The 71522-nt window shown below is 38.5% G+C and overlaps 5 protein-coding genes and 1 non-coding gene across 8 annotated transcripts; 3 read left to right on the top strand and 3 right to left on the bottom strand.

Moving 5' to 3' along the window:
* Window positions 1-23177: 23177 nt before the first annotated feature.
* LOC133796842 (uncharacterized) lies at window positions 23178-28101 on the top strand. Of its 3 annotated transcripts, none has more exons than XM_062234522.1 (3): window positions 23178-24836; window positions 27268-27443; window positions 27560-28101. In XM_062234522.1, the coding sequence occupies exon 1, from the start codon at window positions 23256-23258 to the stop codon at window positions 24513-24515; it is 1260 nt and encodes a 419-aa protein (XP_062090506.1). In that variant the 5' UTR covers window positions 23178-23255; the 3' UTR covers window positions 24516-24836; window positions 27268-27443; window positions 27560-28101. The 3 variants fall into 3 exon arrangements, with proteins under 3 accessions (XP_062090506.1, XP_062090505.1, XP_062090504.1); XM_062234521.1 differs by having other exon boundaries at window positions 27170-27438; XM_062234520.1 differs by having other exon boundaries at window positions 27170-27443.
* Window positions 28102-28809: 708 nt separating this feature from the next.
* Window positions 28810-30965, top strand: LOC133796840 (proteasome subunit beta type-1). Its single transcript, XM_062234518.1, has 7 exons — window positions 28810-28997; window positions 29080-29187; window positions 29754-29835; window positions 29993-30122; window positions 30197-30339; window positions 30430-30516; window positions 30598-30965. The coding sequence occupies exons 1-7, from the start codon at window positions 28951-28953 to the stop codon at window positions 30670-30672; spliced, it is 672 nt and encodes a 223-aa protein (XP_062090502.1). The 5' UTR covers window positions 28810-28950; the 3' UTR covers window positions 30673-30965.
* A 292-nt stretch (window positions 30966-31257) lies between these two features.
* Window positions 31258-33378, bottom strand: LOC133796841 (uncharacterized). Its single transcript, XM_062234519.1, has 7 exons — window positions 32931-33378; window positions 32752-32808; window positions 32498-32623; window positions 32000-32066; window positions 31813-31905; window positions 31572-31685; window positions 31258-31475 (listed from the first exon to the last, which is right to left on the bottom strand). The coding sequence occupies exons 1-7, from the start codon at window positions 33089-33091 to the stop codon at window positions 31422-31424; spliced, it is 672 nt and encodes a 223-aa protein (XP_062090503.1). The 5' UTR covers window positions 33092-33378; the 3' UTR covers window positions 31258-31421.
* Window positions 33379-34800: 1422 nt separating this feature from the next.
* Window positions 34801-39474, bottom strand: LOC133796839 (peptidyl-prolyl cis-trans isomerase FKBP43-like). Its single transcript, XM_062234517.1, has 12 exons — window positions 39330-39474; window positions 39101-39174; window positions 38693-38928; window positions 38416-38561; window positions 37808-38174; window positions 36670-36873; window positions 36284-36532; window positions 35838-36102; window positions 35637-35721; window positions 35519-35560; window positions 35351-35399; window positions 34801-35245 (listed from the first exon to the last, which is right to left on the bottom strand). Exons 1-12 carry the CDS (start codon window positions 39340-39342, stop codon window positions 35164-35166), a joined length of 1812 nt encoding a protein of 603 aa, XP_062090501.1. The 5' UTR covers window positions 39343-39474; the 3' UTR covers window positions 34801-35163.
* Window positions 39475-47114: 7640 nt separating this feature from the next.
* Window positions 47115-47187, top strand: TRNAA-AGC (transfer RNA alanine (anticodon AGC)). The gene has a single exon. It is a non-coding gene; the product is annotated as a tRNA-Ala (tRNA).
* A 331-nt stretch (window positions 47188-47518) lies between these two features.
* LOC133796838 (uncharacterized) lies at window positions 47519-53363 on the bottom strand. Its single transcript, XM_062234516.1, has 10 exons — window positions 53027-53363; window positions 52769-52874; window positions 52594-52654; window positions 52195-52490; window positions 49597-49736; window positions 49344-49418; window positions 49082-49172; window positions 48759-48962; window positions 48547-48591; window positions 47519-48020 (listed from the first exon to the last, which is right to left on the bottom strand). The coding sequence occupies exons 1-10, from the start codon at window positions 53240-53242 to the stop codon at window positions 47935-47937; spliced, it is 1320 nt and encodes a 439-aa protein (XP_062090500.1). The 5' UTR covers window positions 53243-53363; the 3' UTR covers window positions 47519-47934.
* Window positions 53364-71522: the final 18159 nt, after the last annotated feature.

Genomic DNA, 71522 nt, shown 5'->3' with positions numbered 1-71522 from the left:
GGTGAACTAAGTCCCACCATATTTTGGCATCCTTCTTGAGTAATGACGAGACGCAGGATATGCGGTCCGTATTTACTGAGGTTCGTGTGCGTAAGAATTGGCTCCACATTCCTTAGCCACTCTTCTGCCTCAAAGGGGTCTATAGTCCCTTCGAAGTTTGGAGCGTGTTGTTTGCGGAACCTTTCATACACTGACTCCATATTCGTTACTGGATGTGGCGCGTAGTTCATCACTGGCCATCCCCCATATGGACCAACTTGTTGGGATGCTAGGGCCATTTGTTGTAGCTGCGGCTGCGGTTGCGGTGGAGGCTGAGGCTGCGCCTGTTGACGTTGTTGCTGCAAGAGTTCCTCGACTTGTTGTCGCCGTCTAGCAATTTCCGCGGTGTTGTCAGCTGACGGTGTCGGCGCGTTGCGGCTAGTAGTAGTACGCACTCCTCTTCTGCGAACTGGAGGGCATCATTGGTCGTTGGAACAACGTTGGAGGCGTTTCCGTTGGTGCGTGCAGATCTTTGGAGCGACATCTTCACCAAAAGTTCTAACAGTCGAGAACTTGTTAGAACTTACCCTAATAGGCTCTAAGGCAAAAACTTATTCTAAAACAGACATATCTCGGACCTATTTATTATGACTTCTTATGAAAAATTACATAGGTCTTTATTTATTATTAGAGTGGGTTTCTATACTTAGAAAAACAAGTCATCTTTATTTTCTAGGTGTGTTTCTAATCATCCTATATGACTTAATTCTCAGGCTCGAAACTTATCTTTGTTCCAAAGTTAACCATATTGAGGGAGGGCTGGGATCAGTAAAAATCGTTCCCACTACTAAGGCCCCCTAACTCTCAATAAGGAAACTTGGTTCATTGATTTGTATCCACCTTCACTGAACTTAGTCATTATTCATTTTATTTATTACTTATTATGTTTGCGAAAATAAAATCAAACTCATACATGATGATAAAATAACATGAAATTAATTTGGAAAAATAATTTTCACTTATTTCAATCATAAAATAAAGAAATAAACAAAACAAACAATGAAAAACTAGCTATTCTAAAAATCGGGATCTTCTACATCCGATCCTTCATCTAGCATATCATCATCTATCTCCTTATAATCATCGTTGTCTTGAGCCTCAAAATTTCCTCGGGGAAGATTCAAGAAGATTCTATGTTGTTGCTCATTAGTGAATTGAAACTCTAAGTCATAGGTGAACTTAAGTATGAGAGAATAATATCTTAGGGCTGCTTGTAAGTCATCATCATTATTTATATTCTCCCATATTTCTTCTAAAGTTAAAATTGCTGAAGGAAAATCTTTTAAAAGCCTAATTACTAGGACATAATGTTTTGCAGCTCTCATCATGATTTGCTTAGACTCTTGAAGGTGACCTATCTCTTTGTGGAACAAGATCAATCTTCGAGTGATCTTTTCTAGTGCTCCTACGGTGTTTCTTGGCTCCCTTATTCTTTTTAAAGCCTTAATGGCTCGGATATCCTCATTGCTTAAAGCTCCACTCATTCTTAACTGAAACATAAACACTAAAGTCGTTAGCTATACACATAGACAAAGTAACTTGTAACTTGTAACTTAAACACTTACTTGGCGGTCCGATTCGGAGCTTTGAGCGTGTGTATCGAGGAGAACTTCATGCAAAAGAACCGTTTGCTCTGATACCAACTGTAATGACCCACTACTCTAGACTTTTTGGACCATTAACGAAACTATACATAAAACTTACATTTTTGCGAAAATACCATAATTTATCAGAAACTTGTAGAAACAAAGTTTACTTTCATAAAATAAGTAGGATATGGGTACCCATTGTCTTTAAAACAAAAATAACTTAAAATAAAAAGAGTTACATAGAAAATGCGGAAAATACATTTAAAACCATAAAAACATAAACAAGACTGCATCCTCGAATCGAATAACGCTCGGCCCCTTGACTCCATTCACCATCGATACACATCCTCTAAGCGTCACGAATCTTTCCGCCTCTAAAGCTTATTTCCTGCACATAAACAGAAAGGAATGAGCCTAATGCCCAGCAAGGAAAAATCTAACACATAGTCATAAACATAAACATAATTTCATAATAACGTAAAGACATATCATAACACATAATTCACTTATTATAATGGCCATTATTACTTGGGGTCCCATAGACTAAACAAGCTTATGCCCATGAGATTAGTGGGGTCCTACCAGCTAAATAGGCTTATGCCCACAATCTTTTTGGGGTCTTGTTAGTCAAATAGGGCATATGCCCAAGCCTACAACATACACATGCACAACATATTCATAACATACCCATATCATATCATAACACAAAAGATAACATAAACATAAACATATATATTCTAGCCTATTTTCCTTACCAAAGTTACCGAGATTATGGACTGAGTTGGGACTGTTGGAACACTCCTAAAACCATAAGAAAGAGTAAGTCTAAAGAAAGGAGATGAAATGAAAGAGATGGAAAGACTAAACCATAGAAAACATACTTACCGACTTATATGCTTAAAAGCTTGGATTCCCTAACCAAAATAAGAATAAGGTTAGGGGACTGAGTAGAAGGTTTTGAGAAAGGAAATAACATAAAATACAGAAAGGAACTAGAGTTTTGGGTTTACCTCAAAGATTGCAAGATCAATCTAACATCCACCAAAATACTATAGCACTCACTTCCCAAAGTGTTTGATAAGCTTATGATGTTTAAGCTTATAGTTTTTCCCCAAACCAAGTGTTTACACTCTCACACTCACTTAACACTAGCAGCCTCTGAACTTAGAGCAAATGGTGAATAATGGCTGGGTACTAGGCCCTATTTATAGAGTTTGGGAATGAAAATATCTTGATTTTACTTGAATAAAAATAATGGCTTTTTAAGTGAAAATCATTTGAATAATCGTTCAGCAGAGGCTGAAGACTCGTTCAAAAGATGCTGGACTGTTGAAGGAGTTTGAATGGCTGAAAGGAAATGAATTCAAAAGAGTTTGAAAACATGCTGGTGGAGGCGATATATCGCCCCCTGTAGGCGATATATCGCCTGGGCCAGTATGCCCGAGGCTCCCGTGCATCGTCTCGTGTTTTCCATATCTACGTGCTGCGACATATCGCCCCCTATAGCTGCGATATATCGGCATACGCTGATTAATTAAACACGAGATTACACATTTTTAGCTAAGTTTGAATGGGGTAAACAGCCTTGACTAAGCCCTCAACGTATTCAAAGCTGCTGACTGACCCTATAACATTCAAACTTTACCCTTATTTAATTTAATCCTCAAAAATACTTAATCCTTAATTACCATTCATAACATGTGCTTAAAATCCTATTGGTTGATGTCTAAACCTTATAATATAATAAATATAATCCTTAATATCAGTCACATTAATCAAACCTTAGGTTATACTTAATATTCTTAAACTATAGGTTAAACTTAGAAAATCTATAAGTACTACTATGAGTGTCCAAATAATTCCCGGTCTGAACCAAAAAAATCCACAGTAACAAAGATAATGCTATAAATACTATCATACTATTATCTATCTTAGCTAAGTAAAGTTCTTGGACTCTACATCAGAGTACGATAATGAGCTATATTTTTTATTAGGAAGACAAAAATTAGATTTTGGCTAGGTCATAACTTATTAAAGATGAGATTTTTTTTTAGAAATTTAATTTTTTTTTTTGAGTAGTTCATTTGCCACCTTACCTTGTACTGTTCTAATTCGTACCACATATCAATACATTAGGAGGCTATTGTAGTAGTGGGTTGACCTAACACAAAATAACAAGGGTTTTTACTCAATGTCAGGAATATATTTACTCTTCATGGTGTACCTGATTTTGTGGGATACATTGGCAAATCAATGGATTTGGGTGCAAATCCAACATTTTCATATTCTTCTGTGGGGGCCACCAAAGTTAAGTACAATTGAAGGACAAATCCTTCATACTACACGTTTACCATGTCAAAAAAATTAAAAAATAAGAAATTTTAAGATATAAATTTTGAGTCAGAGATTGAACCCTCAATTTGGTTATATTATCTGGTATAAAATCTTACAAACTCCTGTGTTTCGGATGGAACCAATAATAACTGTTTTTTATTAAATTTCATTATTGTTCATTCATATAACCTTAACTAAAGAAGTGGTTTGTTTTGACTTCAAAAATTAAAATGCAAACATTACCATTATTAAAAGTTAAAGAGACGAATGCCTTGGAATTATAATTTCCAAGAAGTTCCATATTATCATCACATAACCCCAATTTGGGCCATTTCTTCAACTATAGGCATTGTAGGAGTCAAAAGAGGTCACCTATATTGTTAGTTTTTGTGGATGACCTCAATTCAAATATTGTGACATTCTGCTTTATGCTCATTATCCCTCACCTTTATTGTGAAGGAAAAATATGTGCAAGAAACAGTAAATTGTTTGTAAACAAATACTAAACTAATAAAGTTTTAAATTTGATGGTTGCACCTACGAAATATAGTTAATTTAATGGTAAATGAAAGTAGTGCCAAAATTGTACAAGGCAGGCGGATGGTGGTTAAGTTCAATCAGTTCTTCCTCTTTCTCTTACCCAACTTGGACCAGTGTTTGTCTCTAGCCTTTTTCGTTGATAGCATAGGAGGTATAGCTGAAGCTTTTGGAGGATAACAAGACCGTTCTTTATAGTCAGGGGATTTCTCAACGCTACTTAAACAAGCTTTATAATAAGTCACTGCGTTATCTTTCACTCTCAATCGAAGCCTATTGGACTCACAGGTCAAGATATCGATTGCAATGTCGAGTCTAGCAGCATCTGCAACTTTCTGCAAAATCAGAACAAGGCGCTGAAAAAGTAAAATCTAAAACTGCTATTTTAGGACTTATTTAATAAAGCGTTTATAAAATATTAATTAACTAGTAAAAACTTACATAGGACTTCGGGGGTGATTCCCCATCCACAATCCACTCCATAAACTTCATGACAAAAACACCACAGTCATGACCATTTTCTTGCTGAGGTACTTGACCAGAGGGCACTACACTAAAAACGGAAAAAACGGGACCACCAACACGAGCACTACCGATGGTCTAGGGCTGAGCATTGGGCGGGTTGGTCGGGTTACAAGACATTTTTACCCGTCCAATGTCATAATCGGGTTAGCAAAAGTGACCCGTAACTTGCCCAATTAAGAAAAAAAAAAATTTAACCCGTCCAATAATTTGGGCGGGTTGGTCGGGTTAACCAGCCCAAACCGAAATTGTATTTTTTTTTGGGCGGGTTGGGCAGGTTGGTCGGGTCAACCCGCCCAAACAAAAGTGGTATTTTATTTTTTTTACATTTTTATAATTTTTTTCTTTTAAATACTAGTACTAATAGTGTGAAGTTTGTCTTTTTAAGCTTAAAATAATATTTTAAATTATAGTAAAAAAATTAAAACAAAACTTAATTAATTTATATATTTATTTGAATATATTAAAAAAAAATGATAATAAATGCTTAATTGGGCGGGTTGGGTTATATTGGGCGGGTTGGGTTATATTTTCAACCCGCCCAATGTAACAATTGGGCGGTTTAAATTTTGGTCGGTTTATTCGGGTTGCATTTTTTGGCGGTTTTCTCGGGTTGGTTTGGGCGGATTATTTGGGTTGGGCGGGTTGTAAAAATTTTTGCACAGTCCTACCATGGTCGTATGAAGCAACACGTCAAGTTTCTTTAACTATATCAAAGAAGTATAAATAGATTTAATATAATGAAAAACGACATGTCACAACACTATTAGTATACTCAGGAGACACCCATACCAGTTCGCTTAGTATATGTGTCCTGACCCGTGTCCTATATCGACCAGACACTGAGTCCCACACGCTTGCACAACCTTTTTGGCAGTGTATAACGGCTAGTATCCAATGATTGTTTTCGACATCCTTCATTGGCACTAGGATCTAACAAAAAGACAATAAAACTCAATTAGCTAATTCACTTTGAGAAGGCACTAAGTGGTAAAATAAATCTAATATAACTACCTTCTGCACTTTCTTGAGCAGCATATCAAGATTCACATTGGTACCAAGAAAGGCAGTGTTGCCGGTGTCCCAAAAATATGCACCATTATGACATCGCTGTTTCAAGTTATTTTATTGAAATAACTTTTTAAATTCAAAACAAAAAAATGGAATATTGAACCCAGGAAATTCAAATTTGTATTACAACATACCAGGTCGGGCCAATAGGTTGGGAAAATCAAAGTTTCAGCATCGTCATCTATTACACCATCAGGGTTGTCTCTATATCTTAATACACACCCAAAAGCATCAATAATCTGCAAAGCAGTATGAAGTGTCAAATATTTTTCTCAACTTCTTCATATTGAAGAAAAAAAGATTTGGGCAATGTGCTACAAGATTATAATTTTGTTACTTCAACAAATGTGAACTTTAAATAGAACATTATTTACCTTCATGTCCACCTCAGCTTCAGGTCTAAGGCTTCTGAAGTACCACCGCTCCAACTGTCCCATTACATTATCGACCAACACGTCTCTGAAAATTATTGACTTCATTAATGAACAAAAGTGTCCTAACATGATTGAAACAAAGGAAAAATGGTGATGTCAATAGCCAAAAAAATTATTCACATAAGAATTTATCACCTACCGCAACGACAAACTAAAGTCAAATAGGAAAAGTCCAAGTTCGAACTTGGACTGTGGTAGGGCTACTTTCAAATTGAATGCACCAATCTGCCTGCCTTTGCTTTTGTTATACTTAAGAATCATATCCTTAAATGATTTGTCCATTTTGCAAAGTTCTTTGTCTCTCCTTAAAATAGTAGGATCGATCTTCACGTTGTCATCATCCTCTATTTCGTGAATAACAGGAGTGTCTGTGGTACCATACACACTGGCTTCGTATGGAATGACATCTTCTGGTATAACTTCAAAATTCAAAATACCCAAGTCCTCATTCTCCTTCTCCTTCCCTTCCATGCGAAATTTAGAAGCATCATCTTCCAAACCAATCTCATTCTCAACATCTATCTTCTCATTCCCTGAACATGATAGTACACCATCAACGTTCTGGATAGCATTGTAAGGCCCAACATCAACATTGTACTTGTCTGAGGGTAAAACAGTTCGTTCATAATCATTGAAATCATTTTGTATTGCCCCTTTTTCCCTCTCGATATTAGAAATTGAACCCTTTCTATAAGAATCTTCAAAGTCATTTGGACGACCTATGCCGCACTCCAAAAGCATCGGGTCAATTGTCATCTTATGCAGGCTCAACTTTGTTTTCTCATGCAAGTAAATGGTTGGCTCGATTGGGTCTTCAGTCAACTTCCCAAACTGCACACACTTAGCAACCTCTTCCTTGCTAATATGGGGGGAAGCATTCCCGGGAACCATTGAACCTATCGCAGTATTAAAACTTTGATGTAATCGTTCAAATCCTTTGTCAAAATACAATTTCATCTCCTCTTTAAAATTGTCAATTTGAATGACGTGATGATTTGGAGTACTCAAACTTTGTTGTAAGCGTTGCAATCCCATTTCCAGTTCAATCTTCATCTACTCTTTAAATTTATCCATTTCATTCTCCTTAGCAAACAATTTCTTCTCCAAAGATTCAACCATTACACACAAAGACGATATCGTGGCGGGTAACTTCAATTGATCGACCCCTTCTTGCAATTCTAACATGGGGATCTGAAAAAAAATTACATAATATTATTAACTCCGACATATTATAGACTTTGCCATCATAACAACAAAGAAAAAAATGACTAAATTTTAACCCATGCTTACTGTATTCGACTCAAACCCCCCTTCCTCTTCAACCCACTCAAGCAAAGCCTTGGTATTATCGTCACACCAAACACCAATAGGGCACAGGGACCTATCTATATACCATTCCTTCCAAATAATATGGTGACAGTAAAATACCTACAAAATGCAAACACATACAAAATTATTATGCACCATTCACCAATGCCAACATTATTGAAAAAAACTAAAAAGAAAAAAGTACCTGTAAAAAATACACGCATCCTCCAACGAACTTGGATGCTTTGCCATGATACCGGCTTATGCTTTTCCATAGATGCGTATATGCCATTGACGCCCAATTAACACGACAAACAGCGGCAACGTCAGTTAAGGACATTATAGGACCCTCAACCTCTCGAGAAACATGGAGAGACGTATTAGGCAGCAAAAAAACACTAACAAAAAATAACAAAAATTGCCGAACAAAGGACATGTCGGCCAATTCACGACGCCTCAATTTCTCCTCCAACAAACTAACAGTATTCTTCTCACCTTTATTGTAAAAAGGTTGTTCAACAGGCTTACCATGTCTTTATAAATCTTCGACACCATCATTAACACCCATGGTAGCACTAAAAACTTTACTGTCCAGTTTGAAGTGCTTTCCATGAACATCCAAACATCCATCATCTACGTTGAACTTACTCAACAACCAAAATATAAGATTTCTTCTCAAATTACAATCTTTCAACCCTAATAGTGCCCCAAATCCCAACTCTTTCAGCATCTCTTTTTGACCCCCATTCATATGGGAAATAAGGTTGAAGATCCTATGAGGAGAGCATCTATAGTCTAATTTATCAGGTTCAGCCATTTTGAAATCCACTTTAGAAGAAAATGTTCACCTGCCATTAAAATAATAAAACAGAACACAATGATATATGGCAACAATATTATTTTCAATTAATGGGGAAAAAAAATAAATACACAAAGTACCAATGATCTACATTGGAATTTAATTCAAACTCAGGTACTGCAATTGGTTATCATTAACTTGTGTATATATATTTCAAACATTGAAAAATATAACAACTATGGCAATCAAATATTTAATTTCAATCTCACGTAATACTTACTAATATACAAGTAATCAACTAATTGATTCTTACAGACAAACACAGTCCTTCTCAAGTAACAATGACTAGTGTACAAGTAACCAGTCCACTTCGCTAGATAACAAGGTTGAAAATAAAAGTAATAGATTAATATGGACAAATACAGTCATTCAACTATATCAATGCTTCATTCCATGAAATCTCACAAGTAAGAACGACTAGATGTTTTTAAATCCTGCAAGTAAGACTCAGTCCAGTTTAAATCCTACAAAAGTTCATAGTACTGAAAGTGTACAGTTTGAGGTGGAGCGTAATGGAAAACTTGAAGAAGAACAAACTAGAAGTTGGTTACTTGGAGAGGAGGAACCAGATAAAGAGCAGCAAAGAACTGATAGCTATTGGTTAGCACGTGATAGAAGCAGAAGAGAGATTAAGCCTCCTGAAAGATATGGATATGCAGATTTAATTGCATTCTCTTTGATTGCTGCAAAGGGAAGTGCTAGAATAAGAATCAAGAAGTTTGAAGGCAGCTTTAGCTAGTAAGGAGGGGCATCAATGGCTTAAGACTATGAATGAAGAAATAAAGTCCCTTCATGACAACCATAATTGGGACTTGATTGTAAACCCTACGAACTTTAGAATAGAAAGCTACAAGTGGATTTTCAAAAGGAAGGAATGGATTCCTGGAGTTGAACCAGCTCAGTTTAAACCAAGACTTGTTGCTTTTGGCTTCACTAAAAAAGAGGGTATCGATTTTAATGATGTTTTTTCACCTGTGGTTAATCATAGATCAATATGAATTATTTTGGCAATGGTAGCAGAATTTAATCTACAATTGGAACAGATGGAAGTAAAAACTGCATTCTTATTTGGTGAGCTTGATGAAAACATTTTAATGGCTGAACCTGAAGGATTTAAGGTCAGAGGAAAAGAAGATCATGTATGCAAGTTAAATAAGTCCTTATATGGATTAAACCAATCCCTTAAATAGTGGAATAGGAGATTTGATGACTTCATCACCAAAATCAGATTTCAGAGAAGCAGGTATGATAATTGTGTATATTTCAAGTTCCTTTCTAACAATGATTTTGTTATATTACTATTATATGTTGATGATACTCTAATAACAAGTAATAGTAAGTATGAGATAGAAAAGGTAAAAGAAAATCTAAGAAGGGAATTTCAGATGAAGGATCTTGGAGCTGCAAAGAAGATCCTGGAATTGAGATTAGCCGAGATAGGGAAAGGAAACTACTGTATTTGTCTCAGGAAATATATCTCAAGAAGATCCTTAAGTAGTTTGGTATGTTTAATTCCAAACATGTAATAACTCCAATATCTCAGCAGTATAAACTGAGTGTGTATCAAGCACCAAAGACCAATGAAGATAAGGAATATATGGATAGTATACCATATGCAAATATTGTGGGATCTCTAATGTATGCTATGGTTTGTACTCGTCTAGACATAGCTTATGCAATGATTATTGTTAGTAGATTTATGTCAAATCCTGGAAACTCTCATTGGCAAGCTCTAAAGTGGATTCTTAGTGTTATACCCAGATTTCGAGCCATAGTAAATATGACCTCGAAAGCTGAGTTCGCATTAGATGGTCTCGTGAGGGTTAGGGTATGCTCTACGATTGTAAACCGAGCCTGCAAAGTATGATACATGACCTCGAATGTAGTGACCTCGAAATGATCTCGATCTCGAAAGATAGCTCTGAGAGCCCCTCATCTTCGGGAACAACTTCGGAGCAGGGATATTGAGCTCGATGTACTATCTCGAAAGCAATGTTAGCTCGGGAGATGTCAGTGGCTCGCACAATGACGTGAAATCTGAGATGCTGAAGCCTTGGAGATACGCTATGACCACCTTGAATATCTACAAGTATTGTAAATATGAGATGTAATCCTCATTTATTGATGTAAATCCCCAAGAATCGTGGGATATTATTTAGTCAGTTATGCGTTTCCTGATCTTTGGGGGACGTTTCCTTTTATATCTGATTATTGGCATTTAAAGCCATTTATTTTTATTCATAAAAGAGTAACTACCCAAAATATGTGGGATAGTATTCTGCATCCTTCTCTATAAATAGAGAAGCCATGCACCATTGTAAGGGACCGAAATTCTGATCCTTGAGAGAAAACTCTGGAGAATTCATGCTAAAGGATTGTTCAGAGATAATCTTGAGATTAATAACAGAGACTCGTGGACTAGGCAGATTTAACTGCTGAACCACGTAAAAAATCGTGTTTGATTCGTTTGTTTAATTTTGGCCATTGTCTTAAATTGTTTACGTGCTCTCTTCTTTTATCTGTTGACGAAAAACGGCGTCAACACTTAGGTATATCAAAGGATCACTTGGAAGAGTTTTACTTTATGGTGGAGCTACAGAGAAGAGCAGAACAACTGTTATTGAAGGGTTTGTCGACTCAGACTATGCTGCCTGTCTTGATACAAGGAAGTCACTCACTGGCTATGTTTTTACCACTTTTGGCACTGTTATCAGCTGGAAAGCAAACTTGCAAAAGGTTGTAGCCTTATCTACCACTGAGGCATAATACATGGCACTCACCAAAGTTGTTAAGGAAGCTCTATGGTTAGGAGGCATTGCTAGAGAATTGAAGCTGCAAAACCAAGTCATCACAGTTTATTGTGATAACCAAAGTGCCATTCACCTGTCCAACAACCAAGTTTATCATGAAAGGACAAACCAGGTACACATTAAACTACACTTTGTCAGGGAAGTTATAGCTCGTGGATCAATTATAGTTCAGAAGATTTCTATTGATCATAACCCTTCAGATATGATCACCAAACTTCTTCCAAGTAGTAAGTTCTTTCACTACTTGGATCTGATTCAGCTGAAAGGAGATTAAGCCCTTTAGGGGGCTTGAAGTGCAATCACTAAATCTGGAAGTGTTACTGATCCGAGGTGGAGATTTGTTACTTATTTGGCTCACTCAACATTCTGTTATAACACCCTTCTATCATTTGTAAATCTTTTTTGACAGTTAATAGTCAGTTGTTATTACTATATATATAGCTTTTATTGTATAGTCCAGAAACAGAGAAAAAACTTGTAATTTCAGACATTGTATACTAGAAGAGAGAGTAGTGACATCTGTACTCAAATAAAGTTGAAGATCAAGTTCTAATAAAAGTGACTGCCCCTGGATGTAGGTTACAGTTGTCTTGCCTCTAATTCCAACCACGTAAAAGATTGTGTTTTGCATTGTGTTTTTCCACCTCTGTTTTACTGATTGGTTTGTGAGTTATTGTGACTTTTTTAGTTGTGATTCTTGGAGGTTGGTTTTCTGTGGTCAAGTTCTTAATTGAGCCCTACAATCTTAACATTACCGAACTCCGAAAATGCATCTCAAACTTTACAACTCCAAAAATTTCATAAATTGAACCAATGCCCACTACAAATTTCACTAATTTCTATATTTCAAGAAAAAAAATTGCCCGAATAAATTTCAAACATCAGAAGTTTCATAAATACCCAAACTCAACTTTCATGCAAATATCTTAACTAGTAATTACAAAAAGAGGATTTTTGCCAAAAAAACAAAACAACACTGAGAGAGATAACAACTTACCAGTAACAAAACACCTCTTTCCTCCAACTCCGACACTGCAAAAGCCGAAACTCACGTAGCCGAACACTTTAAACAGTAGGTAACCACGCTCCACCCACAACCCACTCCAACGATATAGCAATGGCAGAAAGAACCAGGACGTTACTCAGTAATACTCAGTTGAAGAGGAAGAAGTTTTTTTTTTTTTTTTTTCTTGTTTGCTTAAGGGTAAATGACAATCAGTACCCGGTTAAAGGGGGTTCCTAAGGGTATATGTGTATTTTTGTATCATTAAATCAACACATTCAAATCCAACCATTCACTCTAAAAACTAACACATCCTATGGCTAATAATAACTGTTGGACTAAGTCCTGAAATGGGAACTGAGGGACTAAAGAAGTCCCCATGATATAATATAAAATTTTGAGGTAAAATAGAAAAATTTGTGTTTTTGAGAAGTATTTTAAAAGATAGAATAAATCATCAATTTGTTAGTGCTCTAACTTCTTTTTTTTTTTTTTTTTTTGCACATAGCAGCATCTCCAACACCGTGATGTATAAGTGGTAAATTGTCATATTTTATTGCATTTTAATTTGAGCTGTGCTGAGTAAACTCTGTTTTACTATTTTTTTTATTTTTTTTACACTATCATTCACGTGATAATATTATTCAATTTTTTTATATTTTAATATTTTTTTAAATTATTAGTGAAATTTACATTCTAGCATATCATTTCTCATTTTATCATTATAACAATACCATAAAACTAACGTTAATAAGTTTTTTTTTTTTAAAAAAAAACTAATATTAAGTGAAAACATATACATTTCTTTTACATAATAAATGTGCAAATAATAATGGTTTTTTTTTTCATTAAGTTTAATGGAATTAAGATAAGATATTTTTGAGATATTTTATAATAATAATTATTTAAAAATAGAATAGTTTTTCCCTCTCTCTCTCTCTCCTTCGGTGTTCCACCGGAGCCATGGAGAAAGGAGCGAAGGTAGCTGGGAAGACTAAATCGAAAGTGAAATCAAAGAAAAAGGGTCCTTCATCCTCTGATAGGATCATCAAGACACGATCTATGGATGCGATTTTGGGAGTGAAGGAATTGGAAATTGATGAGGAAGCTGGTGATATGAAGCTGGGGGTTGAGGAGGTTCCTTCCCCTGCAGATACGGAGGAGAATTACAGGAATCGTGGTGAGCTACGCCAGAATTTTTCGGACTGGCTATCTCACTTGAATCGTGTGGCTCAAAATGTGAGCATGGGGGCGAAGACTCCTCCTCCAATTTTTCGATCCAACATTGTTCAGAACTTGGACTCTCGATTTACTGGATCGATTCAAGAGAAGGTTGAACTAGACGGACAACATGAACAGAGCCCCAAATCTAAAGTGAAGATTGATTTTGATGACATTGAGGAGGAAGTGAGCTACTGGCAACCCTCAATTGTCTGTTTTGTAATGGGAGCTAATCTACCTCTTCATGTTCTTGATGGCTTTGCAAGAAGGATGTGGCAAGATGCAGTAGTTAAAGTGGGAATGATAGCTCGTGGCATTTTCATTATCCGATTCCAGAATATGGAACAACGAGACAGAGTTCTTCAAGGTGGCTATGTGTTTTTTGATCGGAAGCCAGTGGTCATGAAACCATGGAATCCGATTGATGACTTCACCAAGGATGATATTACCAGTGTTCCCACCTGGGTACAATTAAAGGGTTTGGATATCAAGTATTGGGGGGAAAAGTCCTTGTTCAAGATCGTTGGTCAGATTGGCACACCTTTGCAAGTAGATAACATCACCAAGCATCGAGATAGGCTGATGTACCCGAGAATTTTGATTGAGGTAAGCCTTGGTCAAGAATTTCCTGTTATGGTTTCTTTCACAGATGAATTTAATCATGATGTTGAATTAGAGGTGAAATATGAATGGTTACCATTAGTATGCTACACATGCTCGGGTCTGGGGCATGAAACCAACAATTGCAGGAAGAAACAGGAAGGGAAGGACACAGTGAAACGGAAATGGATTCCCAAGAAGCAAGAGAATGAGGTGAAGCAAAAGTCAGCTTTAGTGGATGAGGAAGGGTTTCAGAAAGTTGAAAAGAGGAACAAAGTACTAACAAATGAGAAACCTGCTGTTACAAAAGTGGCAAATCGGTTTGACATGTTTGATAATCAGGAGGAAGAGATTTTTACTAGTAGTACTAGAGAGGGGGGAGGTCCCTCTAATTGTAATGGATAGGATTCTCTGCTGGAATGTGAGAGGGATTAATAGCCAACACAAGCATAATGAAATCAAACAGTTGATTTGTTTGAAAAGAGTTGGGCTAGTTAGTCTCCTCGAAACGAAAATATAGAATAAAAGCATGGGTACTTTATATTCTCGCTTATTTCAGAATTGGTGTTTCACGAATAATAATCCATGGCTGGATAAAGGAAGAATAGTCATAGCATGGTAGCCAAGTAGTTTTGATTTGGATATTCGATTTTGTTCAGACCAAATGATTCATGGTATTGGTCACTCTAAGCAATGCAAGGCACGGTTTAGCATTACAATAGTGTATGGGTTCAGTGAAGACAGCAAAAGGAAGAAGCTATGGGAGGATTTAAAAGAAGTCTCAGCTCAAGTGCAGGGGCCGTGGTTACTAGTTGGAGACTTCAACGACATCTTGGTTTCTACTGAAAGAGTTGGAAGAAGAAGTACTAAAGCCCCTACGCAAGAATTTAGAGAATGTGTGGATTATTGTCAACTAGAGGATTTAAAATTCTCTGGCATTTTCTTCACCTGGAATAATAAGCAACAGCCAGAATTCCGAGTCTGTTCTAAGATTGATCGCGCCTTGGTCAATTCTACATGGGCTGTTTCCTTTCCTTTTTCTGAGGCAGTCTTCTTACCTGAAGGTATTTTGATCACAGCCCCATCTTAGTTTCTCTACACCAAGATGTTGTTTGTGGGAAAAAGCCTTTTAGGTACTTTAGTATGTGGAAAGGAGCAGAAAATTTTGATGCAAAAGTTGCTCAAAGCTGGAATGAAGGAGTTGTTGGAACTGAGATGTTTAAACTAATCACGAAATTGAAGAGATTGAAACAGGTTCTCAAAAATATTAATAAGGAGGGTTTTAGTGATCTGCAACAGCAAACAATTGAAGCTAAGAATGCATTACTGGAGTTACAGGGCAGAATTAATATTGATCCTCTTAACATTCACCTCCTGTTAGAGGAACAAACAGCCAGGGAGAAGTTTATTAAGCTGCACAAAGCATATTCTCTTTTTTTAGCCCAAAAAGCTAAAATTACTTGGGCTAAAAATGGAGATGATAATACATCCATTTTTCATGCTTCTTTGAGGGCAAGGAGGATCCATAACCGTGTCTCTTCCATAGAGGATGCTCAGGGTAATTGGTGTGATACACCAGATAGTGTCCAACATGCATTTCTGCATTTTTTCCAGCAACTGTTAGGCTCTCAAATGCATCAAAGAACCTCGGTTAATCAGAGTATTATCGATCTTGGACCAAAAATCACGGATAGGCACATAAGTATTCTCCAAGCAGACTATACAACTCAAGAAGTAAAGGAGGCAATCTTTGCTATTCCAGGACTGAAGTCTCCAGGTCCTGATGGCTTCGGTAGCAGTTTCCATCAAGATAACTGGAACCTTGTAGGAGCTGAAGTTGAAAAAGCAGTGCTGTCTTTTTTGAACACAGGAAAACTCCTTAAGGAAATCAATGCTACCACAATCACCATCATTCCAAAGAGTAGTTTCCCACGCAATGTCAGTGATTTCCGCCCTATATCTTGCTGCAATGTCATCTATAAAGCTGCCTAAAAAATGATCTGTTCGAGATTGCGGAGAATTCTACCTGACTTAATTGCTGAAAATCAGGGGGGGTTTGTTCATGGACGATATATAGCTCACAACATTATGGTCTGTCAAGATTTGGTGAGACTGTATGGGAGGAAAAACTGTAAACCTAGTTGCATGCTCAAAATAGACTTAAGGAAAGCATATGATACCATCGAGTGGGGCTTCATAGAAGAGATGCTCAAAGCCTTTGGGTTCCCTCAGAAGTTTACTGAACTGGTTTTGACTTGTATCCACACCCCTAAGTTTTCATTACTACTTAATGGATCTCTTCATGGATTCTTTGAAGTAAGGAGAGGTCTAAGACAATGGGATCCTATTTCCCCCTTGTTGTTTGTACTTGGTATGGAGTATTTGTCTAGGATATTAACTAAGGTGGGGTCTTGGCCAAACTTCAAATATCATGATCGATGCTCCTCATTAAAGCTGAACCACTTGTGTTTTGCGGATGACCTCTTACTTTTTTGTCATGGAGACTACCCTTCAATCATTTTGATGCTGAGAGGTTTGAAGCTCTTCTCTAAAACTTCAGGTTTATGTCCTAATGCATCTAAATCTGCAGTTTACTGTCATGGCATGCTTGAATATGAAGTGAATCGGGTACTTGAAACATCTAGCTATACGCGCAGTTATCTCCCATTCCGGTATCTTGGCATACCAATTTTCTCTAAGAAGATTTCTGCAGCTGAATGTACCAGTATCCTTGAGAAAATGACTGGCAGAATTCGGTTATGGAGTACTAGGAACCTCTCATATATGGGGAGAGTTACGTTGATTAATTCAGTTCTAATCTCCATACATTCTTACTGGGCACAACTTATGATTTTACCCAAAAAATTACTTAGAGATGTTGAAGCACTCTACCGAGCTTTCCTTTGGAAAGGGTCTTCGGACACTCACTGTCATGGCCTCATTGCATGGGATCACCTCTGTTTATCAAAAACAGCTGGAGGCTTAGGCTTTAGATGAATTCTTGATTGGAATGAGGCTGCCATAGGGAAACATGTTTGGGATATTGCTAAGAAAAAAGATAATCTGTTTGTCAAATGGATCAATAGTGTTTACATAACAAACAGGAACTGGTGGGATTTGTAACGCCCTGGTTACCCCAGAACAGTTACAGTGAACGGTGAACCTGAAATTTGACCCGCTACCCGAGTCCTTTGGTTAAAAACGTGATCTAAGTGTTAATATCAGGTTAAGGTGAAAAACCAGCAAAAAGGAAAGGGTGCATTTTATTAAGTAAACAAACTGCTCATGATCCTTTCAAAATGTTTACAAGTAGTTCGTAATACAAAAGAGTCGCTACAGTTCCAAATTTACAATCCCCGCCGGCCTAAGCGGCAAAAATAGGGTAAACCCCTAGTCCCTCTGCGAACTTCTTGACTGTGGTGGTCAAGCGGCCCTGTATGTACATCACATCGGCCCAAGCTCTCCACTCAAGGTTGGCCAAGTTTTTCCTTTCCTTTACCTGCACCACATAGCACCCATGAGCCAAGGCCCAGCAAGAAAACATAATAAAACATGATATAATATCAACAACGATCATAATAATCGTCCGGGACTATCAGTCCGACAAATAGGTGACAATAGCCAAAAGTCACAATAATGAGCATCGTTCCTTCTAGCCATGTGACGATAGGGTCACCAGGGCTTAACTGATAGGTGATTTCTTTCATAAGCATGTTCAGGACAGGTGCATGGTGATTGGTCACCAACATAACCTTCCTCACGACTCTAGGGTCGAAACTATGGACAACGTCCCCTAGCCACGTGACAAACGGTCACCGGGGTCATATACCTTGGCTATAGTCATCTGGTCGTAGACCAGGCAAGCGCTTATAAGTTCTTCGACCTTAGGGCCGGTCCCGCATTAATGCCATAGAGCCATTCAATGCGTGATCATCGACTTTAGAGTCGGTCCCTGACTAGTCAGTGTCTCAAGCAGGTAATCAGCATTCATTAGCATTTAATATGCAATCCACGTTCACATATATCAACCAACATGCCTCAATATCAAACCGTGCATGTCATATACCTGTACAGGGTGCAACTGTGTTCATACACTGTTTTCTTACCTCAAGTTCGAGCGAGAAGTATGATAAAGACGACCCCTGAGAACGATCGACCTTTTAGTTCCTTAGCGGTTACCTAATCACAACCAATTATAACCTCCATTAATGAGAATCCACAATAATAGGGTCTTAACCTAAGCACCACCCTCGGGACCTCGAAACATGCCCACACGGTGAGTAGATTCGATCCCGGGCCTTAAGGATTGAAACCCCAAGTCAAAAACCCTTAAAAACACTCAAAACGGGGTTTGGAAGGAACAGGGTAGCGCTACAGCGCTCAACCCCTAGCGCCACAGCGCTCTACTCAGAACCTCCCAAAAGCCAAAAAGCTTCCTGAGGAGTGCTATAGCGCCCTAGGGTGGGCGCTGTAGCGCTACCTCCAGCCCAAAACACCCCTGAACCGACCTTCTTCATCTCCTTCGTTTCTAACTCTATCTCAAATCTTCCAAAGCCTATTCTTGATGCCAAATAAACCCAAAAACCATCCCAACACATCCCAAACATCACAAGCATGGGAACCCTAGCCAAAACTCCCAACAAAACCCATGAATTCATCCTAGTAATCTCAGCTGTAAAGTAAAACCAAAACAGAGCAAACTAGAGAAACCATGGTTAGAAACTTACCCAAAGCTTGGCTTATGAAGCTCTTCAATAATGGAACACACTCCCAAACTCCCAAGGCTTGCTTCCCAAGCTAGAATCCTCAAAGTTGGCTCAAAAACCACAAAGAAAAAATGAAGAAAAGAAGGTACGGGAGAACTCCTTTTTGCATACTCTGTTTTCACTACTTTCTTTAGCCAACAAGTGTTATATCTATCCTAGGGGTGAAATGTCCATTTTACCCCTAGGTCAATTAATACTTTCTAAAGGCTCCTAAGGGCATTTTTGGTACTTTCCTCCTAACTCGTTAGTCATAATTAACGCTCTCCAATTCCCATTATTCTCGAAAATCATAAACACCAATAATTCACATCCCGTTACCCTTTATCTCCCGGTAACACTCTAATCATCAAAACCACCCCGAGACTCAACCCAAGTCCCGACGCTTAATCCCGTTGTGACTAAACCGCTAATCAATAATCTACGATCGTCTCATGTCGAATAGCTCGAGCAAACCCACATCATAATGTGGTCTCAACACATAACATCGATATGCATACAAGTAACATTATATTATAATATAATTCTCATAAACATGCATAAACACATTTAGTGGCGTAATTAAGCAATTATGGCCCTCCCGGCCTACAAATCCAGCCGCTAAACCACATTAGGGAATCCGGGGCATTACAGGATTATTCTTGCCCTCTGGATTCCAGCTGGTATTGGAAACGAATAGTTGCTGTGAAAGAACGTTTCAAGCATAAAGTCTCACTTGGCTCATTCGTATCTCAGCAATATAGCATCAAAAGAGGATTAGAACTGATGAGGGTTCCTGACAGTAAAGTTTCTTGGAACAAGTTTGTTTGGGATAGGCTAATTATTCCTAAACATAGATTCATCATGTGGTTAGTCATGTGGGAGAGATTGAATACAAAGAACCGTATCATCAAATATAACCCATCTCTAGATTCGGTATGCCTACTTTGTGGGGAAGCAGATGAATGCATTGAGCATCTTTTTTTCCAGTGCCTTTACAGCAGGAAGTGCATCAGTGTTATTAAAAATTGGCTCAACTGGCATCCTCAATCTATTAATCTGGAGCGGCTGTTAAAATGGATTTCCCATGCTAAGGCATCAAGTATATACAAGAGCATGCTTATGACTATACTTGCCGCTACTGTGTATCACATTTGGAGGGCAAGGAATGATGTTCTTTGGAACCAGAAGCTCTGGCACTATAACCACACAGTGAGTATGATCCAAAATGAGTGTAAATTGAGATTACTTAGTGTACTACCATGTAAAGCTTTAAGTAAAGATAGAGAGTTCCTGGATAGATTATAGCTGAGAGTATATAGGGGATTGACTGTATAGGAGTTAACTACTTTAGCTGATACAGTTAGTGTTTTGTTCCAAGTCTGTTCCTTTTGTATGGAATTACTTGGTTTGTTTTGTACATGGAAGTTAGAGCAATACAATGACCTTATTCATCAAAAAAAAAAAAAAAATTTATTTAAAAATAATAAAATCATAAATTTTAAAACTTAAATAAAATTTAATTAAACTTAAACTTCAGTTATTAGAATAATATCATATTAAACATATATCATAATATAATCCACTATCAACTAAATTTAAATTAGCAAGAAACTTAAATTTAAAATCTATATATAATATTAATATTATATTAAACATATATTTCTATGTATAGATAAATGAAATTCTTAGTTTTAACCGTTTTTTATTTTTTAATATTAACTTTAACGGAATATTATTATATTTAACGGTAGTTTGTAAACACTTAAACTTAAATAAAATAAATAATTAAAATAAGATATTTTACAATGATAATTATTTAAAAATAATAAATAATTAAATAAATTAAAATATGATATTTTTCAGATATTTTACAATGATAATTATTTTAAAATAATAAATAATTAAATAAATTAAAATATGATATTTTTGAGATATTTTACAATGATAATTATTTAAAAATAATAAAATCATGTTTTATAAATTAAATAAAATTTAATTAAACTTAAACTCATTTATTAGAATAATATAATATTAAACATATAATATAATCTACTTTTGTTATCCCCATTTCTTCCTCATGTACAGGTCCACACTCTAAGTCCATGGGTCGCTTTCCTCGGAGTTAAGGCCCAGACCGGGCCCATTAGGCGAAGGGAGAGCGGATATTGGCTGCCCAAGTCTCGGCAAGGCCCAAGGGATATTCGGGAGAGTGAGCTAGGACCATCATCGGGGCAGGTTGTATAAACTCGGGACCGCGTACCGGGATGTCCCTTGAGGTACGGGAAAGAAGGTCGTGAGCTCGCCAAATCCGAGATTGGGCCGAGACCTTCGAGGATAAACCCGGGTCCTAGTAAACAAACCCGGACCCTAGTGAACGGAGGGGGACTTTGGTAAACGGATTTGGATTGGTTGCTCGAGTTTGGCGTGACAAAGTGTCCCCGATACTGACATCCTCCCAAGAAGCGTGGGAGTTGTCCCCACGCTTAACCTATAGAGGAGGCTACCTCGGGATTGTACGATGTTGGTTCAGAACTGCACGCGCCATTAGTCTGACCGATCTGGTCCCCCAAATCTTCCTCGTAGCCCATAACACTCAGATTGAAACATCAGTTTGTCGCATGTCTTAGAATAAGATCTTGTTTGGGCTGGCCCAATAGGCTTCGATTAATGTATGTTTCATATTTCAATCATTTGTATTGGGCTCCCATCAGAGAAGCCAATGGTATTTACACCCTTATTGGGCCGGACCAACCCGGCTCAAGCCTAGTGCACTCATGCGCCTATAAATACGAATAGTGGTGCACTGAGGAGAGGATCCTAGATTTTTGATTGTAAGTAGTTACTCTGCTCAAACTTAGAGAAAACTCCATTGTCAAAAGCTCTCTAAGCTCTAATACAGCTGTCTCGTGGACTAAGGCTCATTAACGTCCCAACCACGTAAAAAAACTTGTTTACTTCTCTTAAATCCTTTCCTTTGAAGCTATTTAATCTTTTATAATTATAGTTTTCGAAAAACTCGGTAAACAACTGTAAATTAGCAACAAATTTAAAAAAAAAAAAAAAAAACTAGCAAGAAACTTAAATTTAAAATCCACTTATAATATTTAATATTACATTAAACATGTAATATATAATCTCTTGTTGTCACTCCCAAATTAAAAAAGCTAGAATAAACATAAACTTAAACAAAAATAAATAAATTATTTAATTAAAATAGGATATTTATTTCAAAATTTATATGACATTAATAAAAATTTAATAAAAATAATTAATAAATTCTATAAATAAAACTAAGCAAACGTGTATATTGCGCGTTGCTTGTATCTAATAATATATAATCTCTTGTTGTCATTGCCAGATTCAAAAACTAGAACATACATAAACTTAAACAAAAATAAATAAATTAATTAATTAAAATATGATATTTTAAAGATATTTTAAATAATTAAATCTTATTTTTTTAAAATTAATAAAGTCATACATATCATTTTTTTTTTTGTGATAGTTTATTTTTTATCAATTGATTGAAGTTCTTTTTCTTCATTAAATTCACCAAAAGATACTGCGAGATATATTAGAAACTAAAAATAGTTGATGCATGTATACTACTCTACACTATGACTTTTTCTATTATTAATTTCTTTTTAAATATTATTGTAATTTATATGTATGTCATGTAATTATGTAAATATATATCTAAATATATATCTATGTCAATATTGTGCTTAGATGTCACATATATATATATAAATTATTGATATAAATATTTATATATATTATAGAAGTTTAATTTATTTAAAGAAAAAAAGTAAACTCATTTTTATTAAAATTATATATAATATTTTGTTATAATTTTTTAATATATTTATATCATATATTATATTAAATATATTTTATTTATTTTTATAATATTATTTATTTATTTAAAATTTATATGATAATTAAAAATAATAAAAATTAATATATGTTAGAATAAACATATTTATAACTTTCACATTAAACAAAGTGATTTATTTTAATTTATTATAATTTCTTTCATAAATACTAAAAAGCAATTTTAAAAAAAAAACAAAAACAAAACCAAAAGGCAAGTGTATAAAACAGCCACCGAGTCTAAGGGTGAGCGTGAGTTTGAGGCTGAGGCTCTCTACTATCAACCACCGTCGGCATCCAGAGGAGATAAATGAACACCATAAGCGTATGCAACGCTTCAACCAGTGGCTGCGCCACCCTTCCACCTGTTCCTTCACTCTTCTTCGGCCGTGACACTGACCACCTTCAATCCCTCAAACCCAAGCTCTCATTTCGACCCATCTCCTTCAAATGGCCAATCATCAGAGCCTGCGCCTCTGCCTCCGAAATCGACATGTTCAAGAACAAGCAAGGCGTTTACGCCCCTAAGCAGAAGAAGGTAGTCATCCTCTGGGACCTCGATAACAAACCCCCTCGTGGTCCTCCTTACGAGGCTGCCATGGCGCTCAAGCAGGTCGCCCAGCAGTTCGGCGAAGTGGTCGACGCCTCCGCCTACGCAAACCGCCACGCCTTCATCCACTTACCCCAATGGGTCATGGAGCAGCGACGCGAGCGAAAACACCTTGATATTCTTGAGCGCAAGGGAGTGGTCAAACCCCCGGACACTGAGACCTACGTTTGCAAGGTCTGTGGCCGCAAGTGTAAGACCAATTTGGACCTTAAGAAACACTTCAAGCAGCTCCACGAGCGCGAGCGCCAGAAGAAGCTGAATCGAATGCGATCGCTTAAGGGCAAGAAACGACAGCGTTTCAAGGAGCGCTACATAGCCGGGAACCACAAGTACAACGAGGCTGCGAGGTCTTTGCTTACTCCCAAGGTTGGGTACGGCTTGGCGTCAGAGCTTAGGCGTGCTGGGGTATTTGTTAAGACGGTGGAGGATAAGCCCCAAGCCGCGGATTGGGCTTTGAAGAAGCAAATGCAGCATTCTATGAGCCGAGGGATTGACTGGTTGTTTTTGGTCTCGGACGATTCTGATTTTTCAGAGATGTTGAGGAGGGCTAGGGATGCAAATTTGGGGACCGTGGTGGTCGGGGATTGGGATAGGGCCTTAGGGAGGCATGCTGATGTGTGGGTGCCCTGGACTGGGGTTGAGAATGGGGAGATTTCAGAGAAGGATTTGGTGCCCAGGAGTCGGAGAAGTAGTGAGCTTTTTGATGGCGATGATAATGATGATGATGGGTTATTTTCAGCTGGGGATTTTGATCAAGGTTTGGAGATTGACAGTCGTCTAGATAAGGTAGTGGATGAACTTGTGGTGTCGAGTTCTCAGTTTAATGGTGTGAGAATTTCTGCATTTTCTGAAGGGGAAGAGGAAAATGATGATTGGGTTGCAGAGGAAATGGGCGAGGACTATTTGTTGGGAGATACCGATGATGATGAAGATTCGGAGGATGAAGATGGGATTTTTTGATATGCAAATTTGAAGCTGTATTTGGTCATTTCAAGGATCATGCTGAACAAAATCTCTTCTCTTTGGGCCTTAGCATAGAATTCATTATTCATTTTTCAAGCGTTTTCAATTGTGGCACTTCTTTTTACTAAAAGGATGAACAGTTACGTTTGAAGAGAATTGAAAAGATTATGTAAATAAAATAGAAGTAGCTACTCCAATAACTTAAGGCATTGATGTTGAAGATGACATTGTCTGTCTTCAAGATGTACAGTTGTTGATTGTTTGCAAAGTCTACAGAATGTCACCAGATTTGTCTTCCTGATCATCTACATTTAAAAGGTTCCAATTTTTCCTTCGTTTTCTTTTTTCTTTTTGACACGTGTGTGTGTGTGCGAAGTTCACGTTTACACTTTACTGTTCGTCCAACTAGTGCCTGGTTGTATAACTGCGGTGAGATAGATTCTGGATATAATATTTGCTGTTCAAATGCATAAAGATTGATTATTTACAGACAGAGAGGTAGCTAGAATTTTAATACAGTCATCATAGGACCTGTCACCTTACGACCGAGTTCTTATGATTTAAGTTTAAGATATATTCATGTGCAACTTTCCTCAATGTGCGTGCTGACAGGAGGGTATCTAAGTTGAACGTGCTTAAATGTCAAGAAAATTACGGAATCTAAGGTTGCCAGAGCTTGCAATAGCATGTGACCTTGTAGTGGGGAGGCACTAAACAAAGTGAAACGTGCACTTAGGGGTTCATGCAGAACGAGCTTTTGATTGAGTAGTGATGCTAGTGTTCAAGTGGAAGGTTCCAATTTCACAATAACACCTAATAATAATAAGCTTTTTATTTACATTAGCAGAATAGTACACCTTGAAATTTATGGAGATATGATCATTTGTCTTTCTTAGGGATGATGTGAGAGAGAACTAAATGATTCGTGACTCTCTGAGAGTCTGAATTCTGAAATGAATATGCTGTGTAACATGGATGTTTGCAAACATAATGATAGTATACATTAGAGGCTGTTGCTATCTTTAGTTTTGGGGGCAGAGTTAACACAAATGAGTTTTGCAAACTTTAAGGAGACTAATTTGCTTCCTATGGAAGTTGTTGTCTACATGCTTAGAGTTCTTAATCATTCTCTCACAGGAACCATTGTATAGGATACCTAGTAAATTCAGAGTTATCTGATGTACTAGTAAATCCGTGACTCTCTGACACAGCGAACTCTGAGCATGATTTGTTATACTACTCAATTTCTTTAGAAATGAGTGAGTTTGAATGAATGATGTTCTCTCCATGTGATATGGGAAAAAGTCGATCATTCATTTGCTTATAGGTTGTGATTATTCATTTTAGTTCTAAACATACATTTATGATAACTCATGGTCACACTTGGGTTAACTGTTCCAGACTGTTTGATAGGATATACACAAATATATATATATATATATATCTATGTATTTTGATGTTTCAATATATATCTTTCGCTCATTATTCTTTACCCAGATGCCACTGTTGTTGATATGCATCATGAAACAAGCTATGTGCATTTTCCTGTTACCCAGCTGCCAACCACAGTTTTTGATATGAATTACCCCCTCTATTCTGCATCATATATAATTTGTTAGAATTTAAGAACGAGAGAAAGTTTCACACAGTTTGCATATAAGGAATGAATCACGGTTATTGAATAATGCTTCATACATAGGGCACTTGAAATTTGTTGTGTAAATTTTTCGACCATTTCTGCCTGCACCACGAGAGCTAGCTTCCGAAATTATTTATGTTGGTTCTTTGGCATTATATATCATAACATGCTAATTCTAAATCTTATTTTTCTTGATCTTTTTGTGGTGGTTTAATCATATGATTGGTTGGTTTTATTTTTACTCAATAGATTCAACAATTGTCAGTGGTTGATTTGTGGGGATATGCTGATATCAATAAACATTATTGGCTATTTAGGATTTTTACCCCCAAACTATTACCACTACCGTATCGTACTCCCTAATTTTTTCAGGTCGTTAAAAATTGCTCCCGAAATATTCACAGTAATGTAAAGAAGGACTTCCGTTAACTTTCAACACATGTGGCTAACAAAAGGCTGACATGGCTCTTTACATGTTGATGTGTCTTGGCCATGTCGGCGCCATGTGTGTAATTTTAAATTAAAAAATCTATAATTATATTAAAAATTAATGAATTAAATACTAAAAAATAGAATTAATAAATTAAACCATTTTTTATTCATTAAAAAAAATAAAAACCATATTTAAAAACAATAAAATTACACACATGGCCAAGACACATCAGCATGTAAAGAGCCATGTCAGCATTCTGTTAGCCACATGTGTTGAAAGTTAACGGAAGTCATTCTTTATATTACTATGAATATTTCGAGGGAATTTTTAACGGCCTGAAAAAATTAGGAGGCACGATACGGTAGTGGTAATAGTTCAGGAGTAAAAATCCTAAATAGCCAACATTATTTGTCTTGTGGCTACGGAGTTCAATCATTAGGCCTACAAACCATACCTCCTAGTCCTAGATTATCATATAAGACCCAAATCGATATTTAAAGGAGGCTGCAGACCAATTTAGCTGCGACAGACAAAAGTAATAGAGTAGCTCTCACCTGGACATTGTTTCGTGTTATGCAGGGCCAATATATATATATATATATTTTTCTTACAAAAACTGCTTGAAGTTCACAAATCAAAATAAGTAAATGCTTATCGTGTGCTTGGCTATCAATCAGCTCTTGCATGGGTTGTAAAATCTCATCCATCTTTTGACACCCGAAGATTTTTGAAAGACCAGGCTTTTCTTGAGGATGTTGGGGGAGCTTCAATATTATTTATACCTTATGCTATGTACAATTGGACACCACCAGCAGGCGCAGGTCAATTTAATGGAATGCCTTTAGATGGTAAGGTATATTCTCTATGAACAGATGTAAATAACTTGGAGTGTTTATGCAGTTCCGTTCCCCTACTAGGTGGGGAATATCATACCAAATGGTGGTTTATGTTTCCATAACTTGAATGCAGGTTGTTCATTTTAAAGGGTTAAGGAAGCGCCTGATGGTCGAGTAATGGAATTTCTTCAGTTCTTCATCTGACTTATCAGACATGTTGTGCCTGATCTTGAAGAGCGGAAGAACGAAATACGGTTTATAATTTATGCTACCGATGATTGAGACATCATAAAGGCTTGTGAAAAGATACTAAAAAATTTGGCCTATAACGAGTAATAGAGCCTGTAAGGCTGCTAGTCCCCAAGGAATCAGGGCAAGGATTTTGTTTGGCTCTCTGTCGTAGAGTTCCTTGTACACAAGACAAGGTTGCCTTTTCAATCCAATTCTTGTATTGTTGTACTAACTATTATGTAATGCATGTCAACCAGAATTTTGTGTTCCAAACCTTCACCCAGGTTCATAAAATTAGGCGTTACGGTTATGCTTGTTTAGGCTCGTTATTTATACTATATGACGAGAATGTAGATGTTGGTCAACTGAAGGCAAGACCAGATTCTGTTCCATAAAAACTCTATGATTTTATAGCTGAAGAAGCATTCTTTTTTTTATACTTAATTTGCATATTTTGTAGGTGTCAAATGTACATCACTATGTGTTAGATTCTTACATATCAACGATTAATTATCCATTTGACGCATAAAATTGTACTAAAATAACCTCCACTTTCTCAGAGTGGACATAAATCTCTTGGCTATACAAATTTATCGATTCCTGGTAGGATGTGTAACATGGCCAATTCTTTTTCCTCCATTGAATTTTTAATTATCTCTTACTTGAAAGCACAGCTGAAATCCATAAAACTAAGACCAAAAACTTTCCAAAATAGTAAAGTATTAAGAAAAATTACACGTTTAACTGTAAATTTTAAATTTTAAAAGATACGGAATTTTACAAAAATTACAAAAATACTTATGGTTACAAACTTATAAATTTAGTTACAGATTTGAAAACTTTGGTTATAAAAGAACTGTATTATTACAAATTTTTAAATTTCGTTTAAAAAAAAATTCGTATTTATGAATATTCTTTTCTATTTTTTGTAATTTTTTTCAGATTCTGTATTTTTAGTATATTTTTTTTTCAAACCTTTGGAGCACGAGTGAAGTCGGACTCGGGCTTTTAGCGGACAAGGACGTTCACGTTTTGTAAAGAGTCCACCCATTAAGGCCCAATAGTATAGGCAGCTCTCTTTTGTCTCACCTCTAGAAGGCGGACGACGTCGTTTAGCCTCTTCATTTTCGTTTTCTTGAAGCTAAAGACAGCCAAATACCGAAGCCAAGATCTGAAAAAAAGAAAAGAAAAGAAAATAAGGAAAGGGTTACGCTGCAATACTCCAATTTCACTCCTCTTCAAGCCCTAGCCTAAAGCCCTTCTCTTGCTCCGACTTATCCCTTCACCTTCACCATGAACAAGCAACACGCTAACTGGTCCCCGTACGACAACAATGGCGGGTAATTGTTTACTTCTCTCCCTTAATAAACTGACCTTTTGTTTTTTTGGTCTAATTCGTTTTTTTTTTGGTGACTTTTGTAGATCCTGTGTGGCAATCGCGGGAGCGGATTACTGTGTGATCGCCGCCGATACTCGGATGTCGACCGGTTATAATGTTCTTACCCGGGATTACTCGAAAATCTGCAAACTGTACGCTTCTCTACCACTCTTAATAGATATTTACTCGTTAAGATTTCGCCTAGGAGAGTTTTTTGAGTTGGAAGCGTAGGTTTTAGGATGAACGAATGCTTTACTCAACTTATTGGACTGTTGGGTAATGATTATAATTTTTTCCTTGAAAAAGGGTTGTAGTGTGTTTGTGGTCGCCAAATTCGTATTTGAACTATGGCAGCAGACTCAATATACTGAACATTTAATATTTGGTTTTATGTAAAAGTAAAGTTATAGTTCTGGGTTCCGTTTTACACTTTGTTGAGTTGAACCTTTACAGATAATCAATGTTCATTTGGATAATTTGGAAGCAAGATATTTGTATATGTGTATTTATGTGTGTGTTTGCTGATCGCCCTATAGAAAATTGTTGCTTATTTCAATAAGCATTAATAAAATGAATCTTTTCCTTTTTTTGTGTTGCTTGATGATTTTATATCGGACTCTTTCACAGATGAAAAAAGCTTTTAGATTGGCTCCTAAGATTCTTGATGTTGTGGTTTAATTTCTCTTCTGTATGTTTGTAATTTATCTTAAACTCGCAGAGCTGATAAATCTGTGATGGCTTCATCTGGTTTTCAAGCTGATGTGAGAGCTTTACAGAAGCAATTGGATGCTAAACATTTGGTAAGGCTTCAAGTAGTAATACCAAGTTGAATAAACTAAGATATCTGCACACTTTAAAATACTTTCATGAGTGGGTGTGAGGTATTTGATTGACCCTCTAGGTATCTGCCTTCCTTTTCGTTTTCATCTATTTATAACTTATATCATATTTCGTCAGATTTATCAACATCAACATAACAAACAAATGAGCTGCCCTGCTATGGCCCAATTGTTGTCAAACACTCTCTACTACAAACGTTTCTTTCCTTACTACTCATTCAATGTTTTAGGTGGTCTCGATAACGAAGGTAATTGATAAAACTCTAGTGTTGTTTGTTTGATGACCTTTCTGCATGCTAATTAGATGTATTGATTTCAATAGGCAAGGGTTGCGTCTTCACATACGATGCTGTTGGTTCCTACGAGAAGGTTGGATATAGCTCTCAAGGTTCTGGTTCAACACTTATCATGCCTGTTTTGGATAAGCGTCTAAAGGCTCCCAGCCCTCTTCTATTGCCTGCTCAGGTATAATCTTTGACCTCAAGCTTATTTTACCCATTCATATATGGTCCTTACTCTGCCTTTGTCTGATCCACAAATCCTTTGCAATGACAGGATGCTGTCACTCCACTTTCTGAAGCAGAAGCAATTGATTTGGTGAAAACAGTTTTTGTTGCTGCAACTGAGAGAGATATATACACTGTAAGTTTAGATGATAATGGTCTTATCCTTCTCTACCGTATTAGAATCTTGTTTTTTACTATGTGATGGATGTTTTGGCAGGGAGACAGGGTTGAAATTGTCATCCTTAATGCTGATGGTATACGACGTGAACATATGGAACTCAGGAAAGATTAATTGTCGACACAGACCCATGCTACTTGTCTTTATTAAGCATAATCTAGAATTGCATGGTATCTTTGAATGATATCAGATCATGAATGTCATTCAACGTTCTTCTCTCTTTGATTGTCGTTTAGCTTTATGATGAGTGAACCTTACGAACAGCTGCATTTCCCTATTTATCGGACATGAGTTTCTTGTTGCAGACTATATGTGTTACTTGAGAATGCAGTTAGCTTTATCCCTGTATACATTTAAAAGGAAATGGTTTCGGGAAAGGTATCATGAATTCACGAGCTCTTAGTTTAGTTAGTGTTATAGGAGAAATTTAATTTCTCCGGCGCAAGTGTTGGGGTTAGTAAATATTGAACTCCTGATGACTTTTGATGCTAATGTTACTGCAAAAATCAGTAGCAGCTTGGGCATTTAGTCCATTTCAAATTCCATTTTTTTATGCTTCAATAGTGATTTAACTTATAGTAAACTTATAGCAGAAATTGAGAATGAGCCCTTCCATTTTGTGTTTTTTAACCCATATTTTTAGAAAAGTGACGGAGACCAAACCGCACTTGCATTAAATGGAGAATTGCAAAGGTCTGGTTAGGTTCAAAAACTAACAATTAACATACCAGAAAGGAAATTGAACCTTGGCATGAAAAGTTCGTTGTCTTGCCATACAAAGGCTATTAAAATGATTTGATATTATTTTTTCATTGAATTTTCAGAGGTATGAAAATTGATGTCGTATGGCAGATGTCAGTCTTTCAGAAGCTATCTTGAGAAGACCATCCTTTCTTTTCTAACTCTTGTCGCAATGCCTAATCACGATAAAGTATTACAGAAGATGAATACAGATTCATTTTCAGCAAAACTGTTAATTTAACATGAATATTTGAATTAGTAAGAAAAATGACCTTGATTCTCTTTCTGTTGACATCAAAATCAAAGCTGCCAAGCCGCGAGGCTGACCGATACTCCACAATGGAATCCTTCCCAGGAGGGAACCAAAACTCGACGTCATCCACAAACTGCGTGCGTGGTTAATGGTTGCAATAAACATCAGTGTTTTAGCCTTGTGTAATACTCACTCGACAACAATGCTGAAACTTTTCAATTTGAAAAAAAAATCATTTTTTTAATGATAAATCCACTTACACCAAGAATGGGGCTTTGGTATTCAACTCTCACATAATCATCTTTCTTTTCCAATACCATCGGTGTGAACTTGTCTGGTTTTGTTGATTTTATCTGCAACATGGGATTTTCGAATTGAGTATAGGCGTTACTCCCATCTTAAAATTTTGATATAATCATACAATAATGAATGAGCCAAAGATTTTACCACTTCAAGAAGTTCCTCCATTGCCACCTCTCTGCTTACAGGAAATTTCCTACCACCATTGTAGTTCCTGGAAACATAACAATATATAATAAAGAATGAAAGAAAGAAAGAAAGAAAAGCAATGGGCACAGCATTTGTTTATCGTCAATGGTCGGCGCGAATTGATGCACATTTTTCATGTGTTATCAGTTAAAGCATCAGCGCATGTCGCATAATTAAAAAAAGATTACAGGGTCCCCTCAACTGTTGATCCTTTTTGACCTTTGATTTTAATCATTTCAATTATTATTATTATATTATCATTATTATTATGGCAGAGCCAGTTTGCCCAAAAGCTATTGTTCATACTTGTAACATCCACAAAATTTTGTTCGTCAACGTTCAATCTAAAATTAGATTTAGTTTAAAGTTTCATATTCAAAATTTGAATCTAATTCTATAGGAGGCAGGAACAAAAGAGATTTAAGTCAAATAAATAGAGTTGAGGGAGAAACTAACCATGGCGGAGCGTAATGAGTTAGATCAGCAACGCTCTCAGAGGTTGAAACGCAATTTTTAGTAGCCGGACACAGAGCCAGAGCCGGCTGGTTTTTCTGTACCCCAAGATAATCAGGCTTTTTCCCACTAACATCATCAAATTCATACAAAAAGTAATCAAAACGTGAAATGGAATCATCTGATATTACATATGTATATATGCATGTGCATATATGGTATTAAAATAAGTGGGTTTGAGGGGTGAAAGCAAGAACCTGAAGTTGAAAATGGCACCGACCATGGCAAATTCACTGCTCCTCAGAATGATTTCTCTGATTAAAAGTAAAAAAAGAAAAGCAATGTGTTTGCATCAGAATTTTATTGAGCACCAAGTGTTATGTATAATGTAGTTATAGATGGTAGAGTAATCAGAAGAGAGAGGAAATGGAAGAACCTTCGAGTAATCGGGTCAGGGACTTTGCCGTTGTTTGGCTCTTCAAGTGATTGTTGACATTTTACAATACGAGGAAGCTTCGAAATCTTCTTCGCTTTGTTGTAACAGAAGATGGTTGGGCTTGGGGTCGCCATGGAAGCCATTCTTAGAACCTCCTCCATTTTTCTCTCTCAGTTATCTGGGACTCTTCACTGGAGAGTTAAAAGGAGTGTTTTCGCGGATTGGAGGAACGGTGAGTTGGTGACTGAGGCGCACTGTTGTTGACAATCCTCTTAAGTCAGCTGATTGGGGAGGTGGAGGTGTTCTCAGAGGTAAGGGAAAGAAGAAGAAGATGGGAGGCAAGCTTGGCGAGGTAAGGGGAAGAAGACAAGAGAGAAAGGTATTGGAAGTCGTAAACCGATTCCTTTGTTCTCGGTACTGTAGAGAGAGAAGGAAAGGAGGAGAGATATCGTGATTAGAGATTTTGGATTTTGGAAATTTATAGGCCGAGCCAGCCATGTGGCATCACACTTGGCTTGTTTTAATTGTTTATTTAATAATAAAAATTAAACAGCTTTGCATTGTACTTACTTTTTGACTTTTCAATTTCTCTACCATCAACACAAATCAGCTCTCACACTTTTACTGGTGATATTTATTTTTCAATTTATGTAATCATTTAATTTTGTTGTCTGATACTCTGGGAAGAAGAAAAGAAAATTTAAGGCCTTGTTTTTTAAATTTAGGGCCTTCTCTCCTTAATTTTCTGCTTTTTGTTTTTAAGATTGTGTTTTTAGAAATGAAAACAGTTTTTATAATTTAAAAAAAGAAACAGGTATTTTGTTAATAATTTAAAAAAAAAAAATTAGTTTTATTAAAAAAAAATAAAATTAAAAAATTAATAAATATATTCATAAAAGAGAAAAATATTTTAAAATTTTGTAATAAATAATGAGATAAAGTAATGTGAAAGAAAAAGTGATGAAAAATAATGACAGAAAATAATGAGAGAAATTTTGAGGAAGAAAAATTGAAAAGCGAGAAATTGATGCAAGAAAAAAAATGAGAAAGAGAAAATAACGAGGTAAAAAAATGTGGAGAGAGAAAATAAGGATATAAGAAGTGATCAGAGAGAGAATAATAAGATAATAAATGATGAAAGAGAAAATAAAAAGAAAAAATGATGAGAGAAAAAATAATAAGAGAATATATACTAATAAAGGAGAAAATAATGTGATATAATAATAATTAAAAATGTTATGTGAAAAGAAATTAATAAAAAAAAATGAGAATTAAAAATAATTTTATGTTGTTCTTAAAAAAATTTAATTTTTGTAATTTTGTTTTTAAAAATTGTTATATGAAAACAACGTGAAACACTAATATTTGTTTTCAGAAAACAATTTTTTTTAGTCAAGGAGCCTCTTAGTTTATCTATTTATTTTTCTTTATAAGAAAAAATCAATAAAAAACCTTTTCACATTGCACACTTGAAAGCACCGACCTGGGTCGTACAAAATTTACAAGCGGGATGAATAATTGCACTCTTTTAAGAAAACGTAATTTTTTTTTCAGTTTTTGGCAAATAATTTTTTAAAACAGTTACCCAATCACATTTTTTCATGTTACTCCACAAATTTTTAGCCAATCTATAAAATTGTATCTGAATGTTACACCGCCCTTAACATCTCCGAATTGGATTTCTTCCTTTCTTATTAGTATTACAACCATGTCGTTTTCCTAATTTATTGTCGCTCTTATTTCGAAATCGGATAGTGGCTGGAGTGTGGACCCATCACCCCAGCTCCGACTTCAGATCATCCTTCCATTTTGCACCTTTTAATTTTTTTTTTCTGTTGTCGTTTATATGTTTGTTGTCCTTATCCATGTATCCTCACGTAACAAAGTAGAAGGTATATTTTTCTTTTTGCAGTTTATCATTAAATTTACTTCTACAAAATAAAAGTTCCAAAATTACTGGCATTTACAACTTTATAACTAATTTACAGTTTTCTTTCTCCATTCGGCAATTTCTTGACCAAGTAAATTTCAAAATACACATAATTAACCTTTTTTAGGACCAAAAAAAAATTGAAACAGGTTGAAATACATGAGAAACAGATTTACAAAAAAGCCATCTATCTATAACAAAATTTGGGGAGTGTCCCTCGGGCCTTGCACAAAATTATTATCCAACCACTCACTTTGAACTGACGATCTCGAAAACGCCATTACCATTTAACAGGTGATTTAATCAATGGACTTTGACCAATGCAACTTCGTAAACAAGCCATGAGTTTGGCGGAATATTTTTACCATCTCCTTCGCTCCCATAACTGCAGACCCATAGAAAGAAACAATTAATAGTTGCACTCCAAGGGGTGAAAAACATAGCATAAAAATAACTAAGCAAAGAGTATGAGTTCCACAACAAGACATACCCCATTGGTGGGGGTACAGTAAGTCTTCTCTTTTCTCCAACTCGCATACCTGAAGACCAAGCATCCGTGAATTTATTACAACTCTTTCCAAACCAATAAAAACAAAAAGTAGATTAATCGGAAAATAAGTTGAAATTTGGATTATAATGTTGTATATTTGAGTAATACCTTCAAGACCAACATCCCAACCCTGTATGACTTTTCCTGCACCTGAGGGAGGATACAGAAGTTAGAGAAAATAAACAAGAAATTGAAAAGAACAGATGGTTTGTAACATTCATAATACCTAGGCGAAACTTGAAAGGATCACTGCCAACATTTGAGTCAACAACTTCTCCATTCTTCAACTTTCCAACATAATGGACACTTATCTGCGTAATCAAGCCAAAGTTGTCTAAATCACCTCATTAACACGAATACTTTCTGATATGGCTTACGTAGAAACAGTCATTATCAGATCAATCAATAATAGACCAAAAGAAGTTACCTTTTTCTTAGAAAAAGCCACTTTCCCATCTTGTTCGCCCAATTCTAGCTCTTCAACAACCAATCCATTCTGAAGGGTTCGAACCTGTAATGTTTTAGGTTCCTTATCCTTCATAGAAGTGTTATTTTCTTCAACCAATAACAGAGTATCTGTGTTGACCACCACCCCATTCTCTTTTACTCTACTCTTTTTCTTTGTCTTCTTAACTTTCTTATCTTCAGATTGGTTTTTGTCAGTAAATCCATGGGATTCATGATCAAAACTCCTACACAAGTTGTACAAATATTTTTTATTACATATCAGTTCGCATGAACATTTAAAGTACACGAACCAATGATTTAGTTATTATGGCAAAGACCTATTTTGTGTAATATGCAAGGTATAAGACAAAGGAGATTAAAAAGCTATACAAAGGCTATAATCTTGTTAGCAAAAGAACAACTCACTGATCATTGGCTGATTCCCAAATTTGTTCACTTTTTACGGATAGATCCTCGCCAACGCTGGCAACTCTTGAATCATCTTGTAGGTCTTTATTCTCTTTTACATCATTCATTAGGCTTGCACTGTCAACATCAGAAAATTTATTCTCATTCTTCTGCTCTTTCCTTTTCTTCTTTTTCTTCCGTTTCTGGTCATTTTCATGGCCCACCTCGGTAGAACGAAGTGTCAAGACATTCGGCAATTCAGTTTGACTGATCAAGAACGCCCAACATACAAGAATGCAAGAACAGCAAAATTTTGTCTTAGCTTAATGTCTATTAAAAAAAATCTAAGCATGAACTAAATATAACCCTGTCTGTAGCTAAAGTAGGGAAAGCAGAAAACTCACTTAACATGAGCCATCATCTGCATTTGTCCATCTTCAGTATTTGCTTCACATTGCTGCATTTTGACTTCATTTAGAACATTATCACAGTAGGCCTTGTCACTTTCACTAGACCCCTCAGCTGACCGCTCTTTCCTCTTCTTTGATATTCCATTACTTATATGGCCCACTTCTGAAGGCAATGGATCAACTGGCAAATCAGATTGCCTGCATATATATAGAGATAGGGTTAATAGTGGCTTCCAACTGCAGACCCATAGCGGACAAAAATAAATATAAGGGCATCAACAGTAAATTTCAAAGTTAATGGGGTTCCAAATGTGATCTTAGTTTCTAAGCAGTAGTATGAACAGTTGCAGAATAAAGTAGTTGCTTCCATTGTCCACTTAGATAGCAAATTTTCCCTTAATGTACTCAACAACAACTACTTACATTGTTCACTTAGATAGCAAACAATGGTTTACCTGACAAACGAAAATACTAGGGCTGTTAGGGCCGTCTTTTTTTTCTTGAATGATATGGAAAATTTAGGAGGCTAGGTTTCAGGTTATCATGGTGTTGTTTGTACTATGTGATGAGACTCAATATCATCTATTTCTACATTATCCTTTTGCTATGGTTCTATGACCCGACTGTTTTAAGGAATTTGAGATACCTTGGGATTGGCAACGCCAGAGTCAGAATATTTTCAGCAGGTGATGAGCATAGGCATTCTTCATAGATAATAGAAAAGGCTGTATAATGTTGCTGTCATGGTCATTCATTGGGGCATTATGACTGGTGAGAAACAATATAATTTTTGAACTTGCGGTAGGGATATTGATTCTTTGTGGGATAGGATCAAACATTGGGTTGCACGTTTGATTTCTACTACTAAAATTTTCAAAGACGTGTCTTTTTTCGGATTTGATTAGAGATTGGTGTATTTGGTTGTAGCTATAGATGATATCTTGCCATCTTTGTAACCTTTCTTTTCCATTAACACAATTTTCCTTCTTTTTCCAAAAAATAAACCTGAAAATAATAGCTTTTAGCTTGAGCCTTGTATTGTATAGTGACAATATTTAACTCAAACTATAGACACAAGTTCTTATCATAAGTTTCAAAAAGAGAAAAGGTTACCAACTAAATAGTACTTTACCTTGTTGGCTGATCACCTAGAACAATATCATCAGTGTTTCCTTTTGATTCAGCATTATAATTTCCATCATCTTCTGTCATCTTGTTGGAGATTTCATCAGTTCCCTTGACAGCATTTTCTTCACCATTCATTTTACTTTTTTTAGCAGCTCGATTCTTAATACAAGAGAAGATTGGGAAGTTATCTTCATCGTCACAGTCCAATACTGGAACTGCAGTTCTACCATTCGACTTATTCATCTTTGGGGATTGTTCCTCATCATCAGACTCAACTAGTTGGTACTTCTTCCTAAGTCGTCTGCGATTTCTCTTTCCATCCGGACGTTTCTTATCATCCAGACCATCCTCTAAACCACACTCTTTGGACACTAAATTCACAAATAGCAGATACTTTAGAATATATATAAATATATAAAGAAGATGAAAAACAAAAAGATAAAAAATACATATATCTTTGAATGGCCATTAACAGCTGTGACAATATACAAAGCATTACTGACAAATGACGAGTAGAGAGTTGATTCCAGTTTCCAAGAGCCAGATGTTTTTAAGTGTTTGATTCACGAGAAAGAAGAAGAAACCACTATGCATGGAATAGAACAGTGTTACCTCCATCTCCATCACTATAAACAGGAGAAGGTGGGAACACTTCTGGGTCCTCATCATTAATGAAGCTATCTTCAAACTCTTCTTCTTCTTCACTGTTATCAGATATCTGGGTGTCTGTGTCAGCTATATCTTCACCATATGATTCTCTGGTACTCGATGTAAGGAAAATATAAGGAATAATACATATATAATTTTTATTTATATATATATATATAGAGAGAGAGAGAGAGAGCTAATATTCAATCAATCCACCATTGCTAACTAAAAAAAAGGATACGATTCTTCACTTATACCACGAATTCGACCACCACTACCTAAATAGTAGCCAGAGAGGTGAATACTCCGAGGACCAACAACAGAGAAGACAACTTCATCAACCTCCTCAAATTCCAAATTCAGTTGCAATGACTCGGTCTTCTCAGGATACAAAGAGCATAGAAAAACAGGGCTCTTGTTTCCTACATTACACTGAAGAACGCTTTTCGTTGTTGCTTTCCCCATCCCTAGTGACGCCTAGAAGTACATCAAGAAACCAGTAACCGACTTAGAAATGAAAAGAAACAACCTCAAATTGTATTTCAGTATCATGATTATCATCCGCAGTTCAAAACCATGCCCTGTGTATCAACAAAAACATTACACAGAAAGGGGGAAAATGAACTACATTTTGAGCAAAGAGAGTTACCATCGAAATATGGAGCCGACCTCTCGTATCATCGACATTATGAGTGAAAGGCTTTCCGGGTTTTACTTCAGTTCCTGTAATATTCAATATAACATGCAGTGCTTGGTTACCAAGAAAAATAAATGATGGAAAAATTCAGAGATAAACATATAGAAAGCCGTATACTCAGCAACCAATAAGCAAAAAAAAGTTAAGGAAAAATAGGACCCAAAAAACTGATACAACTTACCCCAGAAAGCCATTTTTCTTTTACTTGGGAAGACGGGTAAGGATTAAGGAAAGAGGGTTTGCCATAGAGGCACAAAAAGAAGCCTTAAATTATAATACCCTAGAGAAGAGAGGTTGAAGAAAGACTTTAAACGACGGTGCGTTTTGTATGCTAGGCTTAGGTGATGCCGTGGCAACTTCTAATACGAAATTGATAGAGACGGTCAATGGCTAGTGATTTTAGCGTGATGTAGCGCGGGAACTCATATCACCCCTCTTTTTTTTTTCTTCACATTATAGTTGTTGAAGTGTGTTTAAACGTAATGTATGCAGACCAGTATTCGGACGATTTTTTTTTATTAATTACAACAATATATATATACATATTTAATATCAAACTATTTAAATGGATACTAAATAATAAAAAATATACACAATATAATAAAATTTTAACAAAAAAAAATAATTTTTAACCCATTTTATTGTGTATTTTTTGACATTCTAGTATATAATTACACATATTTAGAAGAAAAAAAAACTAAAATTTCCACTTCTAAAATAATATAAGTCTGGAAACTTGTATAGTAGTATTAAATATTAAATAAAGTTAACAAATTAACAACAACAAAGATTTTAGCTTGGATGGTAGTGCTAATTCAAAAACATTTAGCTTTCATGGTTATGATAATTCAAAAGCAATTTATTTGTAATGGTTCTGTATGTGTTTATTTTAGATAAATTGTATATATAAATATTAAATATCAAACTATTTAAATCGATACTAAATAATAAAAAATATACACAATACAATAAAATTTTAACAAAACTAAATCAATTTTTAACCCATTTTATTATATATTTTTTTGACATTCGTAAATGCAATTCCACATATTTAGAAAGAAAAAAAACTAAAATCTCAATCTCCACTTCTAAAATAATATAAGTATGAAAACTTGTGTTTGTGTAGTATTAAATATTAGATAAAGCTAACAAAATGAAAACAATAAAGATTCTAGCTTGAATTGTAACACATTGGATAGCCAAGACCACTACACTGTGTGTTTATAAAGATGCATGATTTGCTAATCAAGTCTTTTAGTTAAAACGTGATACTAAAACCACTAATGAACTAGGGTTAAAAGGTTTTGGTCTAAAAAATGTACATTCTATATAACAAAACATTTTATACATGGGATCCCAAAAAGGAACAGCGTTTGAAAGTCAGTTTACAAAATTTCCAAAACTTAAACAACCATTAGCCATTCTAAGGCAAAACAGACATTTTTGGTTCCCCTGTTCTTGTCTTCCCTTCAACCGTGGCGGCTGAGCAGCCGGTCATGTACATTCAGCTCACAGAGCTCTCTGAGTCAGGGTTGATCAAGTTTGCCATTGCCTTTACCTGCACCACGTAGTACCCGTGAGCCAAGGTCCAGCAAGAAAACATAATATGCTTCACAAACAATCAATAACAGACGAATAGTCCTTTAAGCATGATCAGACACTTAACATTCCACGTTAATCACATAGCATGTATTCAGAATCAAAGATGCAACTAAACGTTCATAACAATCAAGTCACATGATAATTAGGGCCGACAACTCAGGCCGCACCCTCTGTTTACCCCACTAACTTCGGCCCGCTTAAACTGAGCTCAGTGCATAATAAGCTGTCCTCGGCTACCAGTGGCCGAGCTGCGCCCTGTGCGCTAGTGTAACCTTGGGCACTCTTAGGCCGTGGGTTACTGTTTACATGGCATAATACCATCCTTTCAAAGTATACATATTTAGAAACCCTTAGTCCCATTGCAAATACACAACCGGGTGCAGTTTTCTTACCTTTAATTTCCACGTTAACTGACTACGAGCGACGACTCTCGAGCACGATCCGCTTTCCGAGCCCTAGCTTAACACCTAGTCACAACCAAGGTAATGGATTCCATTTATATTCAAATAGATGTTTTTGGGTACAATGCTAGCTTCCGGGACATCGAATTCCACCAAACACGGTGGTGGAATCGATCCCGAGCACCCTAGGTTAGGTTCCCGCGCTTAGAATCCCCATAAGATCAAAGATGCACCTAAGGGCTGCGGCCCTTGAAACCTAGCCGCGGCCCGCCCTAGAAACAGAGTCTAAGCCTCTCTGTAGACAGACACGCGTCGTGGCCCTGCCCTATGGCGCCGGGCGCTCCCCTTCGGCAGAGCCTCCCTGGCTCCTTTGCTTTGTAGGGCCACAGCGCTCTAGAACAAAGCTGCGGGCCAACCCTTCGTGCCCAGAAAACCCACCATTTCCAACATCCTAACCTTATTCAAAACCACCCCAAAGCACCCTAATTCCAAAACCCATTAATCACAAGACTTTTAGCATGATCCTAACAACATAATCCAACAAAAAACCTAGCTTAAAACTCATTAAAATCTCATTTTGATTTCTGAAACCCAAGTACTTAGTGTAATGCCCCGGATTCCCTATTATGGTTAATGACTGGATTAGTAGGCCGGGAGGGCCATAACTGTTTAATTATGCCGTTAAATGTGTTTATGTATGTTTATGAGAATTATATTATAATGTGATGTTAAATGCGTGCATGTGAGTCCACATTTGTTTACAGGGAGTATTTTGGTAATCTGGCCCGTTGAGGGTATAATTGTATATTTGTATGAGCGTTGATAATATATTGTGAGACCACATTATAATGTGGATTGGTTCGAGTATTTCGACATGAGACGATCTTTAAACATGATTTATCGGTTTGGTCATAACAGATTTGAGCTCGGGGCTCGGGGTGAGTCTCGGGGTGTTATTAATGATTATAGCGTTACCGGGGATTTTAGGGTAACGGTATAAGAATTATTGGTGTTTGAGTATATTGAGATTAGCGGGGATTGGGAAGCGTTAATTATAATTAACGGGTTTAGTGGAATGTACCAATTTTGCCCTTGAGGTGGCTTTAGGGGCTTAAGATGACACAAGGGTATTTTGGTCTTTTTGGGAGGATATATGTGACTTAAGTGGCTTAGAAGGCTGTAGAATAAACAGAACAAAACAGAGACTCTCATCTTCTCCCTTCCCGTACACAACTTCCTCCATTGCCTCCTTTGGTGTTTTGAGTTCTTGGTGGAGATTCAAGCTAAAGGAACTTCAAGGCTGAGTTAGTAGACTTGGTTCTGCTTGTGTGGGAAGTTCAAAACAGGTTTTAAGGTAAGTTTTGATCATTGAACTCAATTTATGCTCTGTTTTGATTGTTAGTTTCAGACTTAGAGTTTTGATGTGGAAAGTGTGAATCAAAGGGGTGTTTTAGTGTTAGTTTGATTGGGGTTTGATGTAAGTGAGTTAAGGGTGTCATTTGGGGGTTTAATTATATGTTTGGAGGGGGTTTAGAGGTGGTTTGAGGGGCTGGTTTGAGAGGGAAAACGCAGGGTTAAAATTCTGGTGCGTGTGGCCAACTTGGCTGTTCTGGGCTGAGCGCCGCAGTGCAGCAGGGGAGCGTCGCGGCCCTTGGCGTCTGGCAGATGGGGAGCCTCTCTGTTTGGAAGCGCGCCGCGGCGCAGCAGAGGGGGGCTGCGGCCCTTAAGGCCAATTTTGTTAAAATGTGGTTTTTAGCTTGGGGATTCAAGCCATAGGCCTCGGGGTTGGACCTAGTACCCGGTTGGGTAGTATTTGATGTCTCGGGGGCTGGGATTTGGTTTGGGAACCCTCGGTTATCATTTTTATTGATAAATTCTATAATTTGGTTATGACCAGGTGACCGTCAAGGATTTTAAAGGTTGATCGTTCTCAGGGGTCGTTCATATAACATTTTCACTCGAACCAGAGGTAAGAAAACAGTGTATGAATACAGTTGCACCCTGTACAGGTATATGACATGCATGGTTGGATATTTGAGGCATGTTGGTTGATATATGTGGACATGGATTGCATATTAAATGCTAGTGAATGCTGATTACCTGCTTGAGACACTGACTAGTCAGGGACCGACTCTAAAGTCAATGATCACGCATTGAATGGCTCTATGGCATTAATGCGGGACCGACCCTAAGGTCGAAGAACTTATAAGCGCTTGCCTGGTCTACGACCAGATGACTATAGCCAAGGTATATGACCCCGGTGACCGTTTTTCACGTGGCTAAGGGACGTTGTCCATAGTTTCGACTCTAGAGTCGTGACGAAGGTTATGTTGGTGACCAGTCACCATGCACCTGTCCTGAACGATGTATGAAGGAAATCACCTATCAGTTAAGCCCTGGTGACTCTATCGTCACATGGCTAAAGGGAGCGATGCTCATTATTGTGACTTTTGGCTATTGTCACCTATTTGTTGGACTGATAGTCCTGAATGGTTATTATGGTCGTTGTTGATATTATATCATGTTTTATTATGTTTTCTTGCTGGGCCTTGGCTCATGGGTGCTATGTGGTGCAGGTAAAGGAAAGGAAAAGCTTGGCCAGCCTTGAGTGGAGAGCTTGGGCGATGTGATGTACATATAGGGCCGCTTGACTGCCATGGTCAAGGAGTTCTCAGAGGGACTAGGGGTTTACCCTATTTTTGCCGCTTAGGCCGGTGGGGATTGTATATTTGGAACTGTAGCAACTCTTTTGTAATACAAACTACTCGTAAACATTTTAAAAGGCTCATGAGCAGTTTATTTACTTAATGAAATGTACCCTTTCCTTTTTATTGTTTTTTCACCTTAACCTGTTAATGGTACCTAGATCACGTTTTTAACCAAAGGACTCGGGTAGCGAGTCAAATTTCCGGTTCACTGTTCACCGTAACTGTTCTGGGGTAACCAGGGCGTTACACTTAGGAACACAAAAACCGGCAATGGAACACAGAGTTCAGCCATTAATTCATGGATTCAAGCTTACCTCCACAGCAGAATCCAAGCCAACTCCCAAGTCTTCCCACCTTAATTCAACCTTGAAATTAAGAACCTAGGAACCCTTATATTTCAACCCATAAACCTTATAATCAACTAACCAAAAACGAAATTCAATGCTTACCTTGGTTTATGGTTGAATTCCTTGGCTGAATCTGAGCTATTTCTCCAAAACTCCAGCCCAAATCACTAAATTCCCAGCTGAATTCCCTTAGATTTCAGTAGTTCATTAATTAAGAGAGAAAAGAGAAGGAAGAGAGAGGAAAAATGGACTGGTTTGTGCTTTATTCTACCAGTTTCTATTTTGTTTAGTCTAACCTTAGTTAATTAAGTCAGTCTCGAGGGCTCGGGGTACCGGAAACGTCCCCGAGCGAAAAATGGTAAAATTTTCCCAAAATTCCCGCCTAAGCTTCCTGACCTCAAATATATCTCCATATATTTATTTCCATAACCCGATAGTCTAAATAACCACCGATACCTGAAAATACCCCTGAATTGTCCAAAGTCAACTATTAAGCCCCATTGTGACTTTCTCGCTATCTAGCTCCCTAGGGTCACCTCAAGTCGCATGCTGCAGATCTACCCACATAATAATGTGGTTCTCACAGATATAACATTTAACCACACTTACATTCATATAATTATACATGCATGCTTATCATATAATCATACATTAAATTAATAAATTCACACATAAGCCAATTATGCTCTCCCGGCACACTAATCAAGACCCTTAAGCCATTTTAGTGATTTTTGGTCGTTACATGAATGGTTGTGCTAATTAAAAAATATTTAGTTTGGATGGTTGTGCTAATTCAAAAACATTTTATTTGTAACCGTTATATATGTGTTTTTGTGCTTTTTTTTTTTTTTTAAATATAATGCATATATATAAAAAGAAAATACCCTTGTTAGAATTTGAACCGTTGCCTTTAAAATTTATACAAATGAATTTAACAACTATGCAAAAGTCTTAATTTTTAAATACTAACTTCAATTAAAAATATATACATTAATTAATGGGATATTTGCGGCGAAAATACTTAAGTTTTTCAAATTATGACACTTAAATACCTAACTTTTTTTTTTGCGGCTAAAATACTTTTCGTTACACTTTCTTGGCACCCGTTGGTACCTCACCGTTATCTAACAGGTCAGCGCCTACATGACAATTTCTGATTGGTCCACATTATTAATAATTGAATTTCTATTTAAAAATTCATTTAAATATTTAAAAATTAAATAAAACTCATTAAAAATCTAATAACAAGTTAAAATTTTATTTAAAAATCATACTTTAATTAAATTAAAATTAAAAATCATTATTCAAAATACCTAAAACTAAAAATCTAATTAAAATATATACATATTTTTCTCTTTCTCTATCCCGATTCTTCATCATTCACTGTTCTTCCTCTTCTTCTTTTTTCTGGGTTGCTAGGTTGGAGAATATGGATGTGGAGGCTGGGATTGCTTTGACCGAAGGAGGACAAAGAGCACAGATTTGGGTTTGCTTGGATGGAGCTCAGCAGTCGGCATGTAGGCTGGAGAAGATGGATCTGCGATGCCAATGGGGCTAGCTTCAGACGGAACTCCGACAACCCTTGAGCATGGAATGGCTAGTGATGGGTCTTCATGCGCCTCTTCGACATGGGGCAGAGATGGAGACTGAGAAGTGGCCGTGGTTGGGCTCCAGTGATTGAGGCAGGCTAGGCATCTCCCGATGCTACATCTTCTGTTCAACAAGGCAGATCTTCAAGGGTGGCTTCAGTGCGAAGCTTCGCGACAGTGGCATGGATGTGAACTTGGCTTCTTCGAGATCTGGGGCTTCGTCTTCGTGGAGATCTGGGGCTTCGTCGAGATAAAGGCGTGGATGGCTTCACGACTGGGTTGCTTCGGAATTATGGATTTCTTCATATTTGGGTATTGTTTGATTGATTTTGTAATGTTGTTTGTACAGATTTTGAGATTAGCTTTGATTGAATGTTTGAATATTTGTATGGATTTGAATTGTTTGAGATCTGAGATCTGAATTGTTTGAAAGTTTGTATGGATTTTGAAATTTGTTTTGATTATGAGATTGGATTGAAATGTTAATTTTTTTATGATTTGGGAATACAGACTTTGTAATTGTTCTTAAGTTTGGGTTAGCTTGGATCTTGTAAATCTAGGTTTGTAAATCTGGGTTTTAGATCTTACCAGCTTGGGTTTGCAAATCTTGGAAACAATGTCTTATTTAGTTTTTAATTGTTTTAAATTTATTTTAATTTTGATAATGTTTTAATTTTAATTAGTTATTAATCAAATTTCTGTTTTATTTTTAATAAGGATTTTAGTTTTCGGAATTTTAATTAATAATATTTAATTTTAATTTAATTAAAATATGAATTTTAAATCATTTTTAAGTTTTTATTAGATTTTTATTTAATTTTTAAATATATAAATGAATTTTTTTAATTAAAAAATAAAAAATATACACTTAGACCAATTAGAAGCCACCACATAGGCGTTTTCCTGACACTTAACGCCTACGGAAGCCAAAAAAGTGTGACGTTAGGTATTTTAGCCGCAAAAAAAAAGACTTAGGTATTTAAGTGTTATAAAGTGAAAAACTTAGGTATTTTCGCCGCAAATATCTCTTAACTAATTATAATATATATTAAATATTTTTTTCACTTAGGGCGGCCGCCGACCTTAGTTTTTATGTGGATCCGCACAATAATATTATTTGGATAATAATGTTATTTTAAAAAAAATTATGGTAAGTATTGTTTTTTAATCATTATTATTTGTTTTTAGCAATAGTAATTAAGAACGAAATAAGTATTTGACAAAGTTTTTTTTTGTTACGGCATAATTGATATAGAGGTGGGGTTCATTTCAGTTTTTGTTTTGTCTCACATATATGTTATATAATGTGAGCATCAAACGGGGATGTAGCTCAGATGGTAGAGCGCTCGCTTAGCATGCGAGAGGTACGGGGATCGATACCCCGCATCTCCATTTTGTTTTGTGATTTTTTACGAAGACACTTCCAATAACTCCTATTTTTGTATTTATACATAACTTTTTCTTACTGTCTCGTATCAAATCTAAATTTTCAACCATCGTACTTTTTCTCCCCTCAGAATCAAACATCGTACTTGGTTCACATCATCCGACCAATTTGATTTATAATTGATTCAACAATTCGCTACACAACAAGCCCCTAAAACACCGTAAGACAACCTAATTACAATCGAAGAAAATTTTAGAAATGAGTTGCTTATGCAATTAGTTTCGGTGCGACGTTCATTATGAATAATTTCAAAAGTAATAAACTACTCTTCCATGATGAATAAATAACCAAAATAAATAAGTAATATAATTAAGCATGGAATGGAAGTCATCCCAATGTTCCCTCAAAAACTGATACTGAAAGATTTTGCATCAACAGAGCACCTACGTCCCACGCTGAAGCAGGAAATCGATCACTCTCAACTCTATAAATTACTAGTCACCAAAATCCCAGTAACAAATGGGGCTACCCAAGTGAAACAAAGTTGTACTCACTCCAATCCTAGAGTAACGCGTTCAAGTTTCTACCTTCGATGATGGTGTATGTATAGAAGTTCTCATGATTTTGTCAAAGCTCTCTAACCTACAAGGAACAAAGGTGAGAACTTCATCTTTAAAGATGATGGACAACAATGTCAAGATCAGCAGCTCTTCACGTCAAAGCTTCTATTTCCACTAACCGGTCAGATTGCTTTATGATGAAGACAGCGGTGGAGCTGCCCACAGCTTCACCTTCTTATCAACACTCGCTGTGGCTAAAAGCGAGGCTTCCCCATCACCTGAAATAAAAAGTGGTTGACAAAATGAAAAAGTATAGCAAAAAAATATGTCCATGCTCGTCAACTTCAGCTACTATTATGTCCAACAACAGGCAATTTCTTACCCAAAACAATTAACACGGTATCCTTTTTATTCTAAAGATAATGAATTACTGGTAATACTAGGGACCGTTCAAATTGGTTTCCATATTTTAAGCATTACTAAAGTTAACTTATTTTGGTAAGGACAAAAATAAATTCCACTGTGTCTTAATTCTGATAAAAAAAAACAGTATAGAGCGCTAGACTGTTCCTTTTTCTTATTTTTTAAGTGTTATTTAGGTCACCCATGGACAGTTTCTCTCGGTAGATTCTCATGTAGCAATGTCAGGTATAGAAAGGAAAACAATCTCACCAAGTTAAAAGTATATCTTAACAGATGATTTCGGTTGAGTTCAAATTTCAATCCCTTACTCTATTCCCTCTTGTCAAACATACACAATGTAAAGAAAATAAGTAAAGATTGCGGTTGTAGAAAGTGATTTACCCATTGGAATGTTCTTGGGTGCCCATGAAATGCAAGTTATGTCACCTGCATGAGAAGAAAAATGTAGCAAGGATTCAGAAGTGGTTAATCTTCCAAAGCTTAGATAGATCTTGATGGTGATGGACATAATTGAAGAGACTATCTAATAAAAGTGAATCGAGCAAGTGGCTATGCTATGCTAGAGATATAGTTTGCGTAAGAATGAAGCATACCATCATGGGCCTTCTCAGCAGTGTCTAAAACTTTGCCAGTTTCAACACATAACCACTGCAATGTTGAGCCATGGGTTGCTGCTAATAACCTTCCATCAGGAGATACACTAAGGCGGTCATAGTGCAAAGTAGCTCCGTTTGAATCATGAAGTGGAATTGGAAACACCTTGAGTGTTTTTGGATCCTCATCCATATGATACCGAACTTATAAAGAAAAGGATAAGAAACAATGTCAGTATGGATGATTAAATTTTAAATCACAATACAATAATTAAATAAATTAAAAGGGTCCCAAGTCCAACAACATATAAAAAGAAATATACCATTAATATTCCAAATTCTAATTGAGTTATCTTTTGATGCCGTGATCATTTGCTCAGAGTTTGGAGAAAAGCACAACCAAGTCACGGCACTCTGAACAGCCATAGGGTAAACAAAGAATTAGTATACATGTGTTGATACAGACCAAACAGAACTACTTAAAGAAAAATGCACAACGGAAGTTTTAAAAGTGATAGCAGATATGTCATATTATGGAATGGACTAAATTGAATTTTGTTGCGTAATTCAAATTTGAAATATAACCTTGTGCCCTTTAAGCTGCATTACTCTTGAAACCTCCTTCACTGAACCATCCTTCGCATATACAATCTCCCAAACCTGACAGCAAAATTAAACAGGAAAAAAGTTATAATTTTCTCAAAAATAGATAATAACAAACAATTATAATACATGTCATCTATTTTCACAGGCCAAGGAAAATTGATCATAACTAGGGTAAACAGAAATTGACTATAATGAAATGATTGACTCAAGAAAAGCATGTAGAGCTTTTCACCTTCACATCAGCTGTAAAAGCTGCTGCTGCAACGAACCGCCCATTTGGTGATATAGCTGCCATGGTGTTCTTTAGTTGGTTTGTATCAACATTACCCACCATCTTGCCAGATTTACCATGCCACAGTATAATGTCGGTACCTGTAAGCAAAGAAGTATCAGAACTAGAAAGATTAGAACTAACATGATAATTGAAATGTGATTGGTGTTAGTTATAACTTAATAGGGAAAAAAATCAATGATTTCATATGTTAGATATTTCTCCAAACTAATGTGTAATCTATCAGTAGATAACGAATCTTTGTAACACCTTCTGCATTGTTACAAAGCAATAAAGCTTTGGTGCAGGTTTCTAATAAAATTTGGTTTGTCTTGGGTTGACCTTGATTGTAGGTAGAGGAGGGTGTAAAAGAATTAGTGGAACATTGCAATCATGCTATGTGCTGGTCTTTATGGTTGGAAAGAAAGAAGAGTTTCCTAAGAATTAGAGGGGAATATAGAGCCTTTATGGGATAGTCATGTATTGGGTGACTTATAAGTGTTTGATACTGAAGATTTTAAAGAATTATCATTTTCTGAATTTATTAGGGATTGATGTACACGGTAGTGTGGCGTGTTTGATTAAGTGGAATGTGAATAGATTTTGGAATAACTATTCTCATTCCAACATTTGGCTTAGCCATTAGCCGAAGAAATCTTTATTCCTTATGAAGCACAATTCCATAGCTTCCCTTGATTCCCTAAGGAATTGTCTTTCCATTTCTTAGTTAATTTAAATATATATATATATATATATATTTGTCAATACAATTCATATTAATGAAATGGTTATGGCGGTTTCTTTCAAAGAGCAAGGCCTTGTGGCATAGGGTGGTGAAGAGTAGGTATAGGGCGGATGGTGGTCATTGGGATACTGGTGGAGATGTGAGGTTGTCTGTTCGAGGTCCTTAGAAAGATAAAGGTGGGGAGGGGGATAGTATTCGTTTGGGTGGCCTAGGGTGGGTTCTGCACTTCCGAAGGAATTTGTTTGATAGAAAGGTTTTTAGTCTTGCTCAGCTATTACAATTGCTTCAGTATGTTGCTCTATCGTTGATTTTGGAGGATAGGAGGATTTGGATTCCAAGCACTAGTGGAATGTTCTCTTGTAAGTCAGCCTTTCAAAGATTGAGCTACGCTCATTTGGGTCGGGAGGTGATTTGGGGTAAGAAATTGTGGAAGAGTGTTTCTCCTTCAAAAGTTAAAGTGTTTGGTTGGTTGGTCTTCATTGATAAATTAGATGTCCATAATAACTTGCAGAGGAGAAGACCCTTTCACTCTTTATCGCCAAATTGGTGTGTGTTGTAAGAATGTAGGGGAGTCAGCTCGACATTTATTCTTGGAGTGTAGCTTTGCTAGGGAGGTGTGGCTTAAAGTGCTTGCCGAGTTTGGGGTCTCTTGGTGTATGCCTTCCTCTTGTTCTTAGTTGTTCCTGTGCCATTTAGAGGGAAATAAGAGGGTGGCTCGTTTGTGGCAGAGTACTCTGTTGGCGTCCTTTTGGGCAATTTGGCTTGAAAGGAATAGTAGGATTTTTTAAGACGTTTATTGTTCAGTGGAGATTATTTGGGATAGAATTAAGTTTTGGGTTGCTACTTGGGTGTATAGATCAAGAGGTTTTGAGGGGATTTCTTTTTTGGATCTCTGCAGGGAGTGGGGTAGTTTATGGCTTTGACGGCTATTGGGGAGGATGGGGTACTTTTTGTGCTTTTTGTTTGGCCTTGTTTTGTTTTATTGTGTGATGTTACCACGGTTTTCCTCCGCCTTAAGTGAGGGCTCTCACTATATTTGAGAGGAGGTCAGTCTAAGACAAAGGCATCGGTCTCTTTTTCAAAAAAAACATACCATTGTCATGAGTAACCTCAAAGTATTATAATTTCCACATCAATAATATCAGAAATTGTTTTCCATAAAAACTAAAAACAATTGAAAGTAGTAGTAATAATAACAATAATAATGATGAATTACCGGACAAATACATATACTAATGATAACCATTTCTGACTTAGTTAAGACTACAAATGATTGTGGGAGATAAGAATGTTGCGGCTAATAAGAGAAAGAGAGTCAAATTAGGTTACAAAAGGCTATAATTGTACAAAAATGATGGTGTAAATAAAAGCCACTAATTATTGGTTTTTCCTATATACAATATTTTAATGTTCATTACTGTTAGGGAAAGAAAAAAAAAACAATCTAGCCTTCTTTTAAATATCAAAATTCTCCAAATCCACTTACCAGGCTCCAGTATGAAACTGAAGCACCTGCTGAATCCAATAAAGCATCGAACAGGGGTTGTTCACAAGTTAGGAGGTCTGGAGGAATTTAACCTCAATCTGACAGCATAACACAGATTGACCACTCAACAAACCTGGCACTCTCGGGCCTATACTAAACTAGGACTTGTTCTACTAATTTGATCATTGCCCCTCTAAAATTTAAAATGTTGCTATCTGTACATTGTTATAACGACACTCCATACACATGTATTTTAGTAACAACAAATGTGTTACAGGTTTAAATATACAAATGAATACAACGCATGCAGTATAAAAGAAAGAAGTACCTTCTGAACAAGAAGCAATTATTGTACTCCCATCAGCAGATCCATATGTAGCGGCAGTTCCAGATAAAGTGAGGACACCATTTTTGTCATGGATTTTGTGACGCTCCCACTTCATTTCTGGGAGAGGAGGCTTAGTTTGCTCCTTAGTTCCATCAGAAGATTTGGTTTTTTCTTCACCATACATGTATAAGGAACAACCGGTCATAGTTTGAGAAGCCACAACCACAGATGACGCATCATCACAGAATTCAACGGCCACAGGATGACCCCCAGCGGGCAAGTTTATTCTCAGGAATCTGCAGAAAAGAAAAATTCATAAATTTGAGGAATAAGGACCCAAAACCAAGAAAATCCATTAATAAACATTGGAATTCAAGTTGCACAAGTTGAAATTCATACTTGAAACTTTTGCTTGAAGCATCATCCATCTTAAAAACTCTGATCACCCCATCTGCACAAACTGTTTGCCAACCAATAAAACATCTGTTAGAATCAACAAATGAAAAATCAAAACGCAAACAGAAAGATGATTGAGCTCGTAATTCAGCAAAGATTGTGATTGATTCACCATTACCTGTAGCGAGACTTCGTCCATCGGATGAAAAGCATAACCCTGTCACTGCATCTCCATGACCTTTCAAAGTATTCACATCCAACGGATGATGCCGCTTGTTTTGGTCCTACAATAATCAACGAAAACAAAAATATCAATATAAATCTAGACTCGATCAAACTTCTATAGTATCTTTAGCTTCGTCCTTTCCAAATTAGTTTTCGTTCATTTTCTCGGCAACCAAACAAGAGAAATAAGAAGACCAAGTAAGTAGCGTACCTTGTCAGAAGCGTGAGAGTGAGCTTTTGAGTGTGACTTTTTGGAGATAGTTTGGTGAGACTTCGACGATCGGGGTTTGGGATCGGAGGGGAGCTCCAGTTTGGCAATGGATTGAACATCGGATCTTCGGTTGCGGAAGTAATTGGCGAAGAAGAGGAGTACGATGAAAGCACCGAGAATGAGCGAAAGGGCCGCAATTGGGATGATGGGATCCATTGGAAGCCGCAGAGGATTGGGTCGCCTGAAGAAGAAGATGACGAAAACGACGACGTATTCGGGAGATGGCACTGAAAGGTGGTTTTTGGGGAAGATATGAATATTATTGCAGAACCAGATTGATCCCACATACGTGTCGATACGAGGAAATATATAATATAATAATATTAATAATAAATCATTTATTTAGTAAAATTTGAGTTTTAATGCAATAAGTGACACTTTATTTGAAAAATATCCTATCACTATATAACTCTCGTTTTGGTACTACTAATGCCATTATTACCCAAAATTGCATAATTTTCCCTCTCTTTTTCTTGTAGTATTCACTCTCTATCTCTTATGTTTTCCCTCTCTATCTCGCAAACTCTCGTACACACAAAAAAAGTCATCCACCATTAATTTGCATTTCGGATCTAGGGGCAAGTTGTGAGTCCTTTCAAGTCAAGAAACTTCATTTTGGATTTCGGATCTAGGGGAAAAAATCGTATGGGTAAGTATATATTTGTTATATGTAGTGAAGAAACTTGTCTGGTTACATTACTTGTCTTATTTCGAACAGATCTGTGTATGCCTTCATGTTTTATTGCAATTTTTCACGGAATGAATTTTGGATACTTCGTGCGTTTTTTTTCTGGATTTTTTTCCAGCCTCAATAAGTTTCGATGAAACTCGATAGATCTCGATGTGTTGCATGCATGCTGGCTCGATGGTCCTCGATGGACCTCGACGTGCCTCGATAGTGTTAGGATGTTAGTACCTCGATGGTACTCGATAAAACTCGATAGGTGTATAAGAGTTTAATTGGATTTAAGAACTCGATTGTACTCGATAAAACTCGATTGGTGTATAAGAATTTAATTGGATTGTTTGCCTCGATAGTCCTCGATTGTACTCGATAAAACTCGATAGGTGTATAAGAATTTTATTGGATTGTTTGCCTCGATAGGCCTCGACTGTACTCGATAAAACTCGATATGTGTGACCTCGATAGGACTCGACATATATCGATAGAAATCGATATTTTCTGTTTTATGTAGTTTAACTTTTTGACCTTTTTTTTTTTGTTTTTTTGTTTTTTTTGCAAATTCGACTGTTTCCGTATTTGTTGCATTCAATGGTGTTTGGGAACTCGAAAATAGGGATTGGATTTTCAGAGATGCTGAAAATCAAGTTCTACCCGTGGAGAAGGGTGTGACATATGAGTAACTACTTGACATTCTGTACGATGAGCTTGAAGTGGATAAATGTGTGCATGACTTAAAAATTGAGGTCCCGTACACATGCCTATCATAATCCGTCAAACCTACAGTTATAAAAAATGATAGGCATGTGCGTGCATTCATTGGGTTAGCATCAAAATCTGTAGAGAAGCTCATTCCTCTATGTGTCACATTGATTAAGAAGGGAGGTGTAAGAAATGCATCGGCTTCTGCCAGCGTTAATAAATAAGTTCGATTTGAAGAGAACATTTCTCCTCCATGTCATGGTTTCAAAGGAACTCAAGGTGACGTTCGAACATGTGTTCCTGAGACAAATCCAGATGTCATAGTCCATGATGATATCCCGGTTAGAGATCCTTCATATGTGCATGACACGGCGGAGTACAATCCCTATGGCTACGAACCTTATGTCAATGACGATCTTGTTGCTGATGCAACAGATCTTGGTGGGCCAGATGTTAGGGCTGATTTTCCAACACAGAGTTTAGATGTTATGGTAGATGAGGAGCACAAAATAGAAGACTGGCAAACACCTGGGACCAGCAGTAGTCGTCCAGGTCCAAGTAGAACTGATGATAGTTTTAGATGGAGTTCTCTATTGGACTTAGGTGAAGATCGTAGAACATGGAGTGCTCCCATGTTCACCAAAGAGGATATAGAGGCCTCACATCAACATCATTCCTCAACCAGCAAAGCTTCAGGAGAATTGCACCTTGGGAAGTTCTTTTAGAACAAGCTTGAATTGAAAACCAAAGCATCCATATTTGCGATGAAGAATAATTTTGAGTTTATGGTGAAGAAATCTGAGACTGATGTGTGGTACATTACCTGCAAGGATCCAAATTGTGGTTGGAGATTGAGGGGTAAGAAAAAAATGCGATCTGAAATGTTCAAGATTACTGTATACAACGAAGTACACACTTGCTCATAAGAAATTTGAGATAAGGACCACCGTCAAGCATCACCGTGGGTTGTTGGGCACCTAATCAAGAGGAAATTTGCTACCGATGGTACTCGGTACATGGCAAGCAACATAAGGGAGGACATGAAGCACTATTTTGGGGTTGAAATGAGCTATGAGAAGGCGTGGAGATGCAGAGAAAAAGCTCTTATGTATGTCAGAGGGACACCTGAGGAATCATACTCCAAGTTACCTGGATACCTGTGTCAGTTGGAGCATAAGAACCCAGGTACAATTACTGATTTTGTAGCAGAAGATGGTTGTTTCTTGTATTGCTTCTTTTCCCTCGGTGTTTCTAGGTGTGGTTTCCAATACTGTCGTCCTGTAATTTGTGTGGATGACACATTCTTGAAGAATAAGTATGGTGGCCACATGCTCTGTGCTATTGCGTTGGATGCAAACAACCAGTTGTTTCCAATTGTGTTTGCATTGGTGGACAGTGAGAACCATAACTCTTGGACTTATTTCATGAGAAAATTGAAGGAAGCCATAGGGGACGTTGAGAACCTTGCTTTTGTATCGGACAGGCATAAAAGCATTATTCATGCTTTGGAGCTTGTGTTCCCAGATGCGGATCACGGTGCATGTTACCATCATATCTATATGAATGTTGTGGCAAAATTCAAATCTGACCACGTGCAAGACATCATGGGGTGTGCAGCGTACGCATTTCGAAGAACGGAATTTCACAAGTTCTTTGACAAGATTAAGGTAATTGATCCGCCCATTGCTCAATATCTAGAGGGAATTGGCTTTGAAAGGTGGAGTAGTGCTTATTTTCCTGGTAACTGATACAATATCATGACGAATAACTATGCAGAAAGCTTTAACAATAAGACCAAGGAGGCAAGGAGCTTTCCAGTCGCCACTTTTCTTGAATTCATAAGATTCACTCTTCAGTCTTGGTTTGCAGATAGACATGAAAGAGCTGCAAAAGCAACAACTGTGTTATCACCTGAGATGGAAAAGGATTTGAAGCAAATAGGTGATAAAGCAATTTTTTTAGATGTCCAAGTCCTTGGTCATCACGAATTTCTTGTGGTCAATGATAATGGTGATGGTGAGGTGAACTTGGCCACAAAATCATGCTCTTGTGGCATGTTCCAAACCATTGGGATACCCTGTGTACATGCTTTTGCTGCAGCCAGAAAAAGAAGCATAAACATTTACTCATTGTGTTCCCCTTACTATAGAATCGAGGCATTGAAGGACTCTTATAAAGATACTATTTACCCTGTTGGGGACGAGGATGAATGGGTAATCCCTTATCACATTAGAGATACAGTTGTCGGCGTCCCTGCTGAGAAAACCCCTATAGGAAGGCCCAGGAAACAGAAAGTGGGTAAGCAAAAGACAAATCGCTATGCTTCACGCGGGGAAAAGATTGTCAAGCCATGTAAGTGTAGCATATGTGGTGGTAGTGGGCACAATAGGAAGTCATGTAAGGCTAGGATTTAAAATATTGTATTATGTAATTATTTAATTGATTTTGCTGCATTTATCATATGGAATACTTCTTCTAATACTTTGTTGGTTTGGATGTCAAGGCAGACACATTATGTGAACTTAATACTTTTTTATTTAATAACTTTTTCAAAAAATATTGTTTGATAAAAAATAATATACAAAACTAACTATATGCTATACTATACAAGATATGTAAGACAAAAATGTAAAGAGCATCACGGTGCCAAATTCTGATAGAACAGGTCCACACACCACTTGGTCCTGAAATGCTGGATGTTCTCATCGATAACAATATCTAGTGGTAGCCTTGTAACGCCCTAATTACCCCAGGACTCGTTACCTGAGTCCTTTGGTCAAAAACGTGCTCTAAGTGTAATTAACAGGTTAAGGTATAAAACCAATAAAAAGGAAATGGTTATTTTATTACAAAGTTGCTCTGCAGAGCTAAACAAAACGTTTACAAGTGGTTCTTAGTACAAGATGGTCACTACTGTTTTAAAATTTACAATCCCGCCGACCTAATCGGCAAAAATAGGGTAAACCCCCTAGTTCCTCTGAGAACTCCTTGGCCGTGGTGGTCAAGCGGCCGCATATGTACACATCACCACATCAGCTCTCCACTCAAGGCTAGGTGAGCTTTTCTTTTCCTTTACCTGCACCACATAGCACCCATGAGCCAAAGCCCAGCAAGAAAACATAACACTTTGCATAAACATTATTAAATGATTATCATTATAATCATTCTGAGCATAAAGCTTTCAAACAAATGAGTGAACATCACATGAGGTCCTGATAAACCATACTGAGTGACTGACGAGCAAGTCACTAATTCAAATGGAAGAGTGGCTGCTAGGTAAGCCACTAGCCTTCAACAGGTTCTGGTAAACCATACTGAGTGACTGCCAAGCATGTCACTGTTTCAAGTGGGAGAGTGGCTGCTAGGTAAGCCACTAGCCTCCAAGCGCTTATTTCATTCATCGACCCTCGGGGTCGGTTTGGCATTAACGCTCTTTGAGCCATTCAATGCTGATAGTTGATTAGATCTAACCTTGTTGGCTTGCGTTACACGCTAAGGCCGTCCTGACTAATGAGTCAGTGCAATGTGACCAGTGCCCAATACCACTGCCGAACCTGACTAATAAGTCACAGCTTCACAGTTGATACTAGCATCTTTGCCAAATCTAACTAATGAGTCAGTATCATGTGCAAGTGAGCAACATATGCTAAGCATTCTATATTCAATCCATGTCCATATTTACACAACCAACATGCCTCATGAATATCCATGCATGTCACACTCGGGGTGTAACGCCCCAACCCCTGGGACCGTTACGATGTGCCTTGCAAACAGTGCTAAACTCGCTAATCGAGTCATTTGGCCAAAATCGTGAACTAAGTATGATTAGCGGTTTAGGGATTAAAAACTTTGGTTAGGATGTAACGTCTCACTAGAACGTTTAATATATATACATTGGGATCCCGAAAATATAATTTCAGAGTTTATTACAGAAAATATTTACAACAGGCCGTTCTAAGCGGCAAAACAGGGTTCAACCCTAGTTCCACTTTAAACCTCGGCCGTGGCGGACGAGCAGCTGCATATGTACACGTCATCACGTAAGCTCTCCAACTCAGGGATGGCCCAGCTTCCTTTTGCCTTTACATGCACCACGTAGCACCCGTGAGCCGAAGCCCAGCAAGAAAACACAATATAACATGATATGATATCAACTATAACCATAGTAACCATTTGGAACCAACGGTCCATCCAGATAGGTGACAATAGCCAAAAGTCACAATAATGAGCATCGCTCCCTCTAGCCATGTGACGATAGGGTCACCAGGGCTTAACCGACAAGTGATCCTTTCATAAGTTTGATTAGGACAGGTGCATGGTGAATGGTCACCAACATAACCTTCCTCCCGACCCTGGAGTCGTGCAATGGACAGCGTCCCTTGGCCATGTGACAAACAGTCACCGGGGTCATATACCTTGGCCATAAACATCTGGTCATAGACCAGGCAAGCGCTTATAGTTCTCATTGACCTTCCGATCGGTCCAGCATTAATACCCCATATGAGTCATTCAATGCCGACCTCGATTAGATCTAATCTTTATTTGGCCCGGCGTTTACAACGCACTGCCACCCCTGACCCTTGGGTCGGTAAAACACGACCAGTGTTCAGCCCGTGGTGAACTTAACCGATAAGTCACAGCTTCACAGACGGATCTGACACCATTGTCGATTCTGACTAATAAGTCAGCGCCATACACAGGTAAGCCATGCCACCAAACATATACCACATGTCCAATATCCATAAACAAGGTATTCAGCATGCTTACTTAACAGATATTAGTACAATTAGGACAATGCATTAACACAAAGGCTCAAACTCTGAACGATATCACACCCAGTATACAAAGCATGTCCTAATCACATGTTTCTCATGCATCATATGCAATATATCCAACAGTCCAACATGCACCAGTAACAGCCATGCATGTCATGTTTAATAGTCAACCAACATGCATCAAGAATAACCATGCATGTCACACATAATAATCAACCGACGTGCATCAATAATAACCATGCATGTCATACTCATTAATCAACCAACATGCATCATAATAACCACGCATGTCTCACATACACAGGGTGCAGTTTTCTTACCTCAAAGTCGAGCTAGAACGATTAAAAGAACGACCCTTGAGAACGATCAACTTTTAGTCCTTTAGCGGTCACCTAGTCATAACCAAATATAAGATATCATCAATAAAAAAAATGATAACTAAGGGTTCCCAAACCAAATCCCAGCCCCCGAGACCTCAAATACTACCCAACCGGGTACTAGGTCTAACCCCGAGGCCTATGGTTTGAATCCCTAAGCTAAAAACCACATTTTAGCAAAATTGGCCATAAGAGCCGCGGCCCTCCTCTGCTGCGCCGCGGCGCGCCTCCAAACAGAGAGGCTTTCCCTCTGCCAGACGCCAAGGGCCGCGGCGCACCCCTGCTGCGCCGCGGCGCCCAGTGTGGCGTGCTGCCCCTTTGGCACACCCACATGGGGCCATTTTGTAATGAGCATGCCTTGGTGCTTGATCATTAGTCAAGTCTTGCACCAAGCAACCTCATGGGATAGGGTAGTGGCAGTTTTGTAATATTGCATATGTCTCCCAGACAAAAATCATATATGTTCCTGGGAAGACTTTATTTCCCTAGAAGGCTCCTTAGGGGGAGGTGACCTGGTGACTTAGGGAAGCACCATGGCCATCAGCAGATAGGGGCCAAAGCTGTGTACTCCCTTGCCCTATCAAGGCTATATATTAATGAAATAACATTTATCCATACTTGTCCCTGTGTACTTCCTTGTTGCTTATGTGTTACTTGTTTGTTACCTTCGTTGGGCCTTTGTGTGCCACTTGCCTTGTTGTGTGCTTTGTGTTGTGTGGACGTTCCTAGGAATGACTTGCTTTGTGCTTGCTCATACTTCGTTATGGCCCGTTGCATGTCCGAGATGTGTATGTGGCTAACCGCTGAGTTTGTTTGCCTGTAGGTGTGTGTTGTAGGCTGACTTGCTAGCTTGAAGAGTCTGCAAGTGCCGCACGTTCCGTCTAGTTGGAATCCCCAAATAGCCGGCCCGTGACAGTTGGTATCAGAGCCAAGTTAGAAAGCGCTTGGCAAAAACACTATGGTGAACCACACTCAGAGGATCGAAGCTCTTGAGAAGCGAGTTGGGGAACTGGATGGCCTGGACGAGAGGGTCAGGGATCTTTCCTTTGCAAGTCAGGACTCGGGTTCGTCTGATGCATACAATCGCATAGCTGCGTTGGAGAAGGAGAATGATGTTCTTCTATCCAGAATTATCGCGTTGGAGAAAAGAAACACTCCAACAAGTACTTCTGTTTCCCCGCGGTGGGGAGAGCGCATCGCGGCAGTGGAGCGCATGCTAAAGGAACAAGAAGTTTCAATAAATGACACAACGGAAGATTGTAGGGAGGCAGTCGGTGTGCTCAGAGAAGAAATGGCTGAGCTTACTGCCAAGGTAAACCTGACCATGCGAGCGGTTGGGAATGCCCCTGCAACAGGGCCGATGGGTATGGAATATGGCCGAGCCAAAGTACCCGAGCCGAGGCCCTATAATGGGGCCAGAGATGCGAAGGATTTGGAGAATTTCCTCTTTGACATGGAACATTACTTTAGAGTCGTGCGGGCCGATTCGGAAGATGGAAAGGTCGCCATGGCTACCATGTATTTGTCGGGGGATGCCAAAGTGTGGTGGAGGACCAAATATGATGATATAGAGAATGGCAGGTGTACCATCACATCTTGGGCGGACCTGAAGAGGGAATTAAAGACGCAGTTTCTGCCAGAAAATGTAGCTTACATAGCTCGTCGCCAGTTACGAGAGCTTAAACAAGTCGGGACAGTCCGAGAGTATGTAAAGAGATTTTCGGGACTGATGCTCGATATTAAAGACATGTCCGAAGTGGACAGGCTCTTCTGCTTCCTCGAGGGACTGAAACCGTGGGCCAAGCAAGAACTTCAAAGACAGCGGGTGACTGATCTAGCCACCGCTCAAGCTGCTGCCGAACGCTTAACAGACTACACTCCGGAGAGTAGCCTGCCGAAAAAGGCTACCCCTCCAGCCAGCTCAAGTAGCGTCGGGAGTAAGAAGTTTGGGAAGTCCTGGCAGGGCAAGAGTGGGGGAGAGAAGAGGACAGCTGAGTCCAATTCTTCCAGTGGGACAGATGCTGCTGTAGGGAAGAAGCCGCTAGCTTGTTGGATTTGCAAAGGCCCACACAAGTCGGCAGTATGCAAATTCCGGGGCCAGATAAATGCCCTCATTGGCCAAGAACAACAAGGTGAAGGAGAGGAGGAAGAAGAAGAAGAGTACGCGCACATGGGCGCTGTCCGCCTGTTGAACGCTCTCAAGAAGCATGGTGAGAAAGGGAAGAAGACCCTGGGGAAAGGGCTAATGTTCGTGGATGCCGCTATCAATGGCAAGCCTGCCAAAAGCGTGATGATTGATACTGGCGCCACCCACAACTTCATCTCTGAACTCGAAGCAAAGCGACTGGGACTAAAGCTGGAGAAAGATGCAGGCCGCATGAAGGCGGTCAACTCCAAAGCCTTGGCCACATCTGGCGTGGCTAAAGGGGTAAACGTGAAGATCGACACGTGGGAAGGGCAGACTGATTTGGTGGTCGTCCATATGGACGACTTCGATGTAGTTTTGGGAATGGACTTTCTAACCGAGAAAGGTGCCATTCCAATTCCTGCCACTGGAAGCTTACTCATAATGGGAGAGACTCCTTCAATGGTACCTGCAAAGGTGAAGCCACCCCCTGCTGTGAAGCTTCTATCAGCTTTACAGTTCAAGAAGGGTGTGAGGAAGCAGGAGCCGACTTATGTAGCTGTGCCCACCGTGTTCGAAGAAGTAGTGGAAGAAATTGTTCCACTAGAAATTACGAGGGTCTTGAAGGTGTATGGGGATGTGATGCCAGATAAACTCCCCAAAGCCTTGCCACCAAAGAGGGGGATTGATCACCAGATAGAACTGGTGCCTGGAGCGAAACCTCCAACAAAAGCGCCATACAGAATGGCACCCCCTGAGCTAGAAGAATTGAGGAAGCAATTAAAAGAGCTATTGGAGGCAGGCTTCATCAGACCGTCGAAGGCGCCATATGGCGCACCGGTGCTATTCCAGAAGAAGCACGATGGGAGCTTGAGACTGTGCATCGACTATAGGGCTCTCAATAAGGTGACAGTTCGCAACACATACCCCATTCCTCTAATCGCTGATTTGTTCGACCAGCTAAGTGGAGCTAAATACTTCACAAAGTTGGACTTGAGATCGGGCTATTATCAGGTGAGGATTGCAGATGGGGATGAACCAAAGACTACGTGTGTTACTCGATACGGAGCATTTGAGTTTCGAGTAATGCCGTTTGGGTTGACAAATGCACCTGCTACCTTCTGTACACTAATGAACCAAGTATTCCACGAGTATCTAGATAAGTTCGTGGTGGTGTACTTGGATGACATCGTGGTTTATAGCGCCACGATAGAAGAGCATCAAGAACACTTGGCTCAAGTGTTTCAGAAGTTGAGAGAGAACCAGCTATATGTGAAGCGAGAGAAATGCTCGTTTGCACAGGAGAGCATCAAGTTCTTAGGCCACGTGGTGGAACGTGGCCGTATTCGTATGGATCTGGAGAAGGTGAGGGCAATCCAGGAATGGAAAGCCCCCACAAACGTGAAAGAACTCCGCTCCTTCTTGGGCCTAGCTAACTACTATAGAAGATTTGTGGACGGCTACTCAAGAAGGGCGACACCCTTGACCGAGCTTCTGAAAAAGGGTGTGATTTGGGCGTGGACTGACAAGTGTGCTGAAGCGTTCAGAAGTTTGAAAGAAGCCATGATGAAGGATCCTGTTCTTGCCTTGCCAATTATTAGCAAGCCCTTCGAAGTACAGACAGATGCATCGGATTATGCTCTGGGAGGGGTACTAGTACAAGAGGACCACCCAGTCGCATACGAAAGTCGCAAGCTGTCTGAAGCTGAGAGGAGGTATACTGCCCAGGAGAAGGAGCTCCTCGCAGTTATACATTGCTTGCGAGTGTGGAGGCATTACTTGCTGGGGTCAAAGTTCGTGGTGAAGACGGATAATGCAGCTGTGAGTCATTTCCTTACTCAGCCGAAGCTGACCCCTAAGCAGGCTCGATGGCAGGAGTTTGTGGCGGAATTCGACTTTCGTTTTGAGCACAGGGCAGGACGCTTGAACCAGGCAGCTGACGCCTTGAGTCGTAAAGCGGAGTTGGCGACTCTAAAGATCATGGCTAGTTTATCGGCTAGCGTGGTGAACACTCCACTCAAGGAACGCATTAAAGAAAACCTAGAAAAAGACCCAGTTGTCAGGACCATCCTGAAGCTCGTAAAAGAAGGCAAGACTCGCCAGTTCTGGGTGGAGGATGACCTTCTGTGGGCTAAAGGGGGACGCTTGTATGTTCCAAAAGCTGGAGATTTGCGAAGGACATTACTAAGCGAGTGTCATGACACTCTGTGGGCAGGTCATCCAGGGTGGCAGAGAACCCATGCCCTCTTGAAGCAGGGCTACTACTGGCCACAAATGCGGGACGATGTAGTGGAGTACACCAAGACATGTCTGGTCTGCCAGCAAGACAAGGTCGATAGGAACAAGACACCTGGGTTGTTGGAGCCCTTGCGAGTCCCAAGCCGACCGTGGGAGAGCGTGTCGCTTGACTTCATCACCAGTCTTCCGAAGACAGGAGATTTAAGTGCGATCTTGGTGGTCGTGGATAGATTCTCGAAGTATGCAACATTCATCCCAGTGTCGAAGTACTGTTCGGCAGAAGAGACAGCCAGACAATTTTTCAAACATATTGTCAAATATTGGGGAGTGCCCCAGAACATAGTCAGTGACCGAGATGGAAGATTCACGGGGACGTTTTGGTCCGAATTATTCAATCTCTTGGGGTCACAACTGAATATTTCCTCGAGCTACCATCCGCAGACAGATGGGCAGACAGAAAGATTCAACGGGATGTTGGAAGAGTACTTGCGCCACTTTGTCAATGCCAATCAGAAGAATTGGCCGCAACTACTCGATGTAGCTTAATTTTGTTTCAACTCTCAAAAGAGTTCTTCGTCGAATAAGAGCCCTTTTGAAGTTGTTAATGGACAGCAACCACTGTTACCCCACACAGTGGACGAATATCGCGGTCGGAACCTGCGAGCCTTTCACTTCACCAAAGACTGGAAGAAGACAACAGAGATTGCCCGAGCTTATCTAGAGAAAGCCTCAAGAAGAATGAAGAAGTGGGCAGATCAGAAGCGCAGACCACTGGAGTTCAAAGCAGGTGACTTAGTGTTAATCAAGCTGCGGCCCGAACAGTTGAGATTCCGAGGGGACAAAGACATCAGACTCGTCCGCAAGTACGAGGGTCCAGTCTCAGTCATCTCAAAAGTTGGCCTAACTTCATACAAAGTCGACCTACCCGCTTGGATGAAGATACACCCGGTCCTTCACGTCAGCAACTTGAAGCCGTATCATGAAGATCCAGCCAATCCAGAGCGCAACCAGTCAACCAGAGGAGGAGTCAGTGTTCAGCCAAGGAGCAAGCGTCAACCTGAAGAAATCCTGGCGGAAAGAACGGTCACCACTGACCGTAAAAAGCATAAGGAATATCTGGTAAAATGGAAGGGGCTCGCTGATGACGAAATCAGCTGGGAAAGGGCGGAAGACTTGAAGAAGCTCATGCAGAAGATTGAAGATCTACAAGCTACTTCGTTGAGGGCGCCGAAAGATTAAGTGGGGGAGAGTGTGGCGTGCTGCCCCTTTGGCACACCCACATGGGGCCATTTTGTAATGAGCATGCCTTGGTGCTTGATCATTAGTCAAGTCTTGCACCAAGCAACCTCACGGGATAGGGTAGTGGCAGTTTTGTAATATTGCATATGTCTCCCAGACAAAAATCATATATGTTCCTGGGAAGACTTTATTTCCCTAGAAGGCTCCTTAGGGGGAGGTGACCTGGTGACTTAGGGAAGCACCATGGCCATCAGCAGATAGGGGCCAAAGCTGTGTACTCCCTTGCCCTATCAAGGCTATATATTAATGAAATAACATTTATCCATACTTGTCCCTGTGTACTTCCTTGTTGCTTATGTGTTACTTGTTTGTTACCTTCGTTGGGCCTTTGTGTGCCACTTGCCTTGTTGTGTGCTTTGTGTTGTGTGGACGTTCCTAGGAATGACTTGCTTTGTGCTTGCTCATACTTCGTTATGGCCCGTTGCATGTCCGAGATGTGTATGTGGCTAACCGCTGAGTTTGTTTGCCTGTAGGTGTGTGTTGTAGGCTGACTTGCTAGCTTGAAGAGTCTGCAAGTGCCGCACATTCCGTCTAGTTGGAATCCCCAAATAGCCGGCCCGTGACACCCAGCCCAGACCAGCCAAGTCGGCCACACGCACCAGAATTTCCCCTGTGCTATTTCCTCTTGAACCAGTCCCTCTAACTCACATAAAACCTTCTCCAAACATATAATTAAACCCCTAGACAACACCCATAACCTCCCCTCATCAAAACCCAATCTTATAATCCATCAAAACCCCTTTGAATCCAAGCTTCTAACAAAGATCAAAAGCTGAAAACCAAAGTTTGAAAACAGAGCACCACCTGAAGTAAGTGACTAGAACTCACCTTGAATCCTGTTTTGAGTCCCCTTTGATGGTTGTTACAGGTTCCCTAGCTGCCACCCTTAATCCCCTAGCTCAACACCTCCATTTGAGCTCTCAAAATTCAAAGAGAGGTGAGGGAGGAAGCTTGTACGGGATGGAAGGAGAAGGAGGAAGATAGGCTCTGTTTTAATATCAATCTATAGCCTTTATATCATATATATCCTTAGGGTTAAAAGACCAAAATACCCTTAGGTCTTCCAAAGCTTCAAAAACCACTTCAAGGGTAAAATTGTCCTTTCCGACCTATACCGTTAACTATAATTAACGCTCTCCAATTCTCGCTAATCTCAATATCCTCAAACACCACTAATTCATAACCCGTTACCCTAAAATCCCCGGTAACGCTATATTTACTAATATCACCCCGAGACTCACCCCGAGCCCCGAGCTTAAACCCGTTATGACTAGACCAACACTTACATCTCATGATCGTCTCATGTCGAATAGCTCGAACCAATCCACCTTATAATGTGGCTATATTAATTAATCACAATCATGCACCCAAAATATACAATTACGCCCACAGTGGCCAAATTACCAAAATACCCTCACAATAATAAATTCTCCCATATGCATGCATTCACCATCATATAATAATATAATTCACGTAAATATGCATATAATCATTAAATATTATAATAAATCAATTATGGCCCTCCCGGCCTCCTAATCAAGGTCCTAAACCTTATTAGGAAATTTGGGGCATTACACGGGGTGCAGTTTTCTTACCTCTGGTTCGAGCTAGAATGAGTAAAAGAACAACCCTGAGAACGATCAACCTTTTGGTCCTTTAGCGGTTACCTGGTCATAACCAATTATGGGATTCCATCAATAAAATAAATTAATAAATGGTTCACAATCTAAAACCACACTCCCGGGATCAATCCCCCACTCTCGGGATTCTTAAAATACTCAAATGGGGCAAAGGAACCAAACCCCGAGCCTTAAGGATCATTCCGAGCCCTAAAATAGGTTTGCTGAAAAATGGACTAGCGATGCAGCCCTGTCAAATGGCGCTGCAGCCCTACTGAGTGGCGCTGCAACCCAAATAAATGGTGCTGCAGCCCTATTTCCAAGTCAGAGAGCCCAGCTTTAAGCCCTGCCTAGCGCTGCTGCGCCCTAAGTGGCGCTGCTGCGCCAATTACAGACCAGAAACTTTCTGGTTCATCTTCTTTGCGATTTCTCTTGAAACCAAACCCTCCAAACCAATCCAAAACCTTACCAAGACACCCAATTCAACCCCTAAACTTCATCTACATCATACCCTCATCAAAACCCAATCAATCTTACACAAAAACTCCCATTGATTCCAACTATCCACACCAAAACTATAAGCTGAAAACTATAAAGTAAAACAGAGCATGGCTTGTTTTTCATGGATGAATTCTTTCCTCAAATGGAATTAAAGTCCTTTTCAATGGATGAACCAAGTCTACAACTTCCAAGCTTTGATTTCCTAGCTTGTATCTTCAAATTGGGACCAAAAACTTCAAAGGAAGAAAGAGAGAAATGGATGTACGGGAAGGGTAATTCTTGCTCTGTTTTTCTATTCTGTTTCTACAGCCATCCAAATCCATATGACTAAAATACCCCTAGGTCTTTAAAAGTTTCTAAAGCCTTCCCAAGGGCAAAGTTGGTACTTTCGAACCTATACTGTTAATCATAATTAACGCTTCCCAATTCCCGCTATTCTCAAAATTCCCAAACACCAATAATTCATGTCCCATTACCCTTTTTACTCCCGGCAACGTTCTAATCATTAAAACATCCCGAGACTCACCCCGAGCCCCGAGCTTAATCCCGTTATGACTAAACCGCTACTTTAACACTTAAAGATCGTCTCATGCCGAATAGCTTGAACAAATCCACATTATAATGTGGCCTTAAAACATATCACCAACATGTATCCAAATAAGCAATTTACCCTCAATGGGCCAAGTTACCATCACACCCCTGTAATTAAAAAATATGGACTCACATGCATGCATTTCACATCATATCATAATATAATCAACATATACATGCATTTTATCAATTAATAACATAATTAAGCAAGTATGGCCCTCCCGGCCTACTATTCACGCCGTTAAACACACCGGAGAATTCGGGGCATTACAAGCCTGGCAACCAGATGCTCGATATGTTTGATGGCAAACATACCACAATCCCCACTGCATATAATCAATTTTGTGTCAATAGAAGATAAAAATAACTTTAATTTTCAAATTTCAAAATACACTAATTAAATAGGGGAATACCTTGTCTTAGTCTAAGGACACTCCTCTGGAGGAATACGACAATATGAAAAAAGCTTTGCATTCTGCTCAGGATATACCTGGAGGTCCTCATGGTCGTCAAACATGCCAGAACACCATAACAACGAAGGCAACAATAAGCACGAAGGCTTGATCGCTTCCTCCATCAGAGTGGGACTGAGCACGTTATGGTTGGAATCATAAATGTTGATGCACCACGTTGGAATGCAGACTTCAATGGTGATCCAATGTGCGACTTTCTCGACGTGCAAGGCAAAATATACTTCACTCACATTTTGCCATGATACAAGGAATTGATTATCATCGCCCTTCAACATTCTCAGCACATCGTCGTCCCATGTATACTTAGTGCCGGTCTCTCTGAAATGATTCCAACGACCTAGGCACACCTGGGGGAAGGTGGTGTTCATGATCGCAGCATCCTGCCGAAATGCAGCATGGTAAAAGTGGCGTCGGCGGCGTAGCATGTGCAAAGCGGCATCAATATGCTAAAAAAACATAAAAATTCGTTAGTACCATCAATATATTTTAAGATTGAATTGAAAACATGAATGTAATTTACATACCGAATCCCAAAGCCAAGTCTGGACTGTGTGCAACTGTAAGAACCATGCCACACCGTGCGTCCCAGTATACACGTTCCGGTCTTTCTTATTGTCGATCTTCCCGATGATCCACTTATGGAAGCTCTTCTCCTGCTGTGGGTCACACTTCCTCAATGGTTCAGCAACTAGCCCCTGTTTATCTAGTCTGATCTTCTTTGTTGGGTCGGTGAAGTCATCAAAACGCTTGGGCCTGCGTTTCTTCCTGACAACTTCAAGGCCAGCTGCCTCCTCAGTCTGCAGTACTCGTACACTGGGACTGTCAGCATCACTGGCAGCTACAGATGTTTGGGCCTGTGGAGTAGAGGGTTGATCACCGTGCTCGTAGTCTGCAGGCAAGACATTAGACTCTGTATCTGATTTTACGTCAGTGGATCGACCTGAGACTAGTGAAAGCAGCTGTGCCAATTGAGCCATGATCGTGGTCTGATTCTGTAGTAAGGTTGCCTGGCCCTCCTCAACCCTCTTGAGCCTCTGCATCAATTGCTCATAATTAGGTTGGGCAACCTGATTAGATGAAGCTGCACAGGCCTGTGAAGTGCCCTCCTCAACCCTCGGGACATCCTCATAAAAAATGGAGGCTTCCTTTGCAACTTTTGCTAGCTTCTCTGCCTCCTTCTCAGGTACCACTACTTCATCCACTGTAGTCCCAGCCTCCAACTCAGGGAATAACCTGGAATCAACTTCTGGGAGGCTATTGTAGTAGACTATCTCACCGGGACGTGGCTTTAGCATGGAAAATACCACTAACTGCATGGTTGAATAACATGTGTCAGAAAAACTTTAATAAAATAAATCGTTAATCAATTAATTTGTGACATTTAACAAGATAAAATGGAACTTACTCGACGATTGACGAATATAGGAACCAACAGAGTTGTCGAAATAGTGATATCAGTCTTCGTAGCCCAGCTAAGCATCCTCGGAATCTGATTCCCATTGTTCTCACCGAACTTACTCCCAAGAGAAGGCATGGCCTCAAAAGCCCAGTAAAGAAGCGTGGGTGCATAGCAATTGAAACTATACTTCGCCTCCTTCTGTTTTTTGCTTGACCCATCTTTCTTCTTCTCCTCATAGTGTTTCAATTGCTTCTTCATGTCCTTTTGAAGGCCTTTGCTAACCTTCTTAAATGACAACTTCCCCAAGGATACTTGAAAAAGTAATCAATATCCTCAACCATCCTCAGGGAATCTCCCCATATCGTTGTTGTCTTCTCTGGGGCATTCAGTACCCCCTCTATCAAATAGCACAAACCCAGCTTAAATGCATCTTCTGGGTTTGTGGAGGCCTTCAATGCATCTTCCAAATGACGAAAACTAACCTTCGAATCACCATTAAAATATTCCTAGATGATCCGATCACTTGAAATATGCTCTTTCAATTCATTTGGGGACGGTGATTTCCCAAAATTTAGCCCGGTAACTAGGGCAAACTCTGCAATACCAAATCTACACAGAGTGTTGCCCAGGTAGAACTGACCCTCTTCAGGCTTCTTACTTTCTACCTTACGCAACATTAGCTGATGCAGCAGAGCCCCAGAAAAACGAAACGGCTTCGCCTTAAAGAACTGTCCCAACGGGCATGCCTCTGCCCTTTCAATAAGACCATGCCTCTTAAACTGCTCTATAAGGGTATCCAAGTAGGCACTACCCCTATAAGTGACACGACCAGGAAAGTGTTTCTCCAACGGCACAATAAGGTCAGGCATCTGGAAAAAAAATACAAAAAAAAAGTTTAAAATTTAAAACAATCTGGTAAGGCAGTTACTATCGAGACCTATCGAGTCCCATCGAGGCAGAAACTATCGAGTTCTATCGAGTCTTATCGATGCCTATCGAGGTGGGTTCCAAAATCACAAAGAATAATATCATCGGGTTACTATCGAGTCTTATCGAGGCCTATCGAGGTAAGGCAAAAAAATCAAAGTCTAGTAATATCGAGTTCTATCGATTCCTATCAAGGTAGGTCCTAAAAAATCCCAGATCCTTGTATCATCGAGTCCTATCGAGGCCTATCGATTCATATCGAGGTAGGTTCTAACATTCCCAAAGTCGTGTATCATCGAGTCCTATCGATTCATATCGAGGTAGGTTCTAAAATTCCCAAAGCCTTGTATATCGAGTCCTATCGATTCATATCGAGGTAGGTTCTAAAATTCCCAAAGCCTTGTATATCGAGTCTTATCGATTCATATTGAGGTAGGTTCTAAAATTCCCAAAGCCTTGTGTTGACGCGGTTCTTCACCAACAGGTAATTAAGAAAAGAAGAGAAAGGGATTAGTGCTTAGGTTGAACCGAAACAGATAAATGATCTTCGAAAATGAAATGGTGACTCAAAATACATTTTTTTAAGTGGTTCAAAGGTTAAAATCCTTCTACTCCACTAGTCAGTATTATTGTTATATACTGGGTATTTCTTACAATCGAGAATCCAACCCCTATTAACTCCCAAGGTCTCCATATTTATAGGAGAAGGCACCTGGGAGTTGGTAAGA

The sequence above is a fragment of the Humulus lupulus genome, chromosome 8 (genome assembly GCF_963169125.1).
Source record: "Humulus lupulus chromosome 8, drHumLupu1.1, whole genome shotgun sequence".
In the NCBI taxonomy this organism is placed as follows: Eukaryota; Viridiplantae; Streptophyta; class Magnoliopsida; order Rosales; family Cannabaceae; genus Humulus; species Humulus lupulus.
Note: the sequence above shows the minus strand (reverse complement) of the source record. Positions and strands in the feature narration are given on the sequence as shown.

Excerpts from the sequence above, each read along its gene's own strand:
- LOC133796841 (XM_062234519.1), bottom strand. The coding sequence starts at position 33,091 with ATGGAGGAGGTTCTAAGAATGGCTTCCATGGCGACCCCAAGCCCAACC. Across the intron at positions 32,809-32,930 it reads CCTGACCCGATTACTCGAAG|AGAAATCATTCTGAGGAGCA; the intron begins GTTCTTCCATTT and ends ACTTTTAATCAG. Across the intron at positions 32,067-32,497 it reads ACTCATTACGCTCCGCCATG|GAACTACAATGGTGGTAGGA; the intron begins GTTAGTTTCTCC and ends TTATGTTTCCAG.
- LOC133796840 (XM_062234518.1), top strand. The coding sequence starts at position 28,951 with ATGAACAAGCAACACGCTAACTGGTCCCCGTACGACAACAATGGCGG. Across the intron at positions 29,836-29,992 it reads AATTGGATGCTAAACATTTG|ATTTATCAACATCAACATAA; the intron begins GTAAGGCTTCAA and ends ATATTTCGTCAG. Across the intron at positions 30,340-30,429 it reads CTCTTCTATTGCCTGCTCAG|GATGCTGTCACTCCACTTTC; the intron begins GTATAATCTTTG and ends TTGCAATGACAG.
- LOC133796838 (XM_062234516.1), bottom strand. The coding sequence starts at position 53,242 with ATGGATCCCATCATCCCAATTGCGGCCCTTTCGCTCATTCTCGGTGCT. Across the intron at positions 49,737-52,194 it reads AATTGCTTCTTGTTCAGAAG|GTACCGACATTATACTGTGG; the intron begins GTACTTCTTTCT and ends CTTTGCTTACAG. Across the intron at positions 49,419-49,596 it reads CTTTTACAGCTGATGTGAAG|GTTTGGGAGATTGTATATGC; the intron begins GTGAAAAGCTCT and ends TTTTGCTGTCAG.
- LOC133796842 (XM_062234522.1), top strand. The coding sequence starts at position 23,256 with ATGAACACCATAAGCGTATGCAACGCTTCAACCAGTGGCTGCGCCACC.
- LOC133796839 (XM_062234517.1), bottom strand. Across the intron at positions 38,175-38,415 it reads TTATAGTGATGGAGATGGAG|TGTCCAAAGAGTGTGGTTTA; the intron begins GTAACACTGTTC and ends TTGTGAATTTAG. Across the intron at positions 35,722-35,837 it reads TGGCTTTTTCTAAGAAAAAG|ATAAGTGTCCATTATGTTGG; the intron begins GTAACTTCTTTT and ends TTGATTACGCAG.